This window comes from Petaurus breviceps, unplaced genomic scaffold, assembly GCF_028583685.1.
Source record: "Petaurus breviceps papuanus isolate PSGF00001 unplaced genomic scaffold, PetGlider_PUasm1.0 187, whole genome shotgun sequence".
NCBI classification, from domain to species: Eukaryota; Metazoa; Chordata; class Mammalia; order Diprotodontia; family Petauridae; genus Petaurus; species Petaurus breviceps.
In genome coordinates this window covers 367,143-439,231 of record NW_027185799.1, presented here as the reverse complement: position 1 = coordinate 439,231, position 72,089 = coordinate 367,143, and positions in this window count along the sequence as shown.

The following is a 72,089-nucleotide window of genomic DNA, read 5'->3' as shown; positions in this document are numbered from 1 at the left end:
ATTCTTTCCACCTTATTCATTAGACTGTGACTTCCTTGAGAGCAGGGACTATTTTGTTTTGTTTTTATTTTTTGCCCTTCTTTTCCCAGCCCTTATCACAATATCTGACACATAAGAGCTGCTTATTAATAAATTCCTGTTGGCTTGACTCAATCCCCTGCAAAATACCTTTTCTTCAAATGGCATCAGTGATAGAAAATCTCTAAATCTCTTAAAAACTAAGTGAACTTTTTATTGCTCTTCCTTCCTTAGAAATCCACAGAAAAATATCCTTAGATTCAATTTTCAGTTCAATTCAATTTGGCAAATAGTGACTAAGTACCTACTAAAGTGTGTATCAATACTAAGGTATTGTATCTAACTCTGACTCAGAGTCAGAGTCAATAAACCAACATTTCTAAGTTCTGGACACTGTGCTTAGTGCTGGGGATGCAAAGAAAGGCGTAAGACAGTCCCTACCCTCAAGGAGCTCAGAATCTAATGGGGGGAGATAACACATAGAAAGAAGCTAAAAACAAGATGGGGAGAGAGAGGAGGAAGTTGATCTAGTGGGATCATGGTGGAGCATGATGAAGTCCTGCAACCAGGTAGGGAGATGATCTGAGGAGATGAGAGTTTCAGAGTTGATTATATCTTGGAGGAGGATGAATTCCTGGAGATTATTAATCCCAGGAAAGCAACCAAAAGACTCAGCTCTACCTCCCTCAAAAGGCTTTAATTCTACTGGAGGGCATATAACATCTACATAGATAGGTAAGTAAAAAGTAATTTCTGGTAGGAGAGATTACTAGCTAATGGGATCAGGCTATTGTGTCTTCACTACCTAGAATACACGGGCCAACACTCTACACCCAACCCTTGTTTCTCTGATTTGCAATGAAATTTCAGCTCCTGAAAATCCCATGAAATCATCATGAAATCTTCTCAGAGTCATCTAAAATGACTACTTATTTAGGATTATGGAAATAAAATGATTAACACAGTCCTCTGACTCAGAGATTCTACTTCCCCTCCCCCCTGACAAAAAGAAAGACTTCCTTCCCATCAAAATATGTGGTAGAAAAAAACTGGGAATAAAGTGGATGCCCATCAATTGGGGAATGACTAAACAAATTGTGGTATGTGAACATAATGGGATATTGTTGTGCTGCAAGAATTAACAATATGAATACAGAGAAGCATGAAAAGACTTTCATGAACTGATGCAAAATGAAGTAAACAAAGCCAGGAAAATTGTATACATGATGCCTATTACAATGTAACTAGAAAAAACAGCAAGCACCACTATCAAATGATTAAAATTAAATGTATAAATTACAAAGAACAAGCTTGACCTCCAAGATGAAACAAGAGAGATATATGCTATGTTAACAGGATTTTAGATATAGCCTGGACAGGATCAGTCTCTAGCCTGTGAATCTCTGGAACTGCAAAAAGTAGGCCAGAGACAGAAGTTTCAGGAAATAAGCAGTGCTTTAATTAATTACTTTCAGAGTGAGGAATGCTCTCTAAACTGGAGTAAAGGCCCAGTTTATATACATAAATCACTAGTGGGGAAGGGAGGGGGAAGGTGGACTACAAAACAATCATTTCCAGGGCCTGAGTAGTTTCCCACTACAGGGTCATGAGTACAGGACAGTAGAGATGCCCTGAGTTCTTTAAGAACAGTATTGTTTCAAGTCTTTGGGGGTTGTTACTTGGTGGGGCACAAGAATAGAGTTCTGTGATGGGAACAAGTTCTACAATCTTTGATTCACTTCACTTAAGATACACAGGTATAGGAATGTAGTGATTAGGAGGGGGTTATCAACAGTTTGATCATTTCAAGCTCCATTGTAAGCTTCTGACTCCTAAGTCAGAAGAGGTAGCTCTGAGAAATCCAACTCATTAGTATATTCACTACACATATCATATTGATTAATATGAATATCATAATTCTCTCCACAGCCATATGAATCTTTGTATAAGAGGGAAGAGTCCATAGGTGTAGAATATTGTATAAAATAGCAGGTGTTTTCTATGTGTTGTTTACTTTTCCTGAATTTTTTTCCTCTTTCTTGTCTTTAAAAAAAATGATTTGGTATAAAGGAAGGGGGAGTGATACAGGGAAGTGTAGGTGAATTAAAAACAAAAGAGCAACGAAAATCTATTTTTTTTAAAAGAAAGTGATTACTTTTCCTAACTCTGCTCAGTCATTGTGGCATTCTAGGGGCACTATGAGACCCACAGAAAACCAGAGCTGGAAGGGCTTTTAGAGGCCCCCTGAATCCAACTCCCTCATCACATTGTTTATAAAATTTAGTACAAGGGAAAGGCCTGTCCAAGGTTACTGTCTTCTATTGTATATTGACTTTAAGACTCACCCTTCGGGGCAGCTAGGTGGCACAGTGAATAGAGCACCAGACCTGGAGTCAGGAGAACCTGAGTTCCAATCCAGTCTCAGACACTTGACACGCTTATTAGCTGTTTGACCTTGGACAAGTCACTTAACCCCAATTGCCCTACCTTCCCCCTCCAAAAAGCCAAAAAAAAAAAAAGACTCATCCTTCCCCAACTTTATTTAGATGTGTCTATTTTTGCCATATATTTGATTTTAATCCATTCATTGACCAGGATGGGGGGAATGGGGAAGATTGGTCCACACTGTAAATCTATGTCAATGTATCTGTGTCAGACAGCTAGGTAGTACAGTAGATAAAATACTAGGCTTGGAGTCAGGAGGACCTGAGTTCAAATTTAGCTTCAGATTCTTACTAGTTCTGTGACCATGAGGAAGTCACTTAAACTTTATGTGCTTCAGTTTCCTCAACTGTAGAATGATGATAATAACAGTATTTACATCCCGGGTTTCTTTTTTTTTTCTTTTTGGAGGGGGGAAAGCAAGGCAATTGGGATTAAGTGACTTGCCCAAGGTCACACAGCTAGTAAATGTTAAGTGTCTGAGGCTGGATTTGAACTCAGGTCCTCCTGATTCCAGGGTCAGTGAGAGCACTGACTGCTCACCAAGCTCACCCAATCCCAGGGTTCTTATGAGAATGAAATGAGATGATATTTGTAAAGAATTTAGCCTAGTGCTTAGCACATAATTGGTGCTTAATAAATACTTGTTCCCTTCCTGTAGGTTCTAATTTCCCAGAGGGCAAGGACCGTATCTGCACACTTTTCTGTGTATGCCACCCAGCATCATTCCATCCTTTTAGTCTGTAGAGCTGGGACTAGAACCCAGGTTTCCCAACTCCTAACCCAAATGTTCTTTCTAGTGCAGAGTATTGCTGCCCCACTTCACAATTATTTGAAATGAGTTTTGTGATGCTGATTGAAAAAGAAAAAGGGACTAGGAAGCAGAGCAGTCTGTTGGAAAGAGTACCAAATTAGGAACCCTGGGCTCTCCCATTTTCTACCAGAATGTCCCTGGGCAAGTTACTTAAATGTTTTGGGCAGACCCCCAGTTTTCTCCTTTGTACCAGAATTAGGTACAGAACTAAGTGGAACATAGATCTTGGAAATCATCTGGTGTCAAACTCAAGTAGAAATGCAGTCACCAAACTATAGGTAAGGATCCCTGAGGGTAGCAGATTGATTTAGAAAACAACATATTAACATTATCTATGTTCTCTTGTTTTTATTTATTTTGTTAAATATTGCCCAGTAAAACTGAATTTTAATCTGGTTAAGCAGCAGTGAGTCTGTGTGATTGACTCCTTGATCTAAAACATTCTTTTGTATAGTCTAGAAGAGAAGGAACTTATCCAAGGTCATACTGGACTTGTGATCCAACCTCTCCCTGAATCATCCCAAGGTTGGGAAACCCTATTGAAAGTAACTCTCTCCTTGTCACACAGAGAAATTGTTACATATAGCTGGAGGCAGTGACTGATAAGTAATTTTGAAACCCTGGGAACCAAGATTCCATTGGGTGAGATGACTCTAACTCCTCTAATCTACACCAGAGTCTGAGAAAGGAGGCTGGTCTTGCTTGCAATACCACAGTCCTCTTCTCCCAGAGAAACCTAGGTAAGCCTTTCCATCATTGTTCCTATGGAAGGGCCTCTGCTCCTAAGGCACTCTTAATTTTTGCAGTCATTTTTTTTTAACAGAATGCTAAAAATCAGCTCCAGAAGGGCCAGACTGAGGAAGCTATAAAAGAAAACAATGTGCCTCAGGGTAGGTGCTTGGCTAGAATTAGGACAAGGTGGGCTGGACAACCACCTCAAATGTGATAAATGACACATCAGTCCCTGCTAGACATGGGGAGGAGAGGAAGAGGGGACAGAATGAGGGTAAAAGGGGAGAAAGAGATGAGAAAAGAAGAGAGGGAGGGGAGGAGGAGAACAAAGGCAGGAAGAAGGATTAAGAAACAAAGCAAAGAGGGAAGGGGAAGTTGGGGAGGTGGAAGAGAAAAGGAAAAGTCATAGTCATAATCATAGTTAATAAACATTTTTTAAATTTTTTAAAAGTAAAGAAGAGGAGGCAGGAGGGATAGGAAACAAGAGATATCCTATACATAAAAGCAAAGATCAGGAGTAGAATAGGTTTGGGAATGTATATGTCTATATATGTGTATCCATATGTATATGTGTATGTATATATCTATAGTGATGGAGAAACATATCTAAACTTTATTGTGGCCTTCTGGGAGGGGAGAGATTGGGCAGAAGGGAAAAAAGAACCAAGTAAAAATTACACAGCAGAGAACAAAAGAAAACCCACAAGAAAGCAAAGATGGACAGTTCTCAACCAAAAGTATTGTTTATCATATAGGCTTTCTGGAAATGAAAATTTATTGTTACATATTTTGAATCCTCTCTTATGTTCTGCTATGCACATGACATGCTTTTATTTCTTTCTAACTTTGTATTTAAGTTCCAATATTTAAGTCTGTGATACGTTTTTGTTTCTTTTCTCTGTTCTCTATTTGTGTTCTGACATTTGAGTCTAAAATAAAATGTTGAGAAAAAATAAAAATTAAATTTAAAAAATTTTTAAATAAAAAATAAACTTTTTTTTTTTTGCTGTGCCTTCTATGTGCCAGATACTGGGTTAAATACTGGGGATACAAATACCAATTAAAAAGAAAAACATCCCTGCCGTCAAGGCACTTAACATAATTGTTGTTCAGTTGTTTAAGTCATATCCGACTCTTGGTGATCCCATTTGGGGTTTTCTTGGCAGAGATACTGGAGTGGTTTGCCATTTCCTCCTCCAGGTCATTTTACAGATGAGGAAACTGAGGCAAATAGGGTTAAGTGATTTGCCCAGAGTCACACTTACATATGATAGGGGAAAAGAACATACAAAAGGAAGTTGAAAATGAAGTGGGTTGGGGTGAAGGTAACCAGTGGGTGGGGAGGGAGAGTGGGGGAAGGGGATAGAGAAGTCAAAAGAAGTCCAAAAGCAGGGCAACTGATGAAGACCAAGGGGAAGAGTGGGCTGGGGATCCTCTTTAAATAAAGATTTTCTAATTACTGGCTCTGCCTTCCAAGTTAGAATGTCCAGTCAGTGGGACAGAGGGTATTGATGAGATGTGAGTACCAAGGCTTATTTAATCTTGCAGGTTAATGAGATGAAAGGGGAGGAGAAGGAGAAGAAAAAGGAGAAGGAGGAAAAGGGATAGTAAGGAAGGAGAGGAGGGAGAAATGTAATCCCAGAAGTCCCAAACTGGAACATCTGACCCAGTTCTCCCTTTGACTTTACACTGAGTATGGTTATAACAACAGCAGCCCATCCTGATTACTTTATGAAGCCTAATTTAGAGATTTTATCATTCAAGACTCAGCTCAGGTACCACCTACTTAATGGTGTTTTCCTTGACTCCCCACCCCCAAGAAGTAATCTCTGCTCTTTTCTGAACTCTCAAAACCCTCACATTCTGCCACAAATTATAGATGTCTGTGTACATCTCATCTTCCACCAACAAACTATAAACTCCTCAAGGACAGGAACTATGTTCCCCTACAGGAGAAAAGCCTCATGCATAGTAACAGTTCAGTAAATACTTGTTGAATGAATGGATGGATGAATAATCTATATCAGTAAATTTTCCTTTTTGGAAAAAGAAAAAAAAATAAAACAAAATCTTGATCTCTTAAGATTGCCAAAACCCTAGATCTGGGCTAATCATAGTAAATCCTTTTTTCATAGATTTTAGAGGAGTCTTTCATTAGACATTGGAATTACCTGACTTGGAGACCCTTCTGCTGTCCTGGTTCCTTGTAAAGACTTCAGGTGCCACTTATATTTTATACCCCTGTACAGTTTAGAGTAGTATTTTCCTTACAACCTTTCCTTATGAGGAAATTAGTGCAAAGACTTTCCTTCCCTTCTGATAGCAGAGGTAACTGAGACTCCTAGAGAAAAATTCATGTCCCCAGGGTCACATCTGGGGGTGGGGTTGGGGGCTAGAATGCAGCAGAACAGGAATTTCAATGCAGGTGCAGAGCTCCTAATCCAGGTCTTTTTCCACTATATCATTCTGCACTTTGAAGATAAGACAGAGAGTAGAAAGGTCTCTTTTCATGTCTTCCTATGTGTTCCTTACATTTTTCTGATGTATATTTTTTTCATCAAAGGACCTAAAGTTTGATAGTCCATTTAGTCAAAGGACTCACTCAGGCAGATTGGGCTGAAGGCTGGGAAAGAAGAGTTCTAGGTACCTGCATGGCCCCACACTCAGCCTTCAATTCTTGAGTTGCAAGAAGCACTATTGCTATCATATTCAATTTAATACACTCAAAAAAACCCCCACAAACTACACCTAGCAGAAATTTCATTTCATATGCAATCATCTTTTTACATTCTGTTTGATGTTTTCTAAGTTCATAATGAAAAAGAATTTTTTAAAAATTTTAAAATGCCCCTCCCCCAAATAATACATGAAGCAATATGACTCTCAGATAAAGAATGCTACTGGTGTATCAGATATTTCAACTAAGCTCCCATATGCCAATATGCCTAAGGAATGGTCTTTGTCTGACTGAAGTTTTGGGCCAACCTGAAACATTGATAAATACCTGTTGAGGGACTGGTTCCTCCCTCAAGCCCAAGATGCCACCACATGGTACAACCAACTCCTGGGGCATTCGCTCCCCCCAGGTCCTGTTGCTGAGATAGAACTCTCCTGTGCCTTCTTTCTCACAACCCAGGCACCTTTCCCTGGGCAATTGTAGTCTTGGTGGAACTGTCCTTTGTACCGCTACCACACCACCTCCCTCGAGCTGCTTTTGCCCTAAGTAAAAGACATTTCTAGTTAGAGCCCTATCACTAAATATGTAGCCACACAAATGATGTCTGCTGTAGGACATACTCTTTCAAAATATTTACTAGAGAAAGCAAAACAAGACAATACAAAAAACCCCAAACATCCCATATCCCAACTGCTTTTCCTGTCATTTCTTATCTTGCCTTTCTCATGAAACTGAGTATGGGGGCGGGGGAGGGGAAGTCCCACTGATTTAAAGGTCACCTGTGTGAAGCTAATGGCAGTTATTATTATAGACTCTAAGCTGTCATCACTTCTCTCTGCAACCCTCTCAGAGAGGTGCTTGAAGGATCAAATGAAATGATGAAGGTAAAATCACTTTGTAATCATAAAGGTCTATGCAAATGTGAGCATGCCTAGCACTGGTGTCCTTAGGAACGTGAATGCTGGCACTGGGGGAAATCAATGAAAAATAGGTTGCAGGGTTTCCAGGCTAAGGCACCGCTGGCCAGATACCTGCTTAAGGACACTGCACAGTTTTGAAACTGCTAAGCTTTGGGCACTAGACAGATAATGAGACCTGGGCTTTGGGCAGGGAGTGTCTTTATCTAAAAACTTTTCAAAGAATGACACTGAGGGTTGGCTAGAGCACCGGCCCTGGAGTCAGGAGGACCTGAGTTCAAATCTGGCCTCAGACACTTAACACTTACTAGCTGTGTGACCTTGGGCAAGTCACTTAACCCCAATTGCCCCTCCAAAAAGAGAAAGAAAGAAAGGAAGGAAGGAAGGAAGGAAGGAAGAAAGAAAGAAAGAAAGAAAGAAAGAAAGAAAGAAAGAAAGAAAGAAAGAAAGAAAGAAAGAAAGAAAGAAAGAAAGAAAGAGAAAGAAAGAGATAGATGTACAATGAGTGGGAGAGGCAGGATGTAAACCCAGTCTGAAGGTGATGGAGAGTTTAGGAAATATGTGGTCCCTGTTTTCATAGGGTTATGGTCTACTGGTGGGAAAGACACAAAACTGCATAAGGATAATACTTAATCATACTCGTTCTAATTACCTCACAGGATTTTTGTTGTGAAAAGTGCTTTGTGAAGTGATTTTAAAATGTGAAATTTTGAGGAGGTTAATGGTACAGAGGAAAGAACATGGGAACTTGAGCTCAGATTCCAACTCTGCCACTTATCATCTATGTGACTTTGGGCACTTTGCCTTACTTGTCTGGGCCTCATCTGTAAAATGAAGGATGTTAGACTGCACAACATTTGGCTGAGCTCTAAGCCCATGATCCTGCCTTGAGGATCCTGTCTCTGAGATTCAGGGTCCTCCTCAGTAAGATAAGGGGGTGGGTGGGTGAGATAACAAGAAGTACTTCCATTCTAAGCCTATGATTCTATCTGTGTCACAGCTGCTCTGTGCCTCAGTTTCCTTATTTGTAAACTAAAGAGGTTGAACTAGATAAGCTCTAAGATCCCTTTCAGTTTTAGTTCCTATTAAGCAGGTCTTCTGATTCCCAATTCAGAGTTTTTTTTTTTAATTTAACTAGATGGTACCACTTGATGAGGTCAGCGTTCCAATCAATAAAAAAAGCATATATTAAGTGCCTACTATATGCCAAGCAGTAAGCACTGAGATATAAGAAACAAAAAGCCCAGCCTTACTCTCAAGGGCCTATATTCTAATACAGAAGACAAGTACACATATAATTACATGCAGAATAAATGTAAAGTGGATAAATAAATCAATACAAAGTAGTTGAATACAGAGCACTTTAAGAGGAGGGCACAGTACTAGCAATTGAGGGGGTCAGGAAGGTTTCCTGTAGGAGCATCACTGGAGCCACACCTTGGAGGAAGAGAGGGATTCTTTAAGGCAGAAGTGAACAGGGGATGCATTCCAGGAATGGGAGATAGTCCATGTAACAGCTATGGAGATGACAAATTGAATGTCCCGAGTAAGAAAAAGAGAGACCAGTGTGGTTGAGACACATAGTGTGTAATGTGGAATAAGGTCCAGAGAGACTAGAAAGATGGGTCAGTGCCAGATTGTGAAGTATCTTAAAAGTTAAACGGAGGGATTGATGTTTTAACCTAGAAGCAATAGGAAGCCATGGGAATTGATAAAGTAGGGGAGTGATATGGTCAGATCTGTACTTAATGAAAATCACTTTGGCAGCTGGGTAGAGAGGAGCAATCAAGGGATCCATAAGCATATATTAATTGCCTACAATGTGCTGGGCAATGAGCTGGGCACTCAGGATGCATGTGTGAAGAATGAAATAATCCTTTCTCCCAAGGAGCTAATATTCTGGAGCAGAGAGACTAATTGGGAACCTGCAGAAGTATTCTGTAAGAAGTGATGAGGACCTGAATTATAGTTATCTGTAGCTACATAAACAGAGAAGGGGGTGATGTAAGAGAAGTGGAGATAGAATCCACCTATTACACTTAGTGCAATGGCAGCTGAGAGGCACTGGCCAATGGGCAGCCAATTTTCAGGGCATAAATAGGGAGTTGTGCATGCTGCATATGGGTGGTTTGGAGAGCCTAATTCTACAGAGTCTATGATGACTTATAATAGAGGGTCTCTGCCCATAATATAGAGCTTATGCAGATATTTTGTGACCATTTCTTGTCTGCTTACTTTGTGTTGAAGGAAAACCTTTTTATTGGTTTCTCGATCTAAGTATGCATATAAAAGACTCCAAGAGAGTGACTATCTCTCTCTTTCCAGGTGAAATTGCAAGAAATGCTATCAGTTCTTTGAGTGGGAAAAGAGGCTCAGGTCCTTTTCCTGACACCCATACTGCCATAGGGACCATGGCCCTGATGGTTCTTCTGTTCCTTGTGATTATTCTTTCCTGGTTTTAGAGGAAGGAGTATTAGAGATGGAATGGCCTTGTAGGCTATAAAAGAGCCAGAGAGCCAGCAGAGTTTTCTGGCAGGTGAGCCTGGTAAGGAGCTAGCACTGAGAAATGACCTGCTTGATCCAGTCCATCAACGGATCAAACTGGCAGATGTTTTAAGTTTGAGTCCCAAAGGACTAGGGACTGAAATGGTAAAGGGGAGAATGGATTTTTAGTGAAGGGAGATCTTTTTGTCCTTCTGTTCTTGCTATATCTTTAATAAACAGTCAATAAACATACTATTGTGCTAGCTAGGCACTGTACTAAGCAGTAGGAATGCAAAGAAAGGCAAAAGATAGTCCTTGTCCTCAAGTAGCTATTCACAAGTTAAATTGGCAATAATCGGCGAGGAGAGGGGATTGAAATTGAGGGGGATTGGGAAAGGCATCCTATAAAGGAAGTGGAGGAGGGAGAGCACTCCAAGGATGGGAGAAAGCCAGTAAAAATGCCCAGAGTAAAATGATGGAGTTTCTTGTTCAAGCAAGGGATCCAGTGTCACTAGATCAAAGCATATGTGAAGGAGGCAGGAAGTAGTATACAAGAAAACTGGAAAGGTAGGAGGTAGCTAGGTAACAAAGCACTCTGAATGCCAAACAGGATTTTATATTTGATTCTAGAGGTGATAGGGAGCCATGGGAGTTTATTGGGTAGGGAGAAGAAACTTTGGCAGCTGAATAGAGAATGGACTAGATGTGGGAAGAGACTTGTGGCAGGAAGATCAACCAGCAAGCTCTCGAAATAGTCCAGCTGTGAAGTGATGAGTGCCTGCACCAGGGTGATGGCAGTGTCAAAGACGAGAAAGGGCATATATGAGAGATACCATGAAAGTCAACAGGGACAGGCTTTGGCAATAGATTGGCTATGTGAAGTAAGAGTGAGGAGTCAAGGGTGACACCTAAGCTGTGAGCCAGGGTGCCTGGGAAGGTGGTGGTACCCTCAACAGTAATAGGTATGTTAGGAAGAGAGGTAGCATAGGGATGGAGTGAATGATGAGTTCAGTTCAGGATATGGTGAGTTTAAGATGTCCATAGGGCATTCAGTTTGAGATGTCCAATAAGCAGCTAGAGACTGGAGGCCAGCAGAGAGGTTAGGGTTGAATAAGTAGATTTGAGAATCATCGGCATAGAGATGATCATTGAATTCATGGGAGCTGATGAGATTACCAGGTGAAATACTAGAGAGGGAAAAGAGAAGACACAAGATGGGGCCCTTGGTGGTGTGACTTGGATGAAGATCCAGCAAAGAAGACTGAGGAGCAGTCAGACAGTAGGAGGGGAACCAAGAAAGAGCAGTGTCGTGCACACTCAGAGTGAAGAGTATCTTAGTAAATATTCTTTGTAAAGGTTGATTGAAATGTTAATTGCTTATTCATGAAATTGAGAAGATATTAACTGGTTGAATCATACTGGGGAGATTCTAACTGGCATTAGTAAATGATACTGGGCAATAATTATTGGTGATTAACATTGAGAATGGAGCCTATAACATTAGAAAAACTCCAGTGCTCCTCAAGGTCCTTAGAACACTGGGGAAGATATGGCTAGCTGTGTTTTGGGGACCTATCATGATAGTGCATTATAGATTGGAAGAGTAAATCCAGAGTCTCAATACAGTAGTAAGGAGGAGAGATGTGCATGAGATACCAAACAGACAAGAACAGTATAAGAGTGACCATCATTAACATTCTATTGGTGGCAATGTACAAAAGAAAAATTAAATGCCTGCTGAGAAACCTTGGAGAGACAGACAAAAGACAGTCCAGATAATATCATGAAGATTCTTACTCTCCCCATCAGTTTTTGTGCTCTGAGGAGAGAGGCGGGCTTTTTATAAACACATAGATGGACAAAAGGGAGAAATCCTGGACATTGTGAAGTGAATAGAACTGCTGTATTATTAAGGAGCCCTGAGGAAGACATAAAGCTTAGAACAATGAGGAAAGCACCATGTTCTCATAGGAAATCAAAACTGTGCATGCCTCAGTGATTGAGAAGATAAATGGTAGACATAAGTAGACTATAACAGAAGTGATATAAAAGACATTATCAAGGCCACATATAACTAGAGAAGGAAAGTGGGTTTGAAATGTGGCAAGAATTTGAAACAATAGATTTGTTAGGAACAATTTTCTGCAAAATATATTTAATATGATTGTATATGTATAACCTATATCAGTTTGCTTGCCATCTTGGGGTGGGGGCAGGGGAGGGAGGGAGAAAAAAAATTGGAACTCAAAATCTTATAAGAGTGAATGTTGTATCTTTATCTAATATCTTTACATATTGTTGGAAAAAATAAAATACTATTAAGGGAAGGAGAGAAAAAAATGTTTTCTACATTTGATGTATCTTCTTCCCCATTACCTACTCATGGATCAACTCTGCAGATCCCCAGTCCTACCATTCTACTGATATTTTGCTGTCTCTAAGGTTACCAAGGAGAGGTATAATGAATAGAGGGCATCCTTGGAGGCAGGAAGACCTGGATTTAAGTCTTAACTCTAACACATACCAGGTGTGCAACCTGACAAATCACTTAACCTCTCAGTGTTCCAGGTACCAATGATCTCCTAATCACAATCTGTAGGGTTTTTTTTTTCAGTCTTCTTCTTTCTTAACCTTTTTGCAGCTTTTTATATTGCTATTCAAAGGGAAAAGGACCCACATGTACAAAAATATTTATAACAGCTCTTTTTGTGGTGGCAAATAACTGGAAACTGAGGGGATGCCCATCAAGCAGGGAATGGCTGAACAAGTTGTGATATATGAATGTAATGGAATACTACTGTTCCATAAGAAATGATGAGCAGACAGATTTCAGAAAAACCTGGAAAGACTTATATGAACTGATGCTGAGTGAAGTGAGTAAAACACAGTAACAGCAACTTTGTGCGATAACCAACTTTGATAGACTTAGCTCTTTTCAGCAATGCAATGATCTAAGACAATTCCATAAGACTCATGATAAAAAAATGCTATCCACATCCAGAGAAAAACTATGGAGTCTGAATGCAGACTGAAGCATACTATTGTTTCCTTTTTTTTTTCTTTCTCATGTTTTTTTCCTTTTGTTCTGATTCTTCTTTCACAACATGACTAACGTGGAAATGTGTTTAAAATGATTATATATGTATAGCTTATATCCGATTGTATGCCATCTTGGGGAGGGGGGAAAGAGAAGGAGAGGGAAAATTTAGAACTCAAAATCTTATAAAAGCAAACGTTGAAAACTAAAAATTAATTAATTAAAAAATACATAGCTATCCACTCTTTCAACCCAATAGTCTCTCCTCTCTCTCTTGACTTCAGAGATACCATATTCTCCTGATTTCTTTCTTAGTCATTCTTTCACATTCTCTTTTGAATGGTTTATTGTCCTTTTTCTCCTTAAGTCTGGCTGTCCTCCAAGGTTTCTGCCTTTGACCTGCTTCTCTCCTTTCTCTCCACCCTCTCTTCCTTGATGTGCTTTTCTGCTACAGTTTTCTTCCTACCTCTAAAGCACATAACTCCAAATCTCTATCTCCATCTCTAATTCTGACCTAGTCCAAGCCCCAGCTTTTACAGAAAAGGAAACTGAAGCCTGGAGGAATGAAATTATTTCTATAAGGTTCCACAGGTAAGAAATAGCAGAAGACTCAAACCCAAGTCCTTATTCCAAATCTAGGACTCTCCACTGTACCACCCTGAGTTTCAGATCCCTATATCTAACTGTGTACTGGAACTCTAAACCTGTCTATGAATAGAATGGTTTTACATGTACGTATACATATTTGTGTCTAATGATAGCCATCTCTGGGGGGCAAGGGGAAAAAAGGGAAATAATAGTTATGTGATAACTTTATTATATATTTAAAAGGAATAGCAAGTTGTTCATAATAGATTTGCAGCTTCATATACAATCATCTTTTTTTTTTCTATTCTACTATGTTATAGAAATGCTTGTTTTATCTTCTGCCCCCAAATCTTCTGTGACTCCCCCTTGCTCCTTGAGGAAAGCTTAGACTTCTTTTCCTGGCATTCAAGACCCTTCACAATCTGGCTTCACTTTTTCTTAGCACACAATATCTCACATGAATTCACTCAATGTACTCCATACTCCAACTGAACTGGAATAGTTTTTCTTTCTCTCTGTGTATGTATGTATGTATGTATGTATGTATGTATGTATGTATGTATGTATATATATACATACACACACATACACACACGTATATATGTACATATACACACATATATTATATAGATATTGATATATTGTCATTTCAGTCATGTCCAACTCTTCATGATCCCTTTGGGGTTTTCTTGGCAAAGATACTGGGATGGTTTACCATTTCCTTCTCAAGCTCATTTTACAGATAAAGAAACTAAGGTAAATGGGGTTAAGTGACTTACCTAGGGTCATATAGAATTAAGTGTCTGAGGACCAGATTTGAACTCAGATCTTCCTGACTCCAGGGCCGGTGCTCTATCCACTGGGTCACCTAGCTGCCTTGGAGGAATATTCTCTGCTACTTACATATCTGCTTAGCAATTCTTCCTTCATGCATTTGCTTACACTGTTTCCTATTTTTGGAATACTCTCCCTTCCCACCTTTGCTTGCTGAATACCTACCAATACTTTAAATAATAATTCAAAATGTCACCTTCTCCAGAAAGTCTTTCCTGATATATCTCAAAGTCAGCAACAACCTGACCCCTTGGATCTCATATAGAACTTAGTTTTTATGGCTCTCCAATATACTATGTAATACAGATTCATAGATTATAGATTTGGAAGGGACTTTAAAGATGATCTAACCCTGAAGCTTTTAAATTTATTATTGACCTCTTCGGAGGCCTGAGGAAGCCTCAGAATAATTTTTTCACAACTTGACTATTGTGAAAATGTTTAATGTGAAGGTATATGTAGAACCTATATTGGATTGCATGCCATCTTGCGGGGGGGTGGGGGAGGAAAGGAAGGGAGAGAAAATTTGGAACTCAAAAACTTGTGGAACTGAATCTTGTAAACTCAAAATAAATAAATTTTAAAGGAAAAAAATAGGGGCTGCTAGGTGGTGCAGTGAATAGAGCACCGGCCCTGGAGTCAGTAGGACCTGAGTTCAAATCCAGCCTCAGACACTTAACACAAAAACTAACCATGTGACCTTGGGCAAGTCACTTAACCCCAATTGCCCTCCAAAAAAAAGGAAAAAATAATTTAAAAAATTCATAATTGAGGGAAATGCTAAATTTTAGTTAGAGGTAAGTGAGAATAAAGATGCATTTTTACCCCCATCCAAATTCACAGACTCCTTGAAATATATCCACAGATCCCTTGAGGGGTCTGTAAAAACCATGTTAAGGCCCTCTGCTTTGGCCAAATGCCCTCATTTTACAGATGGGGAAAGAGGCCCAGAGAGGCCACGTGAATCTTGCAGGTAGTAAGGACCACAGTTATCACTGGAACTCAGGTCTTCTGACCCCAAAGTTTTTACTCTTTGAATTTCACCTCATCACCTATCTCAATAACACCCATCTCCTTAAATTACTTTAAGGCTTTTCATAGTACTTTCTAAATAGTTCTGTGAAGTAGACAGTGAAAGCATTAAAATGTTCTGTGTTTTTGTCTTTCTTAATCATAATAATTGCTGACATTTCTATGGCACTTTAAGATTTACTAGGGACTTTACATATATTACCTCATTTGACCCTCATGGTAATCCTGGGAGGTAGGTGCTATCATTGTCCCCATTTTACAGATGAGGATGTTGAGGTAGACAGAGGTAAAGAAATTTGTCCAGGAGCACGTAACTGGTCAAGGTCTGATGCTGGATATGTATTCAGGTTTTGGTCAGTAGACTGTAAACTTTCAGTTCATGTTGCACTTAATCTCTATATGTTGATTGACAGCCATGAGATATATATCTGTATATTAAAAGAACCAGAGGGAGGTCTCCAGTGCATTAAGTGGATTCTCTGTGGAGGTTTTACTGGAGGACATGGACAAGGTTTGCCCAGGATGGGAAGACCTGAAATGGTTTTGAACTACACCAGAGGAGAAAAGATTATGGATCCATCCAAGTTTAATACATAAATGAACCAAAGCTTCATTGGGGCCTCTCACATATAATGTCCTGATTTTGAAAAAACAGTATAATTAAAGTACTGGTATTCACCCAGCTTAATTTACAATTCTCTTTAAAGTCTGCAGCTCTGCTAGTCCCCAATTCTCTCAGCTGGTTGATTTGCCTCTGCAGTAGGAACATGTGACATTTAAAATTTCCCTGTCCAGTTAATTAATACCTGCTCATCACTTGGACCAAATCTAGGACTTATTTGCTATGAAAGGCAGTGTGGTATAGCAGATTGATAGCTGTACATGGGAGCCAGGGGATATAGGTTCAAATGCCCCATTTGACAATTAAGGATAGGGCTAAGGGATAGGTAAATCATGTAACCTTGGTGAGTCTCAGTTTCCTCATATGGAAGATGTAGATAAAGGCAGCTAGGTGGCACAGTACTTAGGATGCTGGACTTGGAGTCAGGAAGACTCATCTTCCTGAGTTCAAATCTGGCCTTAGACACTTGCTAGCTGTATGACCCTGAGCACGTCACTTAACCCAGTCTGCCTCAGTTTCCTCATCTGTAAAAAGTACTGGAGATGGAAATGGCCAACCACTCCAGTATTCTTGCCAAGAAAACCCCAAATGGGCTCATAAAGAGTTGCACATGACAGCTGAACAACAGGATATAAATGATGATACTTCTATGACTTACTTCCCAAGGGTGCTGTGAGGAAAGCATTTTGCAAATCTCAAAAAAGCTATATAAATGGGAGGGTGAGGATCATGATCATTTTGAACAGTTATTATCAGCAGAGCAAAGCCTTCATTGATTCCCACTCTCTCTAAGTCTTTCCTAGAGTAAAACATGACGAAGAATGCTTTGCGTGGCCTTTCCTGGTCCTATAATAATTTTTCCCCAATTGGTCATGAATCAGAAGCATGGTTCTTCACCTTCCACCCCACAGGCCCCTATTCTGCTGCCCAGGTCTGCTTTAGGTTTTCTTTCCTCTTGCCTGGGTAGAGTTATTCTGATGTACTCATTGTTTCACTAGTTACCTAACAAAGGGCACTTACTTGATAAGATTGGCATGCACCCAGATCTATCTAGAAAGCAGTCTATCAGTCAACTGAGTCTTTGGCCGACAGCCTTTGCAAATCTGATTCCTTTCATGAGCATAGGTAGATAGACTGAAGTGTATTGCACATGTATACATATATGTATACATATATGGAACTGAGACTTTTTGACCTTACAACTCATATATATATATATACTTTTTATGAAATGTTTTCTTCATAGAATTGATCCAGAAGTATTTATTAGGTACCATGTATATGCAAAGTCTTGTGTTGATAGGATATTGATGATATCAAGGCAAATAAGACACAGTTAATCAATTAATCAACAAGCATGTTTTAAATACTTGATATATTCCAGGTATCGTGTTAGAGAATGGGGATACAGAGGTGGAAAAAACCCAGCCCAGCCCTCAAAGAGCTTACATTTTATTGGGAGAATCAACATATTAACCTATAAGGAGGTTCAAAGCTAATACAATATTAACTACAGTCACACCCTCAAGGCATTTATACTTTTATAGAGATAATAACATTTGTATGCATGTAGAGTTAAAGATTAATATGTGATGATCTGATTCTAATGATAACTCTCTTGAGGGATCACCATCCTCCCAAACCTTGGAATCATCTTTAATTTTGCTCTATTCCTCACTGACATGGATGTGTGGTGTGTATCACACACACACATCTATTATACCCATATATATGTATGTATCTATACACATATATACCTTAAACACATGCAGATGTATGTGTGTATATACATGCATACATATGTATGTATACATAGCACCTTACACAGCAGGTGGATTCATCTTGTGCCTTCTGGATTCCATAACAATTGACTCTTCTTCATTTGACTTCTCCTCTCCACTCCCATTGTACCCACTCCTAAGTCAAGTTCTCATCCATTCCTACTTTGACTATGGTAATGGCCTCGTCCACACTGACTTCAATCCATTGCCCTCAAAAACCATTTTGGACATTATTGCCCAAGTCATCTTCCTAATGCCCCTGCTCTTGACCAAGGTGTTCCTCTACTAAAAAATTCTGTTGGCTTCCCAGTGCCTGAAGAATAAAATATGCACTTGAGATCCTGGCATTTAAGTGCTTTGACACTGCCTCCAATGTCTTTTTTCCAGACTGATCTCATATGACTCCCCTTTACAGAGTCTTTTCCAGTCACATTGGAATATCCCATCTCAGTCTTTTTTGTCTCCTGCCTTTGCTGAGACTATTCACACTTATAATGAACAACCTGACTTTCCTCTCCATCTCTATCCATTGAAGTCCTTTCTCTTTCTTCAAGGCTCAACTCTGGTGCCACCTCCTCTTGGAGACATCCCCTGACCCCAGAGAAAAACCCGGACCTTTCTGATGCCTCCTCACTGTCTCTCTGACTTCATAGTAAGTGAAAGAAGTGAAAACTTCTCAGATTATACTCTAAAATCTAGTAAGGTTTTCGTGGGAAACAGGCCCAAGTCCCGCTTCACTGGAAATCACATGATTTACAAGGACTCAAAACTCAGAGCACTAGGGAGTCACCCCTCTCCTCAGTGACCCCTCAGCATAAGATATGCCAAATAAGGACAGAAGTGCTTTCTCAAATGTGCATTGGGTGGTCTACTGTTTCCTTGTTCCAGTACTTGAGGTAGGTTGTTGCGCTTAGATTGTGAACCTGACTTCTAGCCAATGGAAGAAAAGGGTCAGAAGGGGAATGGGGGAGACTTCCGAGTTAGGGCTTTAAAATTTCGCCATTTCCTTTTGTAAATTGCGTCTCCTCCCTGACCATTTGTCAGGAGGGTAGCCCTTTCTGGAGAACATAATAAACCATTCTTTTCTGCTTTCTACCTTGAGAAGCCTCTGAGTATCATTTGGGTAAGGATCTCTGTTGCACACAGTTTTGGGGTGCACATAGTAGGTAGTTGTATGCATGCTTCTCCACCTTTTCATTCCCTGATGGCAGGGGCCATATCATTTTTCTGTCTTTGTATTTCCAACATCTTGTATATAGCAGGTTCTGTGTGCAATAAATATTGATTGAATTGAAAATAGGTATTGAAAATCTATGCCAATCACCTATTGGCAGAGAATTCGTGGTCTAGAGATGGAGACTGATACATACATTTCCAGACAAGACCAATATACTGAATTATTTTGTTTGACTATACTTACTTGTTGCAAGGGAGGGTTTCTACTGGTAATGGCAGGATGAGGTAGATAGTAGTAAAAGAGATTTTTAAAAAAGAAAGAAAAGAAGGAGGGGCAGCCAGGTGGCTCAGCGAGGAAGAACACCAGCTCCAGTGTCGGGATGACCTGGAGATTGAATCCCGGGCTCAGATACTCAGCACCACACCCAGAAATAACTGGCCATGTAACCTTGAGCAAGTTACTTAACCCCGATTGCTTAAAAAAAAAAAAGAAAGAAAAGAAGGTCAATAAAACATTTTAAAACTATACAGAAAACAAGATATTCAAAAGAAGACATAAATAGGATAATATTGTTACAACCATGTTAAATTTTAAATATACTTTAAAAAAGTAATAGAAATTCACTTAGTGATCTGGTTGTTTCTGATACAATCATCTTTTTTGGTTTTGCAAATATTCCTATTTGTTCCTTATTAAGTTCATTTAAAAAATTTTACCCACACTTCCCAAATCCAAGGGTTATGAGACACTGTGTGAAAGATAACATGTCCCAGATCCTCCAATCTGTGATTATGTCTGTGGTACACAGGAACCCAAATTCCTAATCTAGATCCTGGATCCTACAGTATGAGGGTGTGTAAAGCACTTACTGTGCCTATGTGGGAGCATCCTCCCAGATCCTCTACTGTGAGATGACATGAGGCACATATATATATATATCCAGACCATACATCAAGGAGTTGCTGGCACCAGTTTGGACTGGCTATAGAAAGCCAATTGTTAAGTTTTCCATGTGAGCAGTTACACCTCAGAAATCAGCAAATGCTATAAATCAGGGCTTGATTTATCATTTTGTGACTGTCTAGACTTAAGAATGTTGTTGTTTGTCCTTCGTTTTAGGAGAGGACCAATGAGATCACAGGGTAATGACTTGTGCAGGAAATGGATTTAAGTGAGGCAGAGTTGCACAAAGTCATCAGCCTGACTCTCTCTCCCTGAGTCATTGAAGTCCAGTGGCATGATAAAAATCAAGATGACTGGTGATTGCCCAGGATGCAATGATGACCTTGGTGTCTTTAATGTCTGACCAGTCTCTAAGCCCTCATTCACCTTCATGGCTGTTGGAACAAATTGCCCATTCTTCTGGGAAAAGTCTTCACATGCTTGGGGTAGATATTACCCATAACTCATTGACAGGATTTAGCCAGTCTGCCCAGATGGTTTTTACCAGGGTGTGGCCACTGTGAATGCTACAGTTTTGGGGGGAGAAAGGGGGAGAGGAGAGGGAAGGAAAGAGAGAGGGGAAGAGAGAAAGGGGGAGAGAGAGTCAAGACCTCTGATTTTATTTGTCCCATGCAGCATAGACATTATATGTAACTTATAGTTTTGGAGAATTTCCTGGAGCGTGGAAAGATTAAAGGATATACCCATAGTCAAACAGCTAGTAACTGTCTGTAGCAGCAAGCACCCCAAGCGTCCCCAGGGTGTCTGCCAACACAGGTTCTTGGATCTGCTTTGATAAAGGAAAGCAACTCAAAATGGGTTAACAAGCTTACTTTAATCAGTCAAACATATGTATCATTTACCTAGTTCAGGGGAAAAAGGTCAGCACCCCAAACTTCAGAATATACAGACAGAATTATCAAGACAGAGAAACAGATCAAGTAGACAGTTTCCAAACTGTCCAACCATTACATCCATACCAAATCAACATCTGGGTTTCAACATCTGGGGTTTTCAAAGCCGGGGGGCTCTGGACAACGGCTTCCCATAATCCACATCAAATCACAGAACACTTCTCAAAGTGAGCCCCAAAACAAAGCTACATATCAGGGCTTATATATCCTTCTCCTGGCTCAGAGAATGTAACAACCTTATTGACTCACTGGCCAATCAAGAAGTATCTACTGAAAAACAAGCCTCCCACCCCAGGCTCCAGGTGCACTTTAGCCTAGGGGCAGGGAAGATCTTCAAATTTACATTCCCATCACACCCTACAGGAGAGTAGGGGGGAAGGGGATGAGAGGGGGGATAGAAGGGAGGGCAGGCTGGGGGGGAGGGAAGTTGGAAGCACACACTTTTGAAAAGGGACAGGACCAAAGTAGAGAATAGATCAAGTGGGAGATGGGATAGGAGGGAGGGAAATATAATCAGTCTTCTACAATATATATACTATGGTAATGTTTTGCATTAGCTACACATGTACAACCTATATTTAATTGTTTATCTTTCCAGTAAGGGTGGATGACAAGGGAGGAAGGGAATAAATCTGGAATTCAAAGTTTTAAAACCAAATGTTTAAATATATACATACTATTATTAATACTATTTTACATGTAATTGGGAAATAAGAGGAGGGGATATCCTGGTGGACCGCTATTTTGGGGAGGTGGGTAGGGGAAAAATGGGGAGAAAATTTGTAACCCAAAATCTGGCGGAAATGAATGAAGTAAACCACAAGTTAATAAAGCACTTGGAAAAAAAAAGAAAGAAAGAAAGAATGACAAATAATTGGAATAAAAAAAAAAGATTTGTAAATCTTCCACTAGGCCAGAAACAACCAGAGAGACAGTAGATGGGTCCTTGAAGCTAGGTCAGGAGAAACTAGAGGACATTGGAAATCCCCAGTCACAGTGCTTGAAAAGAATATACAAACATGAAGGAAGTAGATGGCATCAGATAAACGTCAGTCTTCTCTGAAATATGGAGGACACACAAATAGTGTGTGTCCAAATTCATCTGAGAAAAAAGCAGGACTGGAGGGGTGCTAATGGAGATCTGGGGGCAAACACAAATAAATACACAAACTCCTTGTGTATTCACACTAGGGGTGATTAAAGGGGAGATTAAAGGGGGCATTGAAGCAAAGCCCAAGAATCTAAGCAGGTGCCCATCAATTGGGAAACAGCTGAACAAATTGTTGCATATGATTGTAATGGAAAATATTTTGCAGTAAATGATTATGAAAAAGATGTGTTTGGAGGAACCCAGGATGACTTGTATGAACTAATGCAGAGTGAAGTGAGCAGAACCAGGGGAACCCTTTGTACAAGGAGAACAATATTGTAAAGAAAAATAACTTTGAAACACTTCAGAACTCTTGTCAATGCAATAACCTGCTATGTCTCCAGAGGAGCATTGATGAAACATGCTACTCATTTCCTGACAGAGAGGCAATGGACTCAGGATACAGAGAAACATTTTTGCACATGATTATTAGTGTGAGTTTATTTTGCTTAATTATGCTTATTTGTTAAAAGAGGGATTTTTTTTCCTTCTTTTTCTTGGTTTTTACTTGAGGTGGAAAGTAGATTAGCAATAGTAATGATAATGAATGCTATTGAAACTTTAAAAAAATTCACATAAGAGAAAAAAGGAAGTTCAAAAGGAAGTACAAACAAACAGGACAGTTTGGAAAGTAACGAATTTTTTTATGCACTTTTAAAAAAATCAAGTAATATGAAATGGAGACTTACAATTTCATATACAATCATGTTTTACTGTATATATAGAAATACTGTTTGGGAGTATTTAAGTTCAGAATAACATATATATATATACATATATATACATATATATATATATATATATTTTTTTTTTAAAGAAAGGAAATCCCCTTAAGGAGGCTGTAGGGGAAAGAAGAAGAAAGACAGCTCCCAGAAGCCCTGGGGGTGCAGAAGAATTGTCTCCTCTCGGCCTAGGGGAATTTCTTTATAAAACCTTGGAGGTGTGATCATATTTCTCTTTCTGGTTACAACTCTGACAGGAGATGGAAGTCAATAATTTGTGTCTACCCTTGAAGCAGATCATTTGACCTATATAGCCCCAGGGTCAGTGTGGTGAGAGGGTGGGGCGGTGACGGGATAGGGGTGGGGTGAAATGGAACTGGCTTTTTGATGATTTTTGTGTGTTCATAAAATTCAGTAACCTTGAAAAGTAGTTGTTAAGCAAAGTAGAAGTAAAAAGTATGGGTGCTCTTTGTAAAAGGAGAACTGACTTCATAGTTGAAAATGGCAGAGGTGTATTTTTCTTCATGTCCAGGCAGCAGGGCAGAATGCACTTAGAATAAGTAAAACTGGGTTCAGCTACTAACTAGCTGAGGGACCTTGAGTAGGTCATTTCCCTTCTGAAAGACTTATCTATAAAGTAGGTATAATAATACTTACCTTCACAGTTGTAAGGAACTAATATGCATAAAAATGTAAGCTGTTATAACTATTCTACAAAATGGCACAGGTGGGAGAGTAGACTGTGGACCAGATCAGTGGGTCTCAATCTTTTTGGATTTCTTTCCACTCTTAAAAATTGGTCAGGACTTCCCCTGCCTCTCCTCCGAGTTTTTGTTGATGTGGGGTATAACTATTGATGTTTACTATATTAGAAATACAGTAAAAAAATTTTTTTTTAACCATCTTAGTATCATGAAAATAGTTCTGACTTCATGGACCCCTTGAAAGGTCTCAAGAATCCCCAGGTGTCCCCAGACCACACTTTGAGAGCCACTTAGACCAGATCATCTTCAAATCCTTCTACCTCTACTAGTCAATCACTCAATCAATCCACAAGCTTTGATTAAATATCTGCCAAGATGCTGGTTACTTATGCTAGGTGCTGGGGATAGGGACTGAACAGGTGATTTCATGGCTATGAGAAACTCATGGGTGAGGTTGGCACCTTCTCTGCATTTTATATTCTTAGGTAATTGTCAATAGCACTGAGAAATTTAGAAGACTTGATCAGGTCACATGGCCAGTGTGTGTCAGAGCTGTGATGTAAAGCTCTTCTCTAGACACCATCCACATTTTCTCTTCCTCTATCTGAAATTATGCTTCATCTCTTCCACCTGGAGACCAGGCCCTGGTCAGCAAGGACCTGTTGGCACCTGGCCCCCTGCTTTTACCTAATTTAGAGAAAAGCAATCAAATGAATATTAGAACGATGATCTATTTCCCATAATCCCTGTCACTGCCTTGAGCAAACTTCCCTTCCCAAGCTATCACTCTCCATAGTACTTATGTGGTTTCACTTTTAAAAGTCCTATATAAATTTATTATATTTAATATTATTATTATTATTATTTAAGCAATTGGGGTTAAGTAACTTGCTCAAGGTTACATGGTCAGTTATTATTTCTGGGTGTGGTGCTGAGTATCTGAGCCCGGATTTGATCCAGGTCATCCCGATACTGGAGCTCGCTGAGCCACCTGGCCGCCCCTAAGCAATTGGGGTTAAGTAACTTGCTCAAGGTTACACAGCCAGGTGTTTCTGGGTGGGTGCTAAGTGTCTGAGCCTGGGATTTGATCTCCAGGTGGTCTCAACACTGGAGCCCGTGCTCTTACTCGCTGTGCTACCTGGCTGCCCCTATTTAATATTATTATAAAAACTATGAACAATTATTATGAATAATTAGAAATACCATATACAAATTTATAATATTGTATATTATATTAAAGTTATATTAATGTGCCAACCTTCTCTGAAATAATCACAAGGCAACAGGCAGGAACAGAAAAATCTTAAACCAAAGCAACAAATCTACAAAGTGGGAATTCTGAGCAAGAACTACCTTGGGTGTGTGTTGGAAGGAAGAGTGAAGTGGGAAGGGCTGCTGTGTGGGGGAGTGGAGAGTATTCTGTGGAATCTGGGTACTTTTAAAGTAAGTCCTGCCCCTCCTCCTTGTTGTTGTTCGTCCTTTGTACTTGAAGGGGGCCAATGACATCCCAACATTGGGGTCCAGGTACAGTGTTTCCGACTGTGGCTGATCAGTCCAGTACGAGCTCAGAAGACTCTGCCATAGGTTGGGCACAAATAGTAAGTTTGAACATTTGGGATGGAGATGTCTCTGGATTCATGGAGACATCTCAGGTTTCATGGAGATATCTCTGGCTTCATGGAGATGTCTCTAGCTTCATAGAGATGTCTCTGGCTTCAAACATCTCTCATCCCCTTCGTGCTCCTGTGATTCTGCTTTGCCCCCACAGCACAGCCCCTTCTCTGATGTGGGCACTCCATGCTGGGCAGTCCTGAGCCAGTGGCCCCTCCTCCCACCTAAGGCACAGCAGGTGGGTCAAGGACAATGACAGTAATTAGGAGCTTTAATGCCTTGACACAGATCACCTAATTAACCCTCCAGGAGGGTTGGGAGTGGGGAGATCTTCATAATCCTTGCTCTACCCTTAGTTTGATATAGATATCAGAGTTTGTGATTCACCCCAAGAACCAAACCAAACCAAACCAAAACTACCCCCTCTCCAGGCTCACCTCTGCTCTCTCCACTGTCAGATCTTCCCCCTGCTATCACTTGCTCCAAACCTGGAAAAAGCCCATCAGGCAGCAGAGGCCCTCTGCATCAAAACCTGCTTAGTGCTAATCATCTGTGGGCACTGAGGTCTTAATCTTAGGTTAATAAATGCTGCTAAATGAAGAGGGGCTATTGCTTCTGCTGAGCACGTATAGCTGGGATTTCAGCATCCCTAATATTGTTCAGGGGCTCCTACCGAAGAAATATACTTTCAAAGCAAAAACCTCCGCTTTCCAGACAGCCCTTTCATGCAGAGTCGCATCCCTTTGAGGAGGGGGAGCAGACTTGGCCCTCACTGCCTTACGGTCTGGGAGGACCAGCAGCTCATAATAACCCTCCGGCTAGACTTAGGGGGTTCACAATTTAACCTAATGCAATGAATACTCTCATTTCTACAGGGCTTTGGATGTTTACAAAGCTCCAGTGGAGATGCATAGTGAGGACAAAGGCATTACCCTTGCTCTGCTGATGGAGAAAGCTCACTCAGGCTCACAGTTAGGCAAAAACCATGATTTTACCACATGTCTCCTGACAGCCTTCTTTCTATAACTTTGTTTCCTTCTTTGATCATCACAACTCTGTTAGACAAGAGTACAAGTATTATTGTGCCCATTTTACAGAAGAGAAGGTAAAGTTACCTCTAGTAAGTGATAGATCCAGGACACTCCTTATCTCTCCAGGTTCAGGACTCTTCACTGCAACCACTCCCTTGAGTAAAGCTACTTAAATTTGTTTACACTTTTTTATTCTGGAAGGGCAATTGGGGTCAAGTGACTTGCCCAAAGTCACATGGCTAGTAAGTGTTAAGTGTCTGAGGCTGGATTTGAATTCAGGCTTTCCTGACTCCAGGGCTGGTGCTCTACTCACTGCGCCACCTAGTCTGCCCTAAACTCCTTCTTCATGCAGTTGAATCCACATTTATATCCTTATATTCTTTGAGTTTCTGGCACTGGGCAACAGAAAGACAAAGAGGGGAGAGGGAAGAAACGTCATCAATGTCAAATTACATTGATGGACCTGTGGGTGATCTATCTGGTGGATAAGAGCTCAGAAGGTGTGATCATAGCCCATGCCCATCTTATCAGGCTGTGTAACATTGATGTATAACTGATCATAAATACCATACAGGGAGTCTATCCAGTGTATCCAAGATCTTCCAGATCAGTGGTTCTTTAAAAATATTTTGATAACTATAATAATATTTTGATAATTTCAATGTAGTTCATTTTATTTGAAATCTTTTGCATTTTATTTAATGATGCTTTAAAAACATTATTCTAAAAAGAGGTTCAGAGGCTTTGCCAGGTTGCCAAAGGGATCCATGACCCAAAAAAGGTTAAGAGCCATGCTCTAAATGTCTTGTTATGGTGTGAATAACATTGGCCATCAGCCACCTCTCCCCTGGTTATCCCTCATTATTACCACCTGATAGACTGGCCTCATTCTGGGGTCATATATGTCTCCAATGACATCCTGCATATTGCTTGTCCTGCTCTGTTCTTCATTAATGACAGGTCTCTGTCTACTCATGTCCGTCATATGCCTTTCCATTGACCTTCATCTTTTAAAATTAAACTTTAGTGGGTTTTTTAAAAGTTTGAGTGAAAGGAAAAAAATTTTTGGACAATTTGTGAGATGCTTCCTGAAATAGTTTCCCTCCCCTTCAGGCAGTCTGGATGAACACTTTCTGGGTATCCTCTATCCTGGATTTTAGTTAAGGTAAAGTTGGACCAGGATAGGGATTTTTAACTTTGGAAGGGGTTTCGGATTTCAGAGATTCATTGAATGTGTATGGGAAAACTACTACATCTTAATTTTTATTAATCTCTGACAGAAATTTAGCATTTTGCCCCAATAATTTAAATACATTATTCAGAGAAAGCGTTCATAGGCTGCACCAAACTGCCATAGTGATCCATGATACAAGTCCTTAGATTTCATGACCTTTGCGGTGTCTTCCAATTCTGAGATTTCTTATACAACATCCCAAGAGTTCTGACATTCCTGGACTCACCTTGGGGATGTGGAAGGGGAGAGGGATTATTCTTCCTGTCTCAATTGGCTGGATTACTTCCTTTCTCTTTGGCTCTTTTCTGACTGCACCCTCAGACCTTGCCTTTGGTCACTTAGATGGTCACTAAGGTAATGCAGTCTGAGGTGTGCAGTACCCCTGACTGTTTTCATTCTCTAGTCACTAAATGAGATTCTTAAAGATTCATTTGTTCCAATTAAGCAAATTGAAAAGTCTTTCTTTCCTAGAAAACTAACAGCAGATTCTGCCATCTGTCTTCACAGTCTTTCAAATAGTTCACATTTCAAAGTAATGCCTGGACTTAAATGTAAAGGTTACATCATTTTTAAGAAATTAGAAAAGAATGGTAAAAGATGTCTCAAAATCTGTGGTTACAGGGGGAATTTATGACCAAACTGCAGATAGAGGGGATCATGAGAGAAGTAAACACTTTTCATTGTGTTAAATTGAAATGTGTGTGCAAAGCAAAATTAATGAAACCAGAGGAAAAAAGAAATTGTTATATGATTTAAACTAAAAAAAAAACCACTTTTGCATCAAATATATCTGATGAAAGTCTGATCATAAATAAGGAAGTGACAGACACATATAAAACCAAGAGTCAACCCCAGGTATATGTCAGTTGGTAAACATTTATTAGGCACTTACTATGTGCCAGGCCCATAGGCTACAAAGAAAGTCAAAAGACAGTCACTCTGCCTTCAAGGAGCTGACAGTCTAATGGAAGAGACAACATACAAACAACTATATTCAAACAAGCTATAGACAGGCTAAGTAAGAAGTAAAAACAAGTCAGGAAGACATCTTCCTGAATTTAAATCTGGCCTGACATTTACCAGCTGTGTGACCCTGGGCAAGTCACTTAACCCTGCCTCAGTTTCCTCATCTGTAAAATTAGCTGGAGAAGGAAATGGCAAACTGCTTTAGTATCTTTGCCAAGAGTCAGACACAAGGAACAATAACAATAAAAGATGTATTCAACAGAGGGAAGGCATTAGAATTATGAGGGATTGGAAATTACTTTCTGTTGCAGGTAGAATTTTAGCTGGAACTTGAAGAAAGCCAGGGAAGCCAAGAGGCAAAGATGAGGAGGAAGAACATTCAAGGATTCCGGGCAGAGGGGACAGCCAAGGAAAATGCCCTGAGCTGAGATGGAGAGTCTTAGTCAAGCTAGTTAGGAGGTTAGGAAGTCAATGTCACTGGATTGAAGATTCTGCAGCAGAATGTAAGACTGGAAAAGTAGAGCAGAGACAAGTTAGGAAGGACTTTAAATGCCAAACAGAGGATTTTATAGTTCATCCTGGAGGGGACAGGGAGCCACTGAAATTTATTGAGAGGGATGGTGACATGGTTAGACCTATACTTCAGGAAAATAACTTTGATAGTTGAATGAATGATGGTCCAAGGTAGGGAGAGACTTGCGGCAGGCAGACCAACCATCAAGGAGATAGGGGCTGCACAAGGGCAGTCACAGTATATGGTGTCATAAATATTTATTACATGCCTATTATGTGCCAGGCACCATGGTAAGCTAGCAGGGATATAAAAAGAGGCAGTAGACAGTCTCTACCCTTAAGGAGATCACAATCTAATAAGGGTGCTAAGCAAACAAATAAATACAAACAAGCTATATTCTGTATAAAAAGGAAATAATTAAGAGAGAAGGCACTAGAATTAAGAGGGGTTGGGGAAAGTTTCCAAAAAAGATGAGATTTTAGTTGAGAATAGAAGGACACCAGGAAAGCCAATAGACATTCCAGATAGGAAGTGTTTTTTCAAGGAAAACATTCCAGATATGGAAGACAGCCAGAGAAAATGTCTGGAGCCAAGAGATGAAGTGTGTTGTTCATGGAACAGCAAGGAAGAGTGTCATGGGATTGAACGGCACATGGCAAGAAGCAAGGCGCAAGAAGACTGGAAGGGTAGGAGGGGGCGTAGATATGAAAGGCCAAACACAATTGTATTTGATCCCGAAGGCTGTAGAGAGACAAGTGCCAGGCGCTGTGCCAGGCTATAAAAACACAAATGAACCAGACTGCCCTCACAGAGATTATATTCTGTAGAGGGAAACAAGTACATGTATAACTATAATAAAAAAAAAAAAAAGTACATGTGAAAGACTATGAACAGCGTCCAACAGAAGAAATGCAAAGTTTCCAAAAGAAGAAATGTAAAATATCACCAACTGTTTGGGAAAATACTCCAAACTATTAAAAATACAAACTAAAACAATCCTGATGTTTCTCACAACCAGGAAATTGGTCGAAGTAACAAAAGACAAGAAGTGACAGATGAAGCCACTACCCAGAAAATTGCTCAGAGCCTGGGATCTAAACATATCTGTGGCCTGGTGCCAAAGAGCTGGATTGATACGGGCAGGAGTTGTTCTTAGAGACATCTCTGAAATCACTCTCTTTGGCTCTCCACCTCCCCCAAACCAGGGTTTCTCATGGAAACATTAAAATTTGGTTCATGTTTAGGTCTTCTCAAAAGACAAAAAGACTCTCAGTTCCCATCAAATATTCAGGTTAACAATGCATTGAATACAAGACAAGCTTTATTTTGCTCGATGGAAAATGTAACATACAAAAGGCAAAATACCCAAGCCCAGGAACAGTCATAACTATTATCCTTCCTTCTCCAGTGGGCCTCCATTTCCCTCAAGGACCCTCTACAATCCTCTGGACTTATTAGTACCCTTAAGTTGAGGGCACTACCCCCTGAAAGGGAAAGCACTCAAGGTTACTAGACAGTGCAACTCCTTCTCTCTATACAGGCACAGTCCCCAATGCCAGTAGCAGTACCAGGAGGCAAGGTCTGGACTTGCTTTTCCATAGCATGGCTCACACCCTTGTTAGTTCTCTGCTCTGGCTTTTGCTTCTTGTTGGAACCCGTTGGCGTGGACTAGAGCTTTGGTGCTACCTAGAACAGAAACCTTTTCTCTTCTCCCAGGGGTTTGTTCCCCCAATCCCTGCACTTGTCCATGGACTCTGCTGTTACTTACCCCTTCTGTTCCACTGTTTCTGGCTTGCATTTTGGTAGCTCCTGATTATATTTAAAAATTTCTTATTGTTCCATTGCTACCTCTAGGCCCTGTCCATCTCTGGGGATACTTGGTGCACTCTTCTCACAGGACCACATGGTTTCACCTTTCCTAGAGTTAAATGGTTACCCAAAAGATCTGAAGTCAGGAAAGGCTGAATTCAAATATGACCTCTCCTGCTTACTAGCTATGTGACCAGAGACAAATCACTTAACCTCTGTTTGCCTGTTTCCTCAACTGTAAAACGGGGTAATAATAGTACAGTACCTACTTCCCAGAGCTGTTGTGAGGATCAAATGAGAGAAAGTGTAAAAACTTTAGTACAATGACTGGCACATGGTAGATATTTAATATAAGCTTATTTCTTTCTTTACCTTCCCTCAGAGAATGACTGGCTTCCCTTCCAGGGAATCTAAATTTGTGGGTGGTATTTCTCCAACCTGAATCTTTCAGCTCAGGTTTTCTGTCAGCCCAGCTTTGGTCTGATCTTCCTTTAAATGCCAACTCTGAGGTCATGGCTCAGGTGAATAAGTAACCACGACTCAGCCAATCATTCTCAGATGGTATTTAATAGGGATGTTTACACTTTGTAAAGAGGAATGCCTGCGGTGCCAGAAGAGACCTCACTAAAGGTTACAGCAGTGAAGATATTGGACAATATCTTCCTGGAGCCCCTTAATTCTCCCTGCAATTACAATTTCTAAATCCTGGCACCAGAATATCCTTCAGATGTATTTGTAGCTCCAATCTGTGGGCCTGGAAAAGCTGCCCAGCTTTAGACAGCTCACTCAGTGAAGCAGTTACATTGTCCTCTTCCTCAAATTCTTCCCCAGTACTTCTCATTGCCCCCCCAAAGATACCCTACCAATGTGTAGAGTCCCTCCATGGTGCACTGTTCCATAGTTCGTAGAAGGGCACTTCCTGAATCAGTAGCCCTTTGGGAAAGTTCCCTTTAGTGATCCTCTAGCTCTCCTTGCATTTTTTTTAACCCTTTATCAGCTTGACTCAGCTTGAAGGCGGGGTCCCTACATGGAGGTTCACACTTGCAGGAATCTAGGTTGGTTTATGACTGTGACAATTCACCATGACTGTGACTCACATTTCCTTAGCTACGGGCAAGCCAGAGAAAAGAAGTAAGACTTGGACAAAATGCTTAATCTTCCCTACAAATTGTCCAAATTCTGTCCTGGAGCTCAGCCATATCAGGATACCTAGGGCAGCCCTCGCTGAGACAATGACTTGTTTCTCAGTCGGACAGAACAAGCATTGTCTCCAGACAGGCCCACTCTCCACAGGTAGGAGTCTTCAGGTCTGACTTTTAGGTTCTTTTTCCTTTCTTTTTTTTTTCATCTGATGTTAGGTTTAAACAAAGAGCTTTTCAATCTGATTCCAACCTACCTGTCAGAGAGTGCCTCTCTGGTGGAAGAAAGGGAGAAACAACTCAAAAATTATTTTAACCACTACTTCAACAGCTGTCTCGTTTTTTATTTTTTATTTCTTTTTAGTGAGAAAAATAAATTTATTTTATTTTTACTATTATATAGGTATTTTACATAATATTTATTGTCTTGGGAAAATGGATTTAAAAATTTTTTTATAATTAATTTATTTTTAGTTTTCAACATTCACTTCCATAAGATTTTGAATTTTCTCCCCTACCTTCTCCTCTCCTCTCCCCAAGACGGCGTGCAATCTGATATAGGCTCTACTTGTACATTCATATTAAACATATTTTCACAATTGTCATGATATAAAGAACAATTAGAGATAATGGGAGGAACCACAAGAAGGAAGAAACAAAACAACCTAAGAAAGATGATTTTTTTTTCTTTTTGGAGGGGGGAAGGCAGGGCAATTGGGGTTAAGTGGGGTTAAGTCACTTGCCCAAGGTCACATGTCTAGTAAGTGTTAAGTGCCTGAGGAGGGATTTGAACTCAGGTCCTCCTGATTCCAGCTCCAGCGCTCTATTCACTGTGCCACCTAGCTGCCCCAACATTTGTTTTTAAAACTTTTAAGTTCCAAATTCTCTCCCTCCCTCCCCACTCCACCCTCTATTGAGAAGGCAAGCAATTCCATATAGGTTATGCAACACATATCCATGATAATCATGTTGTGGAAGTATAGACCCCCCAAAAAAACCCTCAAGAAAAATAAAGTGAAAAAAATAAGTTGCTTCAATCCGTATTCAGATACCATCAGTTCTTTCTCTGGAAACAGGTAATATTTTTCATCCTAAATCCTTCAGAGTTGTCTTGGATCATTGTATTGCTGAGCATAGTTAAATCAGTCATGCCTGATCATCTTACAATATTGCTTTTACTTTGTACCCAGTACATTTCACTTTGCATCAGTCCATGTAAGTCTTTCTAGGTTTTTCTGAAAGCATCCTGCTCATCATTTCTTATAGTACAATAGTATTCTATCATAATTACAAACCACAACTTATTCAGTCATTCCCCAATTGATGTGCATCCCCTCAATGTCTAATTCTTTAGCCCCAGAAAAGAGTTGCTCTAAATATTTTTATACATATTGATCTTTTTCCTTTTTTATCTCTTTTGGGTTACAAACCTAGTAGTGGTATTGCTATGTAAGTGTGCATGGTTTTTTTGTTTGTTTCTTTTTAAAGCAATTGGGGTTAAATAACTTGCTCAAGGTTACACGGCCAGGTGTTTCTGGGTGGGTGCTAAGTGTCTGAGCCCGGGATTTGATCTCCAGGTCTTCTCAACACTGGAGCTGGTGCTCTTACTCGCTGTGCTACCTGGCCGCCCCTTGTATGCATGGTTTTATAGCCCTTTGGACATAGTTCCAAATTGCTCTATAGAATGGTTTAATCAACTCCTAACTCTGACAACAGTACATTAATGTCTCATTTTTTCCCACATCCCCACCAAATTTGTCATTTACCTTTTCTGTCCTATTATCTAATCTAATAGGTATGAGGTAGTATCTTAGAATTGTTTTAACTTGTATTTCTCCAATCACTAGTGAGTTAGAATTTTTTCATATGGCTATAGCTTTAAGTACTTCATCTGAAAACTGATTATATCTTTTGATCATTTATCAATTGGGGAATGGCTCTTATATTTTACGAATTTGACACAGTTCTCTATATGTTAGAGAAATGAGGCCTTTATCAGAGAAATTTGCTTCAAAAATTTTTTTCAGTTACTATTGCTAACCGTATTTCCCTCCATCCTATTCCCCCTACTCCTGTTTATTCTATTCTCTCTCTCTGTTTATCCTGTCTCTGCTCAGAAGTATTTTGCTTCTGATTATCCCATCCCTCAATCTACCCTCCCTTCTATACCCCCCCCTTCCCTTTCCCCTTCCCCTTCTATTTTCTGTAGGGTAAGACAGATTTCTATACCCCATTGCCTATCATTTCCCAGCTACATGTAAAAACAAATTTTAACATTTGTTTTTAAAACTTTGAGTTCCAATTTTTTTCCATTTCCCTCTCCCCACCCATTCTTATATAGGAGGCAAGCAATTCAATATATACATGTGTACTCATGCAAAACACTTCCATAAGAGTCATGTAGTGAACGACTAACTATATTTCCCTCCATCCTATCTATCCTGCCCCCCCCATTTATTCTGTTCTCTCCTTTCACCCTGTCGCTTCTGATTACCCCTCCCCCAATCTGCCCTCCCTTCTATCCCCTCCCCCCCTTATCCCCATTCCCTAATACTTTCCTATAGGATAAGATAGATTTCCAAATCCAATTGAGTATGCATGTTATTCCCTCATTAAGCCAATTACTGAGAGAGTAAGGTTCACTCCTTACCTCTTACCTCCCCCTCTTCCCCTCCATTTTAAAAGCTTTTTCTTGCCTCTTTTATGTGAGAGTCATTTTTTACAACTATTTGGAGGGGTTTTCGGGGAGAGCTCAGGCGAATCCTTACCTTTACTCCACCATCTTGCCTCCACCCTCTGTAGCATCTTTTTCTTAATTGACTCTTAGGTGAGGCTTTTTACAAAGTTCCAAATCATAGAAACTTCAGGGAACCTTTGAGATCTAATCTTACTCACTGAATTAAATGAAATAAAGTTTATTAATTGTCTGCTAAGTGCAAGGCACTGTATAGATTAAAAAAAAGAAAAAAATACAAGTCTTGCCTTCAAGAAATTTACTTTCTTTTGGGCAAAGGAAAAAGACAAGTTCACAAATAGCTAAAAGTATAGATCAATGAATGGGTTTAAAGTTGGGGGATTTTGCTGGCCACATATACATAATAAAAGTAGAAATTTGTTCAGTCCAGAAGAATTCATCTGCATGGGAGTGAAATGAGAGTTTAACTACCAGAAATTAAACAGGGAGACCAACTCTCAAAATGTGGACGAGAGGGGAAAGAGAGTGACAGAGACATCTAGACAGAGATAAGGAGAGACACACGAGATACAAGTTTCAGTGACAAGGAAACAGATTTTAAAAATGCTTGTAGGCTTAGTTACGGATTGTCTCTGCTCTTTTTTCTAAAGAACTTGTTATATGGGGCAAAGACTATGCTGCTGGAGAGCAGTCTTTTCCATTTACTGCTCTAAAAGAAACAGGAAAAAAAGCCCGAAAGGATTTTCCCAAGGGAAGTTTTGCTCTCTCTGGTCTGATAGTTGGATGTGTTAAGGACTTGCATTTTTTAAAAGAACTACAGCATTTTAAATTTTGAAATATTCATTTAAAAATTTTGAATTCCAAATTCTCTCCCTCCCTCCAGTTTCCTCCCCTTCCCACTAAGAAGATGCCCATTATACATGTGAAGTCATACAAAACATGCTTCCATATTAGTCAGGTAATAGAGCATTTTTTTTAAAAGGCAGTGGGTTTTAAACTGAAAGAGGGTCGAAGGCGTACAGCCCATTCATCCTCTTCTGAGGAAGACATAGCACCCTAGCTGCAGATAAAAGCAGAACTGGTATGTGACAAGTTTTAAATGACACCAAAAGGAATTTACACTTGATCCCAGAGGTAATGGGCAGCTCCTGCTGTTTGAGAGGAGGTGATACAGTCACATTTACACTTCAAGAAAATCAGTTTGGGAGCTGTGTGTGGGTGGATTGAAGTGAGGTGAGGTAAGGAGACAAAGTGGGACATTATTGCCATTGTTCAGGTAAAATGTGTTAAGGGCCTGCCCTAGAGTGGTGCAGGGCGAGAGAAGAGAAATCTAGAAGCAATATTAGATGCTTTGCAGTACAGTTTATTGTGAGAGAACCCTAGAGCCTGTGGTAAGTGACTCCACTAACACCCTTCACCTCCCTCTAAAAATTGACTCAGAAAGAAGAAACTGTAGGAAGTACTCCCTTGAGTATGACTGGAAGTCATTTTCTAGACAGGCCATTTCTTATAGTTACTTGAAGTCATCCTGTCCCATTGCTGGGTGCTCAGGTGTTCTCTTTCTTTCTTAGTCCTAATCTTATGACTAAAGACATTTTTCTCTCTGGGCCTGAGAAGTCTTGTCATGATGTGGAAAGATGCCTAGATCAAGAGTCAGGATAGATTGGGGCGGCTAGGTGGCAAAATGAATAGAACACTAGCCCTGGAGTCAGGAGGACCTGAGTTCAAATTTAGCCTCAGACACTTAACACACTTACTGACCTTGAGCAAGTCACTTAACCTCAATTGCCCTGTCTTCCCCCCTCCAAAAAAAAAAAAAAAAAAAAAAAAAAAAAAGTCAGGACAGATTTAGGTTCAGGAGAAACAGCATGGAACAGAAGGAAGGATATTAGCTTTTGAGTCACAGGTCCTGGGCTCAATTCCTTCTTTTTCAATAACTAACCATGTGACTTTGAAGAAGTCACTTTATCTTTCTTGGCCTCAGTTTCCTCATCTGTAAAATGAGAGATTTGTATTAGATAACCATTTAAGGTCCCTTGCAATTCTAAAGCTATTATGAATTCTACCTCTGTCACTCAGCTATGTGACCATGAGTACCTGTGTGACTTGGCACCTACAATGCTTACCTTGTAGAGTTGTTATGGGGTAATGGATGTCATGTGTCTTATCAACCTTAAAGTGATTTATAAAGGTCAGTTATTCACTGTTCTCTAGCAGCTCTCCCAGTCTCTATGACCCCATTTTTTCCCCTCTTTTTATTTCCTTAACTCAGGGTGCAGAACCTGCAGCCTTGAGATCACATGTGGCCCTCTAGGTCCTCGAGTGCAGTCTTTTGGCTGAATCCAAACTTCACAGAACAAATCCCCTTAATGTTATGTAAAACTTGGATTCAGTCAAAAGGATGCACCCAAGGGCCTAGAAGGCCACATGTAGCTTGAGGCTGCAGGTTCTCTACCCCTGCTTAGCTCACAACCTGGCTGTCCTCCCTTCCCTCTTTGTGTTTTTAGTACAGGCAACCCTTGTATAACACACACCTGGGTTATTTCCAGTTGTCCAGATCTATATCTGGTCACTGGACCCAGATGGCTCTGGAGGAGAAAGTGAGATTGGTGACCTTGCATAGCCCTCCCTCACTTAAATCCTTTTCATTTGCAAGTCATGGCATCATCTTCCTGAAGTCATGGTCCTCTTTGAACAAAGGAGAAAACCACACGCACACACATACACACACACACCACACCCATACACACCACACACACTGAAGAAAGCACCAGAATGTCACAGTAGCAGTATGGTGCTAAGTCAAGATGATAAATAGACAGGCAGGGCCGTCAGTCACTCTCAATTAGCCTCCCCCTTTTTGTGGGCCAGGATACTCCTCTCCTCGGGTATGACTTTCTCTCCAATCACTCCTTTGGACCCTCCCAACTGAGAGTGACTTTATTCTCAAACCAAGACTGATAAAAATGACATAGACCCTGAATTGGTGCCAGCCTAACTAGTTGTGGTAGCTGCTGCTGCTGACTCAAGCGCTTAGGAAAACCCAGGTAAATATGCTCTCTCTGCCAGGGGAAGTAATCCATAGCTCTGATCTCTGGGCCAGAGACTTCGCTTTTTATCTTTCTCAGCTTCAAAAATGCTCTTTACCTGCCAGTTCTCAACAATAAAACACAGATTACCAATACAAGTGATTAATATCTTTTATCACAATGATAATGATTGATTAAGAAAGGTAAACAAACTTAAGAATCAAGGATAAGTCTCCTCCACCAACCTCAAACATCATATTCAAAGATCTGGATTTGTCTGCTAAGGAGAGCAAGGGAAAGGAAAGGAGGAAGAACTGAAAAATCACGAGGTTCCACATGAAACCCAAACAGATTTACAACAGCAAAAAGTCTTCTCTGATATATTTTGTTCACAACCCACCCAAAGAGTCTCAATCCTAAATTTGGGAATTGATAATCTTGTGGTGGGTACTCTCCATGGTTTCCATCTTAAAGATTTCCATGTGATTTTCCACCACTAGGTTCTGTGTGTTTTCTCTTCCCTACAGGTTTAATGGTGGGGATGGGGTGGACCTTTGAGTCACAGTCACTCCTATCCATCAGTCCTAAGGTCAAATTTTACAAGGAAGAGGATGAAAAGGACCCTGAGAGATGTCTGCCAGCAAAGGTCCACTTCTAGCATTCAGATCTTCTTGGCCACACCTGGAGTAGGTAGGGCCTCAACAATGCTACATGTGTCTTATTTCCCCAGCCTCCTGCCTAAGGGCAAGAATCAGTCTTCTCCTTCTTTTTTCAGAATTTGCAGATTATTTTAAAAAATTTATTTATTTTTAGTTTACAACATTCAATTCTATAAGCTTTTGAATTTTAAATTTTCTCTCCCTCCTTCTTATCCCCCTCTCCAAGATGGCTCACAATCTGATATAAGCTTTTACATATACATTCATATTAGACATATTTTCACATTATTCCTGTTGTAAAGAAGAAATATAACCAGTAGAATGAACCACGAGAAAGAAGAAACAGAACAAAACAAAAAAGAGAGAGAGCAAATAGTATGCTTTAATCTTCATTCAAACTCATTCTTTCTCTAGATGTAGATATCATTTTCCATCATGAGTCTTTTGGAGTTGTTTTAGAACCTTGCATTGCTGAGAAGAGCCAAGTCTATAAAGTTAGGAGGATCAGTCTTCTTTTCTGTATCATCCACTGCCTAGAAGGAAGGCCAAAATAGGTGCTGAGAAAACACTAGGGGAGTACAAGATATTTTTTTTTTAAAGCAATCAGGGTTAAGTAACTCACTCAAGGTTACACGACCAGTTATTTCTGGGTGTGGTGCTAAGTATCTGAGCCTGGATTCAATCCCTAGGTCATCCCGACACTGGAGCCGGTGCTCTTACTCGCTGTGCTACCTGGCCGCCCCTACAAGATATTTTTTTAAAATCAATTTTATTTTATTTTCAGATCTATGTCTCCCTCTAAGCAAGGGAAACAAGACCCATATCAAATATATATAGTCAAGCAAAATAAATTCTGACATTGGCCATATTAAAAAAAAATGTTTCAATCTGTACTCTGAATCCATCCCCAGCATATTTCATCAAGAGTCTTCTGGATTGTGGTTAGTCATTGTGTTGATCTGAGTTCAAAAGCCTTTGAAAGTCATTCATGTTTACAATATTGTTATTATGGCAAAGACTAAGCTTCTGTTTCTGCTCACTTTACTTTGCATAAGTTCATAAAAGTTTTCCAAGGTTTCTCTGAACCATCCCCTTCATCATTTCTCACAGCAGGATCGTATTCCATCACATTCATATACCATAAAGTATTCAGCCATTCCCCAATTGATGGGCACCACTTAGTTTCTAATTCTTTGCCGCCATAAAAAACTGCTACAAAATTTTGTTTTGTTTTTTGTATTGTATAAGTCTTTTTCTTTTACCTCTTTGGGGAATAGACCTAATAGTGGTATCACTGGGTCAAAGGGCATGAAGAGTTTAATAGCTTGTGAGTGTAGTTAGGAGGCAGCTAAGTTGCTTGCTTAGTGGATAGAGTGCTGGAGTCAGGAAGACCTGAGTTCAAATCCAACCTCAGACCCTGGACAAGTAACTTAACATCTGTTTACTTTAATCTACCAGAGAAGGAAATGGCAAACCACTCCTCTGTCTTTGCCAAGAAAACCTCATGGGTGGTATTGGTGTGCTGTGGTCTATCAAGTCATAGAGAGTTAGACATGACTGGAAGACTGAAAAACAATAAATATTTAGGAATGCATGGTATTGATGATAATGATGTCACTCCCTTTATTCCCTTGCCATGCCTTTGGCCAGGAAAACTTCCTAGTTCACATCTTCCAAATCACTTTCCCTTGATTATCTTGCCCTGTGATATGACAGGAAGAGCCTAGGCTAAAGACTATGTCTCGTCACACAGCTTATCACACAAGCAGAGCTGGGATTGGAATTCAGAACTCTCCTGACTTCAGTATCAGGTCCCCTTTCCACTACATCACACTGTAGCTAGAAAATGAATTTTGATCTAGGAGGTAGCTAAGATTTTTTCCAAATTTGAAATTGTACTCAGGATTTAGCAGGGACCCACCAGGTTATCCAAGGAAAAGCAAGCAGAAAGGCAATCTGTGGAGACAGAGCTATAACTAGGAATTTTGCTGCTGGGGACAGATTCTGACTGAAGAGGTGGGTTCCACCTTTCCAGGAATTGACTGAGGATGAAAGGTAGGTCTTGCCAATTTTATTTGTTAGGCACAGCATGGGATCTGGATACCTGGGATACTAGGAGGATGGGTCTATCAATTTGTTATCTAAATCCTCAGACTCCTTGCCACCCCTTTTAGTCAAGCAGCTCATCCCCCCTTCCCTGTATTCCTGACTCTTTGTCCCTACCTCATCAGATTACTATGACAACTTCCAGCTTGTTCAGATGTATCCACCAAAGAAAGGTATAGGGTGTAGGGTGTAGGGTGTGGGGTGGGATAGGTAGAGATTACTGGTACTATTGGCCAAAAAAGTGATTCCCAAAGCTACCATGGAAATTGTGGTGGCCAGCTTCTTTTTTTTTATGAAAAGGAGGAACTGTTCACTTGAAGCTACTGCATTCTGGCAATTTTCCTTTTGTGCCCCTTTGATGGGGGAGAGGTGGTAGTGGTAAGGTCTGGGTTTATGATAGATAGGTGGAAATGTTTTGTTGTGTTTGTATGGGAGAACAAAATCATAGGAAGGCTTGTCCTGCTCAAACTTACTGGGAAATGAGGTAAATAGTACCTGTCATTGATAATGATGTTGACACCTTAGATACTACCCCCTTCTCTAGGTTATTTGCAAATGTATAATAAACAAGGCAAATGGGGCTAAACCTCTGGAAAAGAATCTTTAGTGAAGATCAATGTAAACAGCAATTATTAACCTGAGTTTTCTTTTTTTAAATTTATTTATTTACTTTTAGTTTGCAACATTCAGTTCCACAATCCCTTGAGTTTCAAATTTTCTCCCCCTCCTTCTTCTTTCCCCTCCCCCATCATGATGGCATGCAATCAAGTACAGGTTCTACAAATACCTTCACATTAAACATTAGTCAAGTTGTAAAGGATTATAACCAATGGAGTGAACAGTGAGAAAGATGGGACAAAACAAAACAAAATAAGAGAGAGAGCAAGTAGTTTGCTTCAGTCTGCATTCAGACTCTGTAGTTCTTTCTCTGCATGTGGATATCCCTTTCCATCATGAGTCTTTTGGAGTTGTCTTATAACCTTGCATTGCCGAGAAGAGCCCAGTCTATCAAAGTTAGTCATCATACATATGTAAAATTGTCATTTTTATTATATTAGCTCGACCCAGCCACGAGCAATTGATATTTTTCCAATTAGTTAGATCTGACTTTATTTGTGTGAAAAGTGTTTTGTAGTTGTGGTCATATAGGTCCTGGGTTTGTTTTGACAGGTAGATTCCGAAATATTTTATATTGTCTACGGTAACTTTAAATGGAATTTCTCTTTCTATCTCTTGCTGTTGAATTTCATTGGAAATATATAGGAATGTTGAGGATTTATGTGGGTTTATTTTATATCCTGCAACTTTGCCAAATTTATTTACTGTCTCAAGTAGTTTTTCACTTGATTCTCTAGGATTCTCTAAGTATATCATCATATCATCTGCAAAGAGTGATAGTATGGTCTCTTCTTTGCCTATTTTGATTCCTTTGATTTCTTTTTCTTCTCTAATTGCTACAGCTAACATTTCTAGTACCAGATTGAATAAGAGGGGTGATAGTGGACACCCTTTTTTCACCCCTGATCTTATGGGAAATGCTTCTAGCTTCTCCCCATTACATATAATACTTGCTGATGGCTTTAAGTAGATGCCACCTATTATTTTAAGGAAGGCTCCATTTATTCCTGTACTTTCTAATGTTTTTAATAGGAATGGATGTTGTATTTTGTCAAAAGCCTTTTCTGCATCTATTGAGATGATTATGCGGTTTCTGCTAGTTTTATTGTTGATATGATCAATTATACTGATGGTTTTCCTAATATTAAACCATCCTTGCGTTCCTGGAATAAATCCTACCTGATCAAAGTGTATTATTCTTGAGATAAGTTGCTGTAGTCTTTTTGCTAGTATTTTATTTAGAATTTTTGCATCTATATTCATGAGGGAGATTGGTCTATAATTTTCTTTCTCTGTTTTATCTCTTCCTGATTTAGGTATCAGTAGCATATTTGTGTCATAAAAAGAATTTGGTAGGCCTCCTTCCTCACTAATTTTCCCAAATAGTTTTTAGAGTATTGGAATCAATTGTTCTTTAAATATTTGGTAGAATTCACTAGCAAATCCATCTGGCCCTGGAGATTTTTTCCTAGGGAGTTGACTGATGGCTTGTTCAATTTCTTTTTCTGAGATGGGGTTATTTAAGTAGTTTACTTCCTCTTCAATTAATCTGGGCAACTTGTATTTTTGTAAAAATTCATCCATTTCCCTAAGATTGTCAAATTTATGTGCATACGATTGGGAAAAATAATTCCTAATTATTGTTTTGATTTCCTCTTCATTGGAGGTAGATTCACCCTTTTCATTTTTGATACTCATAATTTGGTTTTCTTCTTTCTTTTTTTTTATCATATTGACTAAGGGCCTATCAATTTTGTTGGTTTTTTCATAAAACCAGCTCTTAGTTTTATTTATTAATTCAATAGTTTTCTTGTCATCACACATATGATGTTTGTAATTGTGTACAAAGTACTCCTGGTTCTGCTCTCCTCACTCAGCATCAGTTTCTGTAAGTCTCTCCAGGTAATTATGAAGTCCATCTGTTCCTCATTATATTATATTGCACAATCGTATTCCATTACATTCATATACCACAATTTGTTTAGCTATTCCCCAATTGATGGGCATCTCCTTCATTTCCAATTCTTTGCCACCCCCAAAAAGAACTGCTATAAATATTTTTTTTGTACAAACAAGTCCTTTGCCCACTTCTATGATCTCTTTGAGACACAGCCCTAGAAGTGGAATTGCTGGGTCAAAGAGTATGCACTTTTTTATAGCCCTTTGGGCATAGTTCCAGATTGCTTTCCAGAATGATTGAATCAGTTCACAAATCCACCGACAACGCATTAGTGTTCCAATTTTTCCACATCCACTCCAGTATTTATCATTTTCCTATTTTGTCATTTTAGCCAATCTGATGGGTGAGATGCGGTACCTCAGAGCTGTTTTTATTTGCATTTCATTTTCATATGTTTATAAGTACCTTTATTTTCTTCCTCTGAAAATTGCCTTTAACTTGAGTTTTCTAACTCATTTCATAGTCTTCATCTTTAAAAAGTTATTGCTGTGAAATTTATTTGCATGTAAACAGAAAATGTTTCTTAAAATTTTTTGCTATAAACAAAGCTGTCAGAACAGATCTAGAAAGAAGAGAACCAATAATTTTTAATGGAATTCAGAGCTGAAGATGAAGGGTCAAACTTGAGCAAGAGGAAGCCCAGTCCAATGAATCAAACAATTTATTGAGCAGCTATTATGTGCTGGGACCTGAAAATACAGAGACAAATCTTCTCCTCACTCAGTTGTGGGGATGGAAGAAGACCAAAGGACTACCTTACCTTTGTGGGGTAACCCCCAAAGCACCAGTTCTTTCATTGCTGAGCCAGATGACATATGGCCTATTAGAAAAGGACCGATGTGTCACCAGAAGCTGGAAAGGATTCAGTTCCAGGCATGCTACATGTGGGATTCTCAAGGCAGCGCCAACGTGGCTTCCATTGACCTAGGGTGTTTCCCTGATTATACCCTTTACATACAAAATAAAGCAAATACACAGAAATGAGAAAATAGGCACCAGCAACTATGGGGAATCAGGAAGGACATGATCCTTGAGCTGATCACATTTGAAAAGTGGTTTATGAAATAAGACAGCAATTACCCTACGTGGTCTGGCTGTTTCACACACCTGTCACCCAGTAGCTAATGCATCTGACGCATGACTGTGAAGTGCTCTATAATCCCTGAATCACTACATGAATATTAAAAAAAAAATTGCCCCTTCATGGAGAACTATTTAAAGAGGACAAATTACTCATTTTTCCCAACTAGTGAGAATACTGCCATATGACAAGCTGTGCAACAATGGTGGGGATGATTGTTTGGCAGCCATGGGTCAGGAAGAACCAGGTGGCCTCTATTGTCTCACCCCCCCCCCCCCCCCCCATTTCAATACCACAGGCAAAGCTCTTCCTTGATTAAAGAGTCCAGGCGGGGCCTAGAACACCGGTCATCAGTATCCAAGAGATCTGGCGGTTAGGTCCCTGGAACATGTCTTATCTACCCTCAAGGCAGAAGCAGAAATTCAGTCTTGAGAGAATGGGATACAAAGGTCAAAGCAGGACCAGGAAAAGCTCACTCAATACTAATCCCCAGAGCAATTATATTGGAGTTTTTTTACACTGCACTTTAAGATTTAGGGTTAGTCTGAATTCCTTATTTACAAAATAAACTAAAGACATTGCCCAAGGTAGTAAACAGTAGAGCCAGAATCTGAAGCCAAAGCCACTGCCTTTTTCACTCACACCTCGTTGCTTAGAGCACAGAGTAGCTTCGGGTCAGCTGACCCCCTTCAATTCCCCCCCCCCCCATCCCAAATAGAGGTTAAGGAGTTTCCACTATTGCCAGGCTCTGGGGAAGGAAGGTAGGCATCCATGTTGAGGCTACCATAGCTTGTCAGACACAAACCCTTACATCTGCTCATGTTCCTCTTGTAAATAAAAACTCCTTTCATTCTAGTGAGATCTGGATACTTCCTGTGTCAACTTCCTCAACTGACCAGTAGAGAAAGTTCCCCAAGGCTTCTGGGTGGAAACTTAAACAAATAGGCTTATGAAACTCCAGAAAGCTGATCTGGGGCTTTTGTGTCAGGGTTATCTCTGACACAAGGCTAAGACATTGCACTTGGAATGAGAAGCCAAGGATATGAACCATTTACTAGCTGAATGAATGTCATTTATTTATTTATTTGTGCCCTTATTCATTCATTTATTGATTTTTTTTGTTTTTTCTAGTCCCTTCATTATAAATATATTCTTCCTTCCATCCCTTATAACAATAGCAATTTAAAGGCTCGGCCAAAGTTAAGAATACATGAATCAAATGCAACATCACATGCAATGTTCAACACCCACATTGTTGTCATTGTGCATAGTTTTCCTAATTCTGAGTTTACTTTACATCAGTCCATATATGTTCCTGTATTTTTCTGTATTTATCACATTGTTTCTTCAAGTGTCACTCACATAACAAAATCTCTCTAGCAAATCCCAACTCTGTGGGCATCTCCTTCCCTATCCGCCCCCCCCCCCCCCTTCTCCTTTTCTACTACAAAAAAGTAGCAATATGCAAGGGTGGACTAGTAAATGTTTAACAACCAATTCTCTGGAAAAAATGTGCTGTATGTTAGGCAAAAATGTATTAATAACATTTTCTCCATTGCTTTCTTAAAATCTAGACAATCAATTGAGTTCTGATTTGTACTGCTTGCCAATTTCTGAGACCATAATGATCACACTGAAAATTTAACAATTGGATCCATTGGTTGGAACTGACTGCAGCACGGTCCTGAATTATGAATTTCAGGAAATCACTGTATCATATATTGACCTATGTTCCAGAAAAAATTTGGAGATAAAGGACCTGGCTTGGGATTTTGGCTCTGTCTGATCTTAGGCAAGCTCTGCTTAATTTTCCTGGGCCCCAGGGCTCCCAGTTATGACTTAGGGGGATTGAACATGATGGCATCTAAGGTCCCTTCCAGTTCTGAATCTTTGAACCTGTGAACTTTACTGAATTTCAATTTCCTCATTTGTCAAATAGGGATAATTATCTGTCCTCTTCAACTTGTAGGGTTGTTGTGGGAGACAATTTTGTGATAGGGCAAAGAATACTGAGTGGGGGACAGAGAAGCAAAAGTATTTGGGAATTGACATCAATATTAAAGAAAAAAGTATCAACAAGACAAAAAAATAAAAGCCTTGAATGTGGAACTGAGAACTGGGATATAGTCCCGGTCATTATTTTTAGCACTGTAACCCTGGAAAAGTCACTTAACCTTCTTTCCCTCAGTTTCCTCACATGAAAATCAGAGAGTTGTACAAAGGGATCTCAAAAGTCTCTTCTAGCTGAGTCATAAATCTATAAGTTTAAATGAGATAATGGATGTGAAAGGGCTTTTACAACTGACTGCCTTTACCAAGGCAAGATAATATCCAAGCTATTGTTATTTAGAAAAAGGACTTCCTTAAGCTGAAGCCATTATTCTATTCTATAGTTTCCCTGAATATCTCAGATTCCCAGAATCTTTGTTCTGAAAAATTCAATAACGGTGTCATTGGAGGAGAGCCAAAGTGTCTCCTTTTTTAGAAAGAACCAAATAATTCAATAACGGCCACCTCTCTCTCCCTGACTTGGTGAATTTCACCTAACAGTCACTTTATATCCTGGGTGTTTGCTTTCTCTGCTTATTCAACTCCAAGAAAGATTGAGATGAAATTCTTCTCCTTAGATTGGGAAATAGATAGAAAATGTCCACTGCAGGGGAGTGGAGAGGAGCTAATGAATGTCAAATCAATGACTCCAAGAGCAATGTTTAGAAGACAACTCTGTAATATCCTCTCCATTTTATGGATCGCATGTTATACTACTTCATATTATTCATGAATTGGTTCATCCATACTGGCTTACATATTGTTACTCACACAGGACACTCCATTTCCCCCTTTGCATTGACTGTCCCTTTGGGGCCTTATCACCTGCACCTACATCTCTTAAAATTCTGAATTTTCTTCAAAACTCAGCTCAAAAGCCACCTTCTTCATGAAGCTTTTCTTGGCACCAGTAAATTAAAATAGTGCCACCCTCTCTAAAATTACCTTACATTTATTTTGCATATATTTTAAGTATAGTCCCTACTGCAGACTTTACAAATAATATCTCATTTAATCCTTATAACAACCTTAGGGGAATATGGGGTATTGAGAGAGGACTAGCTCCTCTGGTGGGCTGTTTTCAAGGTTGCTCATTGTTATAGGAATGTACATTTTTAAGATCTTCCCTGCCCCTAGGTTAAATGCACCTGGAGCCTGTGGTAGGAGGCTTGTTTTTTAGGAACGCCCACACCTTGGTGCTTTGTGATTGGGCAGTGGGTCAAGAAGGTTGTTACATTCTCTGACCCAGGAGAAGGCTATATAATCCCTGATGTGAGACTTTTTGGGGGGCTCACTTTGAGAAAAGTTGTGTGATTTGACCAGATAAGACTCTGGGAAGCCATTGAGACCCCAGGCTTTGAAAACCCAGATGTTGGTGCTTCTCTCTCTGGTAACTGACTAGGTAGGGATGTAATGGTCAGACAGTTGGAGGCCTGTCTGCTGATTTGTTCCTCTGTCTGTATTTTTTGTCTGCTTATAACCTCTGTATTCTCTGAAGCTTGGGGTACTGACCTTTGTCCCCTGAACTAGGTAAATGACATATGTTTGATTAAAGCAAGATTGTTAACCCATTTTGAGTTGCTTTCCTTTAGAAAAGCAGATCTAAGAACCTGTGTTGGCAGCCACCCTGGATATGCTAGGGTGCTTGTTGCTACACTCATCCTCCTTTGGTGTCCACGTGCCACCCAACTCTCCCCTGTGACTTCAAGAAACTGTAGGCTGGCCAGTGGCCACACCCCAGAAAAACCATCTCGACAGATGGACGGAACCAGGTTGAGGGTAACCAACAGCCCTCCAACCTACTGGTGAGTTAGGGGGATGTCTACTCCAAGTATGTGAAGACTCTCCCCCACCCCCACCCCCAGGATGGAAACAGTTTGTTCTAATGGCCATGAAGATGGCTGAAGCAGGTGCCATGGAGAATTCAGAGCTTGGTCAGACATGTAAGATATTAAGGTCATCCACTGCATCCCAGACCATTGCTAGTCTTTGACTTCTGTCTTGCCACTTGGACTTTGATGACTCTGGAAGAGAGAGTGAGGCTGATGACTGCAACTCTGCCTGACTTAAATCCAATTCATAGGCAAGTCAAGACATCACCCCATGATATCATTGTCCTCTTCAAAAATGAAAACCAAACAACAACAGTGCTGAGAGGCGGTGGTTTTATCTTTATTTTATAGTTGAGGTTACTGAGGCAAACAGAAGTTAAGTGACTTGTCCAGGGTCACACAGTTATTAAGTATATATCTTATGCATACTTTTATACACACACATACACAAACACACCTAATGGACTAACTAGCCTGAGTTGTTAATGGTCTAGTGTGTTTCACTTCACGATAATATTATTTCAATAAGTCTTCAAAAGGCTTAATGCTCTTTCCACTAATGTAGCTAGTCTTCAAGGCCCCAAGGTGGCTTGGAGTCAGGAAGTCCTGAATTTGAATTCTGATTTGTTGTTGTGCAGTCTGACTCTTCATGATCCCATTTGGGGTTTTCTTGGCAGAAATGCTGGAGTATCTCATTTCCTTCTCCAGTTCATTTTACAGATGAGGAAACTGAGGCAAACAGGGTTAAGTGACTTGTCCAGGGTCACACAGCCAGTAAGTATCTGAAGTATCTGAAGCCACTCTCTCCACTGTGCCCCCTAGGTGCCCAAAGAATCCTGACTTTGATGCATTTAATAACTGTATGATCCTGGCCAACTCTCTTAACTTTTCAGTTTCCTTATCTTCAAAATGGGGATAATAATAGAAACTATATCATAGGATTGTTGTGTGACCAAATGAGACTATATATATATACATATATGTATATGTATATATATATATATATACGTATACAATACTTTGCAAATCTGAAAGCACTGTACAAAGATTAGTTATTAGTTACTATTATGATTTCGGTGACTCCCCAAAATCTTGCAAAGTAGAAGAAGGGATTTTTATTTCCAAGGCTGTGTGAACCCAGAATCCAGTCTATGAGCCAGAAAGAGATTCCTTGGGCTGGGTCTGTTGGCCCTTAGGGTTTGTTTTGTGAGTAACTTCAAGTTTGAATGTAGAAGAGTTATAAGTGTGGGGAGATCTGGCCTCCAGAGAGAAAGGACTTTCCTGGGGACTATTGCCAATTACAACCTGATAGAGAAAAAAATGAGCCTTCTTGAGTCAGCTCCCAAGAATGGGTCCAATCCATGCGAGTCCTGAATCTTGGGGGAGAGTTGAGAGGGAGGATCAGGAAGGGAAGCCCCAGGCCATGGGTTACATGTGTTGTACATGTGCCTCTGCTTATTTTGTGAGAATTCTTGCTCACAATACTGGCTCTGTTTCTAATAACGCTACCCAACTGAACATTCCTGTGCTACCATGTGGCCTGAGACCAAACAGCAGGGGTGGGGGGAGAACTCCAGGAATTCTTACCTTAGGACAGCACTTCATTTCCAGACTCACTTGTCCTGGATCTGGGTGGCTCACACAAACTAGTGTGTTGTTGGGGGGTTTTCCCCACCAGCATTCCTTCTTCAGTTTCCTGGTGATGGGATCTGGGGATTCTAAAGTGAGGAGAGGGGAAAGGAGAAAGCAACTGTGTCCCAGAGGCTCTTGGGGGACCCAAAATTTACAATTCTTGGGATCTAATGAAGAGCTGATACACAAGTTCAGTTGAGTAAGGAGGCTGAAAGATTGGCCTGGGAGTTATGACCAAGGGAATTTATAAGGATAACTTTCTAGTTATATGTTGGAGCAAGACTAAAAGCAAGAGATCAGGAGTGTAAATGGGGAGTAGGTCTGTCTACGGTGAGTGTTACTCGTATTTGGGGGAGTGAAACAGTGAATGATGATGTATGCAGGGTGCATACAAAGCTGGAGACTCAGCTGTGAATTAAGGTCTTGTGGGAGAGAGACTACACACATATACGAGGGAGCTACCTGGACCTCGCCTCCTCTCCCTGTAGAATGATAGAGTAGAGGAGGAGGTAGTGATAAAAAGCTGTAAAGTAACAATCATAACAATAGCAACAGCAGCATTTCCATAGAGCTTTAGGACTGGCCAAACACTTTACATACCTCATCTCATTTGATCTTCAAAGCAACCCTGTCTGGTAGGTGCTATCATGATCCCTATTTTACAGATGAGAAAACTGAGGCCAAGAGAAGTTAAGTAGCTGCCTTCCTTCTTCTCTGGTCTCCACTCCTGACTCTACAGACTTGTTTCTTCACTGTGATTTAGAAGCTTTCACATTCTGGAAGATCCCTTTGTTTTCACAGCTTCTTCTGTGAATCAGAAGACCAATCAGAACAATCGGAATTGGTCGGTTCCTCCTAAAATTTCTATTTTAAGGAAAGTGCCCAAGCTAGTGTAATAGAAATGCAAATTTAAAGATCTTCCCTGCCCCTAGGCCCTTTGATAGGCTTTAGAGACTCTGAGAACCTTCCTTGATTTGAAAATGTACTCTGCCTCCTAATAGGCTGAATGTGGTCACATGGAGCCTGTGGCAGGAGGCTTGGTTTTCAGGAATGCCCACACCTTGATGCTGTGTGATTGGGCAGTGGGTCAAGAGGGTGGTTACATTCTCTGACCCAGGAGAAGGCTATATAATCCCTGATGTGAGGCTTTGCTTTGGGGCTCACTTTGAGAAGTGTTCTGTGATTTGATCAGATGAGACTCTGGGAAGCCGTTGTTGAGAGCCCCCCAGCTTTGAAAAACCCAGATGTTGATGGTAACTGTGATTTGGTATGGATGTAATGGTTGGACAGTTTGGAAACCTGTCTGCTTGATCTTTTTCTCTGTCTTGATAATTCTGTCTGTATACTCTGAAGTTATGGGTGCTGACCTTTTTCCCCTGAACTAGGTAAATGATATATGTTTGACTGATTAAAGTAAGCTTGTTTACCCATTTTGAGTTGCTTTCCTTTAGCAAAGCAGATCTAAGAACCTGTGTTGGCAGCCACCCTGGGGACGCTGGGGTGCTTGATGCTACAGCTAGCTATGTTCACTCCTTTATTTATCTCTGAACTCCACTCAACTGTATTTCTTTCACCATAATCCCATGTGGTTCCCTCACCTCCCTCTTCCCACTTTGTAGATCCCTTTTATGTGTTTTACTCTCTCATTTCTGAGCAGCTCGGTGGCTCAGTGGATACAGTGCTGAACCTGGAATCAGGAAGACTCATCTTCTCGAGTTCAGATCTAGCCTCAGACACTTTCTAGTTGTGTGACCCTGGACAAGCCATTTAATCCTATTTGCCTCAGTTTCCTTATCTGTAAAATGAGATGAGGAAAGAAATGGCAAACTACTCCAGCATCTTTGCCAAGAAAACCCCAAATTGGGTCATGAAGAATCAGACAGATGGAAGTTACTTAAACAACAACAAAATTCTCTCATTCTAATGTAAGCCCTTTGAGGGCAGAGACTATCTTTTTGACTTGTACTTGTATTACCAGTATATAGCACAGTGCATGGAACATAGTAAATGCTTAAGAATGCATTAATTGTGTGACTCTGGGCAAGTCACTTAACCCCAATTGCCTTGTATGCCCCCCCTCCCCCCCAAAAAGAATGCATTAAGCACAGTGCTTTGAATTTCCTTTGACTTGCTCAGGATCCCACAAATAGTAGTATCTGAGGCAGGATCCAAACTCTGGTGCTCCTGTCTCATCTACATCACCTGCCTGCTTCTAGATCAAATTTTGTCTCACAGAACATACCTGATTATGGGTTTCTAGACTCTCAGGTTCGTTTGTTTGGGGGTTTTTTGGTGCTTGTTTGTTTTTTTTTCCCATGAGATTTCTTAGGGGAGCATAGGTAGGAATGTTCCATGTGCCTTATTTTGACTCTTGTTTTGAGGTGTATGTGTGAATTTCTACTGCAGAAGCAAAGCTAAATGATGGCTCAAACTGGTATTCTTATTCTTATTGGCATTGTTATTATTATCACCTATTACATCCTGAAACTGCAAGTGTAGACCTTATTTAGGGTAGACTTCTGTGAAAGAAAGTGAAAGAAACTTCTGTATTAAGCATGGTTTATTCTTCTCCTTTTTGTTTGTATGTTGAGTTAATAGTGTTTTTTGAAGCATAGCCATTTATGGCCTTATTAATTTACTGGTCAATGGTTCAAGAGTTTTTCCCCCTTTTTGGGTAACTTTTGCAAAAGATCTCCTTCCACCAGCCTTTCACTGAGATAACAATAGCTTCTGGTGAAGTCATTCTCAGGAATAGTTTCTAAGTGGAATAGACTGCCCATCCTGAGAAAACCACTGTCTTCCAGTGCCCCCAGCTATATAAACAAAATATCATCTTTAGGTTAATTATAAGAACCAGCTCACCATAGGTTTTCCTCCAGATAACAGGTATCAACCATGAAGACTGTGGAGGCTACCAAGCCCAAGTGGTCTCAAGGGATAGTCTGACTGACTACCCATAAATTGGGTGATGTGTAGTCTTGCTAGTTAGCACTTAGAAAAGACTGTTAACAAGTTCAAGCATGCACCCCTCAGCTAGTAAGTTCTTTTAATCTTTAAGAATACCAATTAACTGGGGTCTGACTGATAAGGACTCATGTCAGAAGGGAAACTTTTTCTCTAAAGTTCCTTCTGTAGGCTACCCAATTTAGCACCTCCCAACTTATGTTGGGTCCCCAAGAGGGATTCCTGTCCTAGGTTCCAAGTACTTTTTGTGAGTGTGAATTCCTAGAAATTATAGTTCACAAATCCCAATCAACACATTTGCCTTCAATAGTCAGTCATAGGATACAATTATCTCAAAGCAAAGGCATTTATTGAGATGAAATCACAAGAATAACCCTCTCATAAACCTAGGGTACACTCTCTTACAAATACACAAACATCAGTGGGGAAAGTGGGCACATACAATTACTAGCAGAGGGATGCATGTTGGGAATAAACAAGGCCAATGCAACTAACACTTCTAGCACTATAGGATTCCAATGTCTTTTCCCATCTTATGGTTTACCTATACTGTTCTCCTCAAGCTCAGTTTCTCTACTGAGCAGATTACTCCACTGGACTTTCTGGGTTGACTGTGTGTTTGATTATAGCATCTCCTCTTGGGTGAGTTGCTTTGTTTTAGTCATTGCCAATATAGGGAATTTCTTCCTCAAGCTGTGCTCTGAAAGAATCACAAGAGAAAAAATGAAAAATGATTCCCTCTCAAGAGCTGGGTTCTTCAACATCTCACAACATATACCAAGATAAGGTTAAAATGGGTACATGATTTACACATAAAGGATGATATTATAAGCAAATTAAAAGAGCATGGAACAGTTTATCTGTCAGATTTATGGATAAGGTAAGAATTTGGGACCAAAGAAGAAATAGAGAGCATTAAAAAATGTAAAATAGATTATCTTGATTATATAAAATTTAAAAAATTTTGCACAAACAAAACCAATGCAACCAAAATGATGAAGAAAGTAGAAAATGGGGGGGGAGGGGCAGAGAATTGCAACAAGTATCTCTAATAAAGGTCTTATTTCTCAAATATTTAGATAACTAAGTCAAATTTATAAAAATACAAGTCACTCTCCTATTGATAAGTGGTCAAAGGATATGAACAGGCAATTTTCAGACAAAGAAATCAAAGTTGTCCATAGTCATATAAAAATGCTCTAAATCACTATTGATCAGAGAAAGTCTAATTAAAACAACTCTTAGCTACTACTTCACATCTATTAGAGTGGCTAATATGAAAAAAAATGGAAAAATGTTGGATATTGGAGGGGAGGTGAGAAAGCCAGGACATTAATGCACTGTTGGTTGAGTTGTGAACTAATCCAATCATTTGGAGAACAATTTGGAACTATGTTCAAAGGGTTATAAAACTGTGCATACCATTTGATCCAAAAATACCACTGCTAGATTTATATTCCAAAGACAACCAAAAAAAAAGAGGGAAAAGGACATATTTGTACAAAAATATTTATAGCAGCTCTTTTTGTGGTGGCTAGGGATTAGAAATCAAAGGGATGCCCATCAATTGGGGAATGGTTAAACAAGCTATGATATATGACGGTAATGGAATATTATTGTGCTGTAAGAAATGACAAACAGAATTATTTCAGAAAAACCTGGAAAGACTTACATGAACTGATGCATAGTGAAATGAACAGAAGCTGGAGAACATGGTATATAGTAACAGCAATACTGTCCGATGAAGAACTGTGATGAATTAGCTATTCTCAGTAATATGATGACTAATGATGAAGCATCCAATCCGCCTTCAGAGAAAGAACTGATATTGATTGGATACAGACTGACACATGCTATTTTTCATTTTCTGGCTTTCATTTTTTTCTTTTATTTGAGTATTAGTATACAAAATGACTAATATGAAAATGTTTTACATAACTACACATGTATAACCTATATTGATTGCTTACCATCTCAGGGAGGGGAGAGGTGAGAAAGGGAGGAAGGGATAGAATTTGGAACTCAAAACTTTAAATAAAAATGTTAAAAAGTTAAAAAAAAAAAGCTGGATTCTTTCACCAAAGCTTTCTTTCTTATCAACTGCCAGAGATAACTGCTTGACTTTTCTTAGAGCAGCTCATGTTTTTTAAGTCCACCAGGAAATGGCTGAGCCTTCAGCTGGTGAATGGCTAGTTGTCCTATAATTTCAACAATGTGATTAAGGCATGTCTTCACCTGACCTAAAGGGATATAAAAGTGCAAGCACTTCCTTCCACTTCTTCTTTTGCAACTTCTTTATATCTCTATGTGAGGCATAACAATCCAGTCTCAATCTGCACTGCTGCTGAAGATTCATCCTTTAACTCTAATATGAATGTTGTTGCTTATATTGGCATGGAAAAAACTGGCAGAATAAAAGAAACTCTATGGTCACAGAGAAGAATACACCTCAATCTGGAAGCATCCAATGAGAAGACTTAGGCCTCATCTTACTCCCTATACTTACGATTTATCCACCATCCTGATGGCAAAAATTCATCTCCTGCAGTAACTCATGGCCTTCAATTAATTCTGCCAGAATATATGTGAATTGTACATTGGGTTTTCCTTTTATCTTTTAGTGGCATGGGGGTATATTTACCACAAAATTATTCCTTTAGAGAGAATTTGCTATAAACATTGGGGAATGGGCAAAACCCTGATCATCTGTCCAATCCTGAGAATTAACCCCATGAATCTAGGACAAGGAATAGAGTCTAGTCTACATGACAGCTGCATAAGATCTAGTTTCCCCTATTCCCAGGAATCTTATACCTTGGGTACAACAAAGCTATTATAAAGCACTACATGGAAAATAAACAAGGTGGTCCAGTTCTAGCCCATGCTGAAGATTCAACTGTTCAGGCAGCAGCATCTCAGCCTTCCAGAATCTGCTTTTCCAGATTTCAGTCATGGGTGTGGGAGGCTAGAGCCTAGGCAGGTACTTTCCTACTACAATTCCTTCCCTCTCTCTCCACTTGGTCATTCGTGAATTTCCTCCCCCTCACCCTGAGGTCAGGGCCTGGGAAAGTCCTGTATAGCCTCACCAACCTCCGCAGGAAAGTATCCTTATTGGACCCCAAATGTATCTTCTTCTTTCAAGTCTGTCTTAGTATCACTCTGCTCTTGCTCTGTGTCTATGAAGTCTCTGTCTTCTTGTTCCCTGAAAATGTTCTCTCTTGCCTTGACTTTTGCTTCTATTCTGCCTTTTCTGTCACTAGTGATTCCACTGGAGAGACCTTCCCTGCCCATTCAGAATGCCCATCCCACATGGCCACAGGAACCTAGAACTGTGGGGTCTGGGTCCCCTCAGCTCACAGGATGGCTTCTTCCTATATACTGACTCACTTTATTGTTCTTAACTTGTGCCCCCTTGTGGCCTGTCCTAGTTGTGACACACCCCTAGGCCAAAGGGACCTGCCCCTTTCCTGATTCTCAGCCACAAGAGAATAGAGAAAGTTTGAAACTTGGAAATCCATAAAAAATGAATATTGTAATGATAATAATAACCCTACATATAGTATATATAATATATAATGATCTAGGGCAGTGTTTTTTCAAATACCCCTGAAGTACCCCCAAGCTTTATTGTTGTTTTTAATGAACCTTGTGTTGTTTATTAAAAGGCTTTAAAGGGGGAGGAGTCAAGATGGCGGAGTAGAAGCAGGACCTCCCCGCTGCTCCGGCTTCCACCTTCCCCAATCCATGTAAAAAGGGAACTCTAAACAAACTTTGGAGCAGCAGAACCCACAAAATGACACAGAGAAGCCAACCTCCTGCTGAGGACAGCCCAGCAGGCCAGCAGGAATCGGCCAGCCCGCTCTGGGAGCTGATCTCAGCCCCATGTTAAGGTTTTAGCCACAGGGCGGGTCTGACCAGCCACCGGCCAGAGGGACTCCAGAGCAGCAGCAGCTGTGGCCTTTTCCAGATTTATCAACACATAGATGCAAAGGACAAAGTGAGAGGTCAGAGCAGTCTGGATTTTGGGACCCAGTAAGTGGGAGTGTGTCAGCTTTTGCCCCCAGGGAGAGAAGCCGCAGAGACTCAGGCACAGCCAGCCAGTGCCACATGGCAGCTTCAGCTCCTGTTCTGCAGAGTGTAGGGGGACCAAGCACCAGTCTGAAGGGTAATTGCTCTTGCTTTAATCTTCTTGGATCTGGATTGCAGTCTAGGGTGGAGGTCCTGGGGTGTGTGTCCAGTTTGCCAGAATGTGTGGAGACCTCAGAGAGGGCACCCATCTAATACCTCCGGCAGCTGAGAAAACCCCAGCATTTGGGACGAAAGCTCCCCTGTCTGGTGGCAGAGTCCTACTGTGGCAAAAAGCCCAGGGGCCAAGTGACTGAGGGGTGACATGACCAAGCAAAGGAAACAAAGCAGACAGAAGATTCCAACATTAGACTCCTATTTTGGGGGACAAAAAGGAGCAAAGCATGGATCAGGAGGAAGACAGTGAAGTCAGAACTCCTGCACCAAAAGCTTCAAAGGAAAATACAAGCTGGTTACAGGCCATAGAGGACCTTAAGAAACAGATAAGAGAAGTGGAGGAAAAATTGGGAAGAGAAATGAGAACAACGCAAGAAAATTACGAAAAGAGAGTCAAGAGCCTGACTGAGGAAAATAACACCTTAAAAAATAAACTAACTCAAATGGCAAAAGAGGCTCAAAAAGGCAATGAGGAGAAGAAGGCCTTAAAAAGCTGAATTTGCCAGATGGAAAAAGAATCTCAAAAGTTCAATGAGGGGAATCGTTGCTTCAGAATTAGATTGGAGCAAATGGAAACTAATGACTTTATGAGAAATCAAGATGCTGTTAAACAGATCCAAACAAATGAAAGAATAGAAGGCAATGTGAAATATCTCATGGGAAAAACCACTGACCTGGAAAAAAGATCCAGGAGAGATAATTTAACAATTATTGGACTACCTGAAAGCCATGATCAAAGAAAGAACCTAGAAATCATCCTCCAGGAAGTTCTCAAAGAAAACTGCCCTGGTGTTTTAGAACCAGAGGGCAAAATAGAGGTTCAAAGAATTCACCAATCACCTCCTGAAAAAGATCCCCAAAAGAAAACTCCTAGGAATATTATAGCCAGGTTCTGGAATTCCCAGATTAAGGAGAGAATATTACAAGCAGCCAGGGAGAAACAATTTGAAAATTGTGGAAACACAATCAGGATAACCCAGGATCTGGTAGCTTCTACACTGAGGTATCGAAGAGCTTGGAATATAATATTCCAGAGGTCAAAGGAGCTGGGATTAAAACCAAGAGTCACCTACCCAGCAAAACTGAGTATCATGTTTCAGGGGAAAAGATGGTAATTCAATGGAATAGAGGACTTTCAAGCATTCTTGCTGAAAAAACCAGAGTTGAATAGAAAATTTGACATTCAGATACAAGAAGCAAGGGAAGCATGAGAAGGTGAACAGGGAAAAGAAATCATAAGGAACTTATCAAAGTTGAACTATTAACATTCCTACATGGAAAAACAATAATTATAACTTATGAAACTTTTCTCAGTAGTTGAAGGGAATATATATATATATATATATATATGTATATATATATATGGGTATATGAACATATGAATACATATGTGAATGTGTGTATATATACTTACAGGCATACATAGATAGAGGGCACAGGACCAATTTAACAGGAAGGGATGATACTTAAAAGGTGAAATTAAAGGTGAGAGAGGAATATAATGAGAGGAGATGGGGAGAGACAGAATGGGGTAAACTATCTCATATAGAAGAGGCAAGGGAAAATGGTTACAATGGAGGGGAAGAATAGGAAGGCAAAAGGGAATGGGTCAACCTTGTTCCCATTGAATTTGGCTTGAGGAGGGAATGAAATACACACTAAATAGGATATCTCACCCTCCAGAAGTGTAGGGGGGGAAGGGGATGAGAGGGGGGATGATGGAAGGGAGGGCAGGCTGGGTGGGGAGGGAAGTTGGAAGCATCCACTTTTGAAAAGGGATGGGATCAAAGTAGAGAATAGAACAAGTGGGAGGTGGGATAGGAGGGAGGGAACTATAGTCAGTCTTTTTCAATATATCCACTACGTTATTGTTTTGCATTAGCCACACATGTACAACCTACACTGAACTGCTTATCTTCCCAGTAAGGGTGGGTGACAAGGGAGGAAGGGAATGAATCTGGAATTCAAAGTTTTAAAATAAAATACTCATATATATATATATACATACATTATTATTAATACTATTTTACATGTAATTGGGAAATAAGATATACAGGCACTAAGGCATAGAGAGCCACTGGAAAAGTCAAAAGGGGTATGGGAGAAAATATGGGAGAGAGCAGATTGGAGGAGGGGATATCCTGTGGGACTTCTATTTTGGGGTGGTGAGTAGGGGAAAAACAGGGAGAAAATTTGTAACTCAAAATCTGGCGGAAATAATGATGTAAATCAGAAGTTAATAAAACATTTTAAAAAATTAAAAAATAGAATATTTTTAAAATGATGTTTTTAGGATATTTTACTACAAGCCATCTGTCAAAGCTTTGTTTAAACCAAAGGGTTCCACAACTATGGAAAAGTTTGAGAATCACTGCTCTAAAGTTTGTGAGAAGCTTTCCCCATAATAATTCCGTGAGAAAATGATTTTACTAAATCAAATCATTTGGAAAGTTATTTGAAATGCTCCTAATCCCCAGTGGACACCCACCTTTCATTCATCCCTCAATATACCAATTGTCTGTGCAAAATGCAACTGAAACCCGGAGATCTGGAGACTAGTAAGAATAAGCTGCCTTTTGCATTTTCCTTCCAGAAAGGAAGGTCAAGATAGCTCACATTCTAACTGGGGAGACAACAGCTATGCAAATGGCTGTGTACCTACAAGATCTATGCAGGGTAAATACACATACAGGTTGAATGTAAATTTCAGAGTGAAGCCAATAGCATCGGACATGGAGTGAGGATGAAGAAAAGATTCTGGCAAAAGGTAGGATTTATGCTGAGTCTTAAAGGAAACCAGGAGGTGGAGAGAGAAGGGAGAGCATAAAAACAAAAAAAGGTGGGGCAGCTAGGTGGTGCAGTGAATAGAGCACCAGCCCTGGAGTCAGAAGGACCTGAGTTCAAATGCATCCTCAGATACCTAACACAAAACTAGTTGTGTGACCTTGGGCAAGTCACTTAACCCCAACTGCCCTACCTTCCCCCCTCCAAAAAAGCAAAAAGAAAAATCTAAAAAAAAAAAAAAGGCATGGAGCTGGCAGATGGAGAGTCCTGTGTGAGGAACAGCAAGAAAACCAGTGTCACCAGACTATAGAATATGTGGAAAAGAGTAAAGTATGAGAAGGCCAGAAAGATAGGAAGGGATGGGGTTATGAAGCACTTTAAAAGCCAAATACAATTTAATCCTTGATACTTAAGATAATAGGGAGCCTCTGAAATTTATTGAGCAGGGGAGTGACGTGGTCAGACATGATTTAGGAAGATCACTTAATCAGTTAAGTAGAAGATGGACTAGATTGGTGAGAGACTTGAGGAAGGGAGACCCCCAGCTGTTATTGCAATGATCCAGTTATGGGGTGATAAGGGTCTCCACTAGGTGGTCAGTGTCAGGGGAGGGGAACATATATGAGAGGAGTCATAAATGGGAGATGTGAAGACAGAATGACAGGATTTGTTCTTTTCTCATGTGGATATATGGGGTGAGAGTGAGAAATTTGAGGATGAACCTGGGTGATTGAGAGGATTTCCACAGTGATAGGGAATTAGGAAGAAGGAAGGGTTGGAGAGAGGGAGAAAAGAATGAGTTCCGTTTTGGACAAGTTGAGTTTCAAATAGTTAACGGATATCCATGCAAGAATGGAGGTCAGGAGAGAGCTTAAGGATATGGAGAAAGAGATTTTAAAACAATCTGCACAGAGATAATCATTGAATCCATGGGAACTGATGAGATCACCAGGCAACATAGTATAGAGGGAGAAGAGAAGAGGGCCCAGGATTGATCCTCGAGGGAACATCTGCACTAGTGAGTATGAACCAGATGGAGATCTAGCAAAGGCAAGCAGGGCAAAAACCAGGAGAGAGCTGTGCAATGACAACCTATGGAGGGGAGAGTCTCCAGGAGAAGAGGGAGAACAATAATGTCAAATGTTGCCAAGAACTTGAGGATTAAGGAGACATCATTACATTTGGCATTTAAAAGATCATTGGTTATTCAGAGAGAGCAGCTTCAGTTGGATGAATAGAGAGTTTAGAAGAGGTTTGAGATGATAGAATCACAGAACTAGAAGGGACTTCAAAGATTATCTCATCAAAGGGAGCACAGATAGAATCTAGCCAAATCACACTACATAAAAGTGTCTCTGTAGCATCTCTTGGATTCTAAGTTGCAGAGCATGTGGATGTCTTTCCTGGTAAAAGGAATTTCCTCATAGAGAGCTCTGTGTATCAGTGAAATCACAGTCCCAGCAATGCTTCCCTCCACACCTTTAAATAAGCCCAAATCTGACCCCCTATTTCCCAGATTTGTCTCCTGCAGCCACACAGTTTCCAAATGATGGGCATTCAAATATCTGAAGCTAGTGCCCATGACTTGAGTCTTTTGCTTCCCAGGTTAAATATGCCCAGTCCCATCAACCAGTGAGCATTTCATGTGCTTTCAAGATCATTTGCAACCCTGGTCCCCTCCCTCGGGATTGCTAAGCACTTTTCAGGGCTGCTCGTCCTTCGGTGTCTACCTGGCATTCAACTCTCCCCTGGGGCTCCAAGAAGCTGTAGCATGCACAGTGGCCATACCCCAGTAAAACCACTCAGAAAATGAGCTAAGCCAGTTTGATGGACTTCAAACCTGTTGGTGAGTTAGGGGGATGTCTGCTCTAAGCATGTGAAGACTTCCCCTGGCAGAATGTGTGGATGAGAACAGTTGTTCCCATGACCTTGGAGGCAGCTGAAGCTTAGAGTGCTTAGAGCTTGGTCAGACACATAGGACACCAAGGTCATTCACTGCATGCCTGGCCATTGCCAGTCATCTTGACTTTTGTTATGCTGCTGGACTTTAATGACTTGAGAGGAGAGAATGAGGCTGAAGACCTTGTGCATCTCTGCCTCACTTAAATCCAACTCATGAGCAAGTCAAGACATCACTCCATGATATCACTGGTCCTCGTCAATAACAAAGGATGAACAACAACAGCCTAAATCTAGACATTGCTACGGATTTTTCCTAAACTTCTATTAGTACAAGTAGCCCCAAAAGCCTCTGGGGCTACTTTCTCAACTCATATTCTGACTTAGTAGGTCCAGTCTGCTACCTTAGAGGCAGCTGGTGGTACAGTAGATAGAACAGTGGGTCTGGAGTCAGGAAGACCTGAGTTCAAAGCCAGCCTCATATACTTATTAGTTGTGTGATCCTGAACAAGTCCCTTAATTCTGTCTGCCTCAGTTTCCTCAACTGTAAAATAGGGATTATAATAGTACCTACCTCCCTAGGTTGCTGTGAGGATCAAATTAGATAATATTTGTAAAAAAATGCCTGGCACAGGAGAACATTGTATCTGTGATGACTAACTTTGATAAACTCAGCTCTTCTCAGCAATGCAAGGTTCTAAGATGACTCCAAAAGATTTATGATGGAAACAGCTATCCACATCCAGAGAAAGAATTACAGTCTGAACGCAAACTGAAGGAAACTATTTGCTCTCTCTCTTTTGTTTTTTCTTTCTCGTGGTTCATTCCATTGGTTATAATCCTGCTTTACAACTTCTATTGTGAAAATATGTTTAATATGAAGGTATATGTAGAACCTGTATCAGATTGCATGCCATCTTGGGGGGGGCAGGGGGGAGGACAGGCAGGGAGAGAAAAATTGGAACTCAAAAATTTGTGGAAGTGAATGTTGTAAACTAAAAGTAAAGAAATTTAAAAGAAAAAAACTACCTGGCACATAAAAGGTATTAAATAAATATTTATTTCCTTTCCCCCTTCTCTACCTCTCTCCTCATTTTAGCACCTCATTCAAAGACAGTTGGGGGAGGGGAAGCAGAGAGAGACAGAGACACAGACACAGACACAGAAATATTTTATCTGTTCACACCTTTTATATACCCACTTGGTTCAGGCTCAGCAGCAGTTAAAAGACTCTTCACCAGCATGCTGTAAGCTGCCAGGAAACAGTCAAAGATCTGTGTATGTCCTGCAGTGAGGAGGTAAAGGGCTGCCCCTCCATTGTGGACTTCTGGAAGCAGGCTCCCAAAGCCTTCCCACGGGTGGACACTAGAAGAGCATATTCTGAATGCTCTAAGATTGCATCTCCTCCTTGACCAATCCTTCTCTTATAAATACATCAAGTCTGAGGATAATCTAGGAAAAGGTTGCTGGGTAAAATTCACTGAGAAAATATCTTTATCCATTGAAAAATGCCAGGCATCTCAATTCAAGGTGCTGACATCAGCAATTCTAACTGAGAAGGCACCAGCAATGTGTGTGATAGAAAGAACACTGGACTGGGGATAAAAAAAATGTAGGTTATAAATCTGCTCTGCCACTGTGGCACCTTGGGCAAGATCCTTCCCCTTTCTGGACTTCATTTCCTACATCTTAAAATGAGGGTGTTGTATTTGGTGAGCCCTAACATACCTCCCAGCTCTCTCCTTCTGTGTTCTATAATGACACAGCTTATACTAGGTCTGACATTCTGGATCTGGACATAAGGGCTCTCTCTCAGCTCTGACCTCTATATTTTAAGTTTCCCCCAACTCTGGCATTCTATGTTGTTAAGTTCTAAGGTTCTATCTAGTTCTGACATTCTTTGCTCTAAGTTCTAATGGCTTTCTCACCTCTATATTTTAAGTATTCTCTAGCTCTGACATTCTATCTTCTGGGGGTCCTTTCAACTCTGGCACTGTACATTTTAAAGCCCTTTCTATAGAGCTCTGATATCCTATGAATCTGTGACTGACCCCCAAGTCGTACAATGTACCTTTGTGAACTGGCATCTACAACATCATGCTCAGCCCCCAAGAAAATGAAAGATTTTGTTGGAGGCAGTGGAGGTGTAAGGGAAAGGACATTAAACTTCGGGTCAGAATGTCTGAGGAGGGACTCTTCATTTCCATTCACTCTCTGTGTCACCCTAGGGAAGTCACTTTGTCTTCCTGAACCTCAGCTTCCCCATCTGTAAAATATGGATAATGCTGCTAGCCACTGCCTAGTTCACAGGATTGATGAGAAAATATTAGAGATTTTAAAGTGCTATAGGAACATGCCTATTGAAAATTAGCTGTTCCCAAGGGGCAGCTAGGTGGCACAGTGAATAGAGCACCGGCCCTGGAGTCAGGAGGACCTGAGTTCAAATCCAGCCTCAGACACTTGACACAATTACTAGCCATGTGACTTTGGGCAAGTCACTTAACCCCAATTGCCCTCCAAAAAAATGAGCTGTTCCCCCTTGGCATTCAGTCATAGTGTGAAGACCTCTCTAGCGTCTTCTACCCCACTCTAGCCTTTGTTCCTGAGGAAAACCATGCTAACCCAAGATTCTTTGGTCTAAGCAGCTAATAATGAAACAAACACAATAGTAATAAAAGATGACATTTATATAATGGTATACAGCACCATATAAAAATAGGGCTTTACAGAAGGAGAAACGTCCTCCCCCCATGCCTCATCATAACAGGAGGTGACCCTATGCTCTTGAAGGCAATGCTGGTAGAAGACAATCAGTCAGTCAATCAATAAGCAGTTATGAAGAACCTACTGTGTACCAGAAAGTATACTAGGTCCTGCGGATATACAATGGCCAAATGAGCAGGGCCTGCCCTCAAAGACCTTACATTTAACAGGGGAAATAAACTGTATCTAAATATAAAAAGCATACAAAGCAGATACAAAGCAACCAGACTTCTCCTGTTCACCAGCAGTAGGAGGACCAAGAAAGGCTTTGTGCAGACAATTGTGTTTGAGTTAAGTTTCGAAGGAAGCCAGGGAAGCCAGGAGGTAGAAATGGGGGAAGAGCACCCCGACGCATGGTCAGCGCAGAGGCACATAGATTGGGGATGGAATGTTGGGTGCGAGAAACAGGAAGCAAGCCATTAGGGCCAGACCAGAGAGTTCAGGAGGTGAGGAATGTGTAAAAAGACAAGAAACAAGCTAAGGGGCCAGATCTTAAAGAACTAGAAATGACAATGAAAGGATTTTATATTTGATTCTAGAGAATAATAGAGAAATCACGGAAAAGCCTGAAATCTAGGCTCCAAATAGAGGTGTGTTGGTACCTGCCTTACAACCAGCTCTCCAAAATAATAATAATAATAATATTATTATAATATAGGTAAGCCATATTTTAAAAGTTTAATCAGCATTATTAATGGTTTCTCCATCACTTTCTTAAATCTGCACAATCAACAGAACAATAAATCAAGCCCAGATTAATAGCTTTTGCATTTCTGAAATGTACATGTTCAAATTGAAAATTTAAAGATCAGCTCTAATACACCTGTCTGTCATCTAATGACCGACCTAACTAGGTTCAGAAAGGCTTATCACTAGGCTGGCTGCAAGTACAATCACTGACGTTTCAAATAGAGTAGCCCTCTACAGACCATAAGTGGTCTCCAAACTTTTTTGACCACATGTCCCTAATGGTAATTTTTTCCCCTTGGTGCCTATGTTGGGGTGAGGAAGAATTTCCCAATGGCAGCTGTGCAGCTACTGTTTTGGGTACCCAAGTCAGGATTAGATGATAATTATCCTGAGGGGCTTACATCTAACTTAGAAGGGAAAAGTTGAGGGTTTAGAGGATCTTAGGCACGGAGTTGGGGGAACATTGGGCTCTATTAATGCATGAGGGATAAATGTGGTTGTGTTGGAGATAAGCCCCATCCAGGACTAGCTCTTGCAGAGTGGGTGGGATGGGATAGAATCTATCTTTCCACTCAATGTTAGATCCTACTGTGAGCCCCATTTTGGAGACTACTGTGCTAATTCACAGCGAAATTATGATTGAAATTGGGGAGGGTTCAGGATCCTTGAAGCATTGAATACATGCTATAAATAGGCATGTATGTATATACACATGTGTATGCATGCACACAAGTATGTACAAATAGCCACATATCTATACATATATACAGATATAAGCATATATATACACACACACATATATATATACATATACATATATATATATATACTTGGATTACATGTTTGGGGCACGAAGAGATCATACATACCTGGATGAGTACATACACACACACGTATATAGGTTTAGAGTTTACTAATGGTTTAATACGTAATGTATAATTTGATCTCACAACAAATCAGTGAGACAAGTAGGGAGGTACCTCATGCCCACATATCTATCACCCACAGAACCAGTCAGTCAACAAACATGTATTGAGAACATTTCTATGTGCCAGGCACTGTGCTAACCCAAGTCTTGGCCTTACTGGCCTCCTATTTCTGGTCACTTCACAGTATGCCACAGGGGAAGCCTCCATGGAAGAGCTGGGCATGAGCTGGGCTTTACAGGATGGGTAGGGTTAAGTGGGGAGCAAAGAACAAAAGGGTTCCTTACTCCAACCAATTTTTTTCAAGCCATTTCAAATCAATTCAATTCAACAAAAATTTGGTAAGTACCCACTCTGTTCAAGGTACCTGCTATGTTCCCTACTATGTTAGGGAAAGACAAAAACAAAAAGTCCCTGTCTTCAAGGAGCTTATTTCTATTGGGAGGAATATAGCAGGTATCTGGATAAGGAAATATAAGGTATTATAAGGTATAACATATAGTATACATAATATAATTATAAGATATAAATAAATATAAGGTATTTTGTATTTTGAGGAGAGTGGCACTAAAAATTAAGGTCATTAGGAAAGGCTTGGCAGCTAGGCGGCCCAGTGGATAGAGTGCTGGGCTTGGTGGCAGGAAGACTTGAGTTCAAATCTGCCCTCAGATACTTCCTAGCTGTGTGACCCTGGACAACTCACTTGACCTTGTTTGCCTCAATTTCCTCATCTATAAAATGAATTGGAGAAGAAAATGGCAAATCACTCCAGTATCTTTGCCAAGAAAACCATAAATACGGGGTCATGAAGAGTCAGACGCAAGTGAAAAACAGCTAAGCAAAGGAAACACCTCCCTCAGGAGGCGTTTTGTCAGCTGAATCCTACAAAATGATCAGATTTTGAGAAGTGGTGAGATGAGGGAGGATTCCAGGCATGGCGCTCCATAATACATGGACACAGGAGATGGAATGCCGGACTTGGGGAGCGTCTAGGTGTTCCCTTTGGTTGGAATGTAGAATATGTGAAGGGGAGTCATGGAAGGAGAGTGGAAAAGGAGCCAGGTTTTGGAAAGCCTTTAACACCAGGGTGAGGAATTTCTATTTTATCCTAGAAGCTAGAGGAAGTCCCTAAAGGTTTCCAACAAATAGAATGGTATGAGCAGCCTTGTGCCTTAGAGAGATGCTTTTGGCAGCTGTGTGAAGGATAGATTGGAGTTAGAAAGGAATGGAAGCCTAGGGACCAATAATAAGAATACAAATGAGAAGTGATAAGGGCCTGAACTAGTGTGTGAGGGGAGAGGAAGGGATGGATGTGAGAGACGACAGGGAAATGGAGCCAACAGGACCTAGCAACTGAGTAAACAGAGTAAATACTGAGTAAGGGAGAACTAAGAGGCAAGGATACCTCTAATGTCACCCTTGGGGACTCTTAAGAGGAATAAGGATGTATGGAAAAGGTAGGGGACTGGGAGGAAAGATCATCAGTTTTATTTTGAACATTTTAAACTTGTTGAATTTGTCTCAAGGGCATATGGATTGGGGGATGCCCCCACAGGCAGCTGGAGAGGCAGGAGCCTAATTTGAGGGGAAGATAGAGCCTAGACTTTGCTCAGAAAGACAAAGTCAGAGATGCCAAAACACAAGTTGAGAGAGACTTTCCCCTAGGAATACAGTTTTTCCACATACAGGTCTTTGCCATGTTTTAGTATCTCCAGGAAGATTTGCTTTAGTTCCAGCCCCAGAATGACTGGCTATGAACCCTCAGTGCCCCAGCCTTTTGGTCTGTTGGGGAAATAGCTACCCTTCTCTCATCTTTCTTGAGACTGTTTGACTTGCTGAGAGAGAGTCATGAAATGCGGATGTCTGGAAGCTGCTTCAAAGCCAAAATGATGGAAACAAGCTGGTAAGCTCGTACCTGGGCCTTCTCATTTCAGTGGGGAGTGCAGGGTCTAATAGAGCAAAGAGATGCTTCTCTGAGGCAGGAAGTACTGAGTGGATTGGGAGTTTGGAAGGCATCCAAGTGGGATCACATCCACTTTCATAATCTTCATGAGGAAGGCACCGTAGGTGGCTTCAGGATGCCCTGCTTTTCAAGGCTCACCACGTGTCAGAAGCACAGATCCAGCAGCAGGTGCCCTCGATAAGCGGATAACTTTCTGCTGACTAGTCATAGCTTGGGCACATGAGAGAGAAAGGACGAGAGTCAAACATGTCAGCTTGGGGATTGAGTACCCAGATTCTGAACAGGTGGGCCGAGTCGTGTGGTAGGAAAAAACAACAATAACAAAAAAAAAAAAAAACAGAACTCATTTCAATTCCTGGTTCTGTATTTACCAGTTGTGTGACCTTGGGCAAGCTACCAACTCTCCCTATGCCTCAGTTTCTCATTTGTAAAATGAGAGGGTTTAACTATATGGTCTCTCACATTCCTTTCATTTCTGACAGACTAGAGTTGTGGGGCTATCTCTGACCACTATGTAGGAGCTCCTGATGTTTCAAGAGACTTTAGAAAAGGCCTTGCCCTCCCTACACAACCTCACAGGTCCAGTTCATAGGATGACTTAGAGGTGACCTAGTCCAGCTCCCTCATTTTACAGATAAGGAAAATGAGGCCCAAAATGTTGGTGATTTTTCCAAGGTCACACAGTCAAGAAAAGACAGAACTAGAATCTGAACTCACAACCTGACTCTCTTATTCTAGAATTCCTTTTAGGACCATCTTCTTCCTAATAATTCAGTTCTAGCTCACTTCTTTGCTGAGTGCCTACCCTGTAGCTAGTCTTATTTAGTGAGAAGTAAAAGAAAAGAGAAAAACATGGTATGGCCCCTATCGTCTTGGAAACTACAGTCTAGTTGGTGAAACCAGAATGAATGCATTAAAGAAGCGGCATTGGGCAGGTAGGTGGGGCAGTGGATAGAATCCCAGGCCTGGAGTCAGGAAGACTCATCTTCCTTAGTTCTAATCAGGTTTCAGACACTTCCTAGCTATGTGATCCTGGGCTTGTCACTTAACTCTGCTTGCCTCAGTTTCCTCATCTGTAAAATGAGCTAGAGAGGGAAATAGGAAAACACCCCAGTGTCTGTGCCAAGAAAACCCCCAAAATGGGGTCACAAAGAATTGGACACAACTGAAATGATTGAATAACAAAATTTATTAAATAAGTACTTGGGATATGAATTCAAGAATAAGACAGTTCCTGTCCTCAAAGGGTGGAGAAAACATAGGGAAGTGGTTGCCAGGTAGGAAAGGGTATTTTGGTTTCAGAAGTCACAGGAATGGTGAATGGAACCATGGGGGATTTGAATGATGAACCCTTTCCAGTAACAGTAGCAGTATTTATTTGATGTAGGTTTCTAGAACAAATGGAAAGCTGGTGGGGGGCAGAGGGATGTCAGAGAAGGGGGTGCCCTGACAGAGTCTGCCCTGGCAAGATGACTGGAGAGGTAGCATGGTCAGCCAGATAGAGATTGCCCTTCTACACTCACAATTAAACACCTATGAAATACATCCAGACAGAATAAGATTAGATCCCAAGGTGGCTGATACAGTCATCTAGGAAATCAGAGGAAAGAGAAATCACTGTGACTGTGGTAGTCAAGATATATACACCAGGGGAGTCGCAAGAATGGAGAAGACTGGATTTGGAAATGAAGAGAGCAGGGAGATGGTCATGCTTCAGTGGGAAAGACTGGCACGAGCCAAGTCATAATGACGTGAATAAGCATTCAGACACTGCTGAAGACACCAATTTGGCTAAAGCAGGCAGTTTTCTGGGGGAAACAGTAGGGGAGAAATATACTTTTTCTTCTAGACAAAGTAGAACCATTGATGATGTTTGAATGAGAGAATTATGCAATCAGTGATACATAAGAAGACTAATCTGGTCTGAGGGAGAGGACTGACTCAAGGGGGAGAGCCTGAAGGCAGAGAGAGTAGTCAGGACATTGTCATGGTCATCCAGGTAAAAAGTGACAAGGGTTTGAATGGGTGGGGGAATGGAATAGAAGAGACAGGAGAGACTGTGGAGGACATATAGACAGAACTTGGAAACAGTATTCTGATGATGTCCTGAAAACCCATGAATGAATGAACGCATGAATGAAAAAGCATTTATGAAGCACTTGCTACGTGAAAAGATTATGAACACAAATAGGAAACTGATGACAATTCGTGCTCTCAAGGAGTTCACGTTCTAATAGGGGAGACAACACATTCAGGAGATTTTAGCTGTAAGGCAGATGGAAAAGTCCCATGGTCCTTAGGGTGCAGCTGCAAAGCAAATAGTAAAGCACCATCTTTAACATTATTTCCACCAATAAAAGCATCTGTTTCTAATGATGAACCACTTGAAAGTGCCACAGCCACTGGTGACAAGAACTTTCTCTTCTGGGTCTTCCGTGGTTGTAGCTTCTGAGAAGGCAGGGGCTGTGGTCCTTGTCCACTGGTGGCAGGTGGTGGTCCATGTGGTAGTTTCTGTGACTTCCTATTGCCTTGAGGATAAGACACCAACTGCTCAGCCAGATTCTCTACTCTATGTGACTCCCACTGCCCTTGACAGCCTTGTTTTACTTTATTCTCCTGCACCCTCCTTCATACATTGCAAACTCTTAGCTGGTTCCTGGATTTCATACTCCATCTCCTCTGTGCATTTGTAAAAACTGACCCAGAATGTTCTCTCTTCTCATCTCTGCCTCTTGGAACCCTCTCCTTTCTTCAAAACTCTGCCCAGGTACTACTTCCTATGGTAAGCCTTCCCTGCTCCTAGTGGTGCTTAGGGCTTTCTCCTTTCTCCTTACCTTGTAACTGTGACCATGTGGTAGTCCCCCCATCTTCAATCTCCATCCCTCACTCCACCTCTCACTAGAATATATATATATAAGCCCTTTGAGGGTAGGGGATGTTTTGTTTTCGTCTGGGTACTCTTATCACAGTCCCTGGCAAAAGCCAATAAAAAACATTGGTTAAACTGAATGGAAATGGGTTTCCTGCACAAGTCATTCTCATTTGTGCTTTGTCCTAATTGGGAACACTCCAGGGGCTAAGCCTCATGAAGATTTGGCTGAAAGCTCATCTTTGAGACTGGAGAAAAATGAAATACTTGTAGAACATTTGACAGTCAACACAAGGAAGATAATGTTGCTATTGCAGGGGAAGGATATTCAGAGCAGGGAAAGGGTATTCAGAAAGTCATGAGACAGATTCAGTGGAGTGTCACTTTCCTGCTTCTGTATTGTCCATAATGATGAAATGGTCCAAAGTCTGAGCTGCTGACTCCTTATGCCCTGGCTTTTTGTGCTTGGACCACCAGGAATCTTCTGAACCAATTAAGCCTCAATGATGACTTCAATACATTTTATTTTATTTTTTTCTTCAATATATTTTAAAGAAAAACTAGCCTAGCCTTCTGAAGTAGAGCCTAAGAATATTGGTCCTACCACAACTCAGACCTCTGGGAAATGGAAGGTTGACTTTGATCTTCCCTTTGATTCAGTTCATTCCCAAGCCCAAGCAGGTTGAGAGTCCTAGTATCGGGCACATTTGACTGTCATGGAAAGGTTGTAAGTTGCAGAAAGGAGATCAGTCATAACAATCAAGGCTTCATTTTCCTGGCTCCTCTCTCTCTCTCTCTCTCTCTCTCTCTCTCTCTCTCTCACTCACTCTCTTTTTGCTTTTTGGAGGAGAGAAGACAGGGCAATTGGAGTTAAGTGACTTGCCCAAGGTCACATGGCTAGTAAGTGTTAAGCGTCTGAGGTCAGATTTGAACTCAGGTCCTCTTGACTCCAGGGTCAGTGCTCTATTCACTTCGCCACCTAGCCTCCCCAATTCCTGCCTCCTCTTGCCAAGACAAAACTTATTTCCTTCTACTCTTTTCATTTGCATTTTGTCCTCTTTCGTATCCCTTTCCCTTGGTACACACTCCTGCCTTACCCATGCCTCCTTCAAAGCACTGCTCAGGTCTACCTGTTAAAGAAGATCATTGCTACTCCCTTTTAGTTGTGTGTGTAATTTATATGATAAAATAATAATAACATTATTATTGTTACTTTCTATAGATGCTGCATTTTCTATTCCCTAGTCAACCAACAAGCATTTATTAAGCTCTTACTATATGCCAGGTACTGTGCTAAGTGTTGAGCATACTATGAAAGACAAAACTATAGTCCCTGCGCCCCCCGCCCCCAGGAGCTCACATTCTAATGGGGGAGAAAACATGCAAATAACTAGATACATTCAAGATATGTACAGAGTACAGTAGATGAGGAAAATA